The sequence below is a fragment of the Tursiops truncatus genome, chromosome 2 (assembly GCF_011762595.2).
Source record: "Tursiops truncatus isolate mTurTru1 chromosome 2, mTurTru1.mat.Y, whole genome shotgun sequence".
Lineage (NCBI taxonomy): Eukaryota > Metazoa > Chordata > Mammalia > Artiodactyla > Delphinidae > Tursiops > Tursiops truncatus.
The window spans coordinates 6233376-6305301 of NC_047035.1; the positions used below are offsets into that span (position 1 = coordinate 6233376).

The 71926-nt window shown below is 46.5% G+C and overlaps 1 long non-coding RNA gene across 1 annotated transcript; it reads left to right on the plus strand.

Annotated features, from left to right (window-relative positions):
• The first annotated feature begins 18930 nt into the window (after positions 1-18930).
• On the plus strand, positions 18931-43658 carry LOC117311182 (uncharacterized). Its single transcript, XR_012329838.1, has 2 exons — positions 18931-19908; positions 41153-43658. It is a non-coding gene; the product is annotated as an uncharacterized lncRNA (long non-coding RNA).
• Positions 43659-71926: the final 28268 nt, after the last annotated feature.

Genomic DNA, 71926 nt, shown 5'->3' on the forward strand with positions numbered 1-71926 from the left:
CTCAGTAGATACCAGATTATTGCCTTTCTGCTCTCTTTTCCTTAATTCACTCTTTTTCTTCCTGATCTCCCTCATTTTAACCACCACCAACACCATCACTGTCAACATAAAATGAATATTTACTAAGTGCTGAACACTGTGTTGAGAGTTTTTCCTAGATAATCTCATTTAATTCCCTTCCTTCTTCTCCTCTTTGTCACACACTGCCTCAGTGTCCCCAGCTCATGGGCTCCCTACAGTTTCTTGTATGGGTCCCACAGGAGGACCCAGCCCAGCCTCACTCCAGGCCCTGTGACAATCCTGGTTACAGTCATGACCTCACTTTCTGACGGGGCCGGCCTTATATTGTTGTAGCCTAGCGACCCAATGTCCACAACATCAGAGAGCAGCCAGGGCATCTTCCCACAAGACTGAACAGATCAGATGGCACTGCCTTGAACTGCATGGTGTCTGCCTCTCCAGCCGCCCCTCCTCCCCGGTCCATATATCTGGTCTCTGTCCCCCTCCCATGCCTCGGCTCTGCCATCCAGAACCTCCAAGTGACAGCCTCCCCTGACCTGCCCTGGGCTCCCGCGATCCTGAGCCCACCTGCCACTCTCAGCCATTTCTGCCACCTGGGTTACCTCCCATCATGCCTCAGGCCTACCTGAGCTCCTCCAGGTGTGACGTGTTCTCTCAGTCCCCTCCTCTGCTCTTTCCAACACCCTCCTGCTCTTCTGGCTTTTGCTGCCCTTCCCATCATTCCTTCTTCTTCGTTCATTCTCTCTCTTTTCTCCCCTTTCCCATTGGTTGTAACTTTTTATGGCAGGTCCTAGTGTTTCTGATGTGCACAGGATAGAACCACTGCTCTGGAGGAGGCTGAACCCAGTGGGGAAGACAGAACCACAACCACAAAACCCTTTACACTGTGGAACCTAGATAAATGCTGTGTCTCACGCATTGGTTCAAATAACCAAAGTGCAAGGTCAGGATGGGGCGACTCAGCTTTGTAGAAGCACATGAGGGAAGTGCCTTGGGGATCTTTTTCAATATAGGTCCATTGGATGACATGACAGTTCATAAAAAGCTAACGGGATTTGAGGCTGCATTACAAGGGGGTCAGAGTTTCGAACGAGGGAGATGGGAGCTCTGGGCTTTTCGGCTTTGTTCCCTTATGCCTCAGGTGTTAGATTAGTTCAGAGTTGGGAGTGGGCGCAGTTAAAAAAAAAAAGCAAACTGGAGGATAGGTACAGTAAAGCCATCAGTCGGAGGTCAGGGAGGTCTTGTCACCTGTACAAGAGGGGAAGGATTGAGTGAGTGCCTGAAGGGCAGTGGGCTTGTTTCACCGGGAGTAGTACATGATTCTGCCCACAATTTTCCAGGGGTGGGGCTGCCTGAGAAAAGAGGGCACAGGCATCAGAGGGGCTTGGGAGAGGAAAACGAGACACACATCAATAGGAAGCTGACTTTGGCAGAGACTAAGGAAGAGCTTTGAAAGTAGCTGAGCCGAACCCACCCACCCTTGTTTGAGGGACACGTTACCCTGACTTTGAAGATGCTCAAGCAGGAGTGTCCCATCCGAGGGGACGCTGGGCAGAGGGTTGGTGTCACAGGCCTAAACCCGGTCTCCTTGCTTCCCAGCCTTTCCATAGCTGGTACCTTCACGTGACTGAATCACAGCACGTGGCACTGTCCTCCTCTTCCTCCCTCACCCAACCTTCAGAGCATCTCAAAGGCGATCTGGGGGAGAACTTAGTTGGATCCCATTCCAAAGGAATTGTCACCAACCTTAGACATCACCCTCTCCTCCAGTTCCTGTTTCTTTCTCTCTTCCCTTTCCCCTCTGCATGAGCATTGCACCAGAAACCTGTGGGCCACGCTGGTTCCCTCTCTCACTATCTATGGCCAGTGGTGCCCCCCGCTCCCATGGCTGCTTCTCACATCTCTGGCTTCCTCTCCTTCCCCACTGCCCACATCCCAATGTCCTCCAACCCCTCATCTCTCACCAGCAGTCACAGGCCTGAAATGGGTCCCATCGGACCAAAAGAGGGTGTTGCAGGACTTGGTTCCTTTTGGAGGCTCTAGGGGACATTCCACCTCCTTGACTTTTCCATTTTCTGGAAGTTGCCAGTTCTTGGTGTGTGGCATCTTCCCCATCTTCAAAGCCAGCAGCACTGCGTCGTCAAATCTCTGATTCTGACCTTCCTGCCTGTATCATGAGGATCTCTGTGATGACATTGGACTGAAATCACCCAGGATCACTTCCCCATCTCAGTATCCTTAACTTAATCACATCAGCAAAGTCCCTTTTGCCATCCAAAGTGACAGATTCTCAGGCTCTGAGGATCAGGACATGGGCATCTTTGGGGGCTATTATTCTGCCGACCACAAGCCTCTGCTACACTGCCTGCAGAGTTGCCTTTTTTTTTTTTTTTTTTTTTTGCGGTACGCGGGCCTCTCACTGCTGTGGCCTCTCCCGTTGCGGAGCACAGGCTCCGGACGCGCAGGCTCAGCGGCCCTGGCTCACGGGCCCAGCCGCTCCGCGGCATGTGGGATCTTCCCGGACCGGGGCACGAACCCGTGTCCCCTGCATCGGCAGGTGGACTCTCAACCACTGAGCCACCAGGGAAGCCCAGAGTTGCCATCTTTGATCCCACATGGGGCCTCCAGAGGCTACTAGCTCTCACCTCTCCCTGGCGATGGGCAGGTTCCTCAGACTGGTGCACAGCATGTTGGGACCTGGTCCCACCAGCCTTCATCTCCTTCCTCTACGGAATCCACTTCCTGGAACTGAGCACTCCATGCAGCACCCTCTTCCCGCCAGTGCCTTTCTCCTCAGCCACTTTTGCCCGGAAGCCACCTGGGCCTTTTCTTCCCCAAAGCAGCCCACCCTCCATGGTGCTGCCCCCACCGTAGCCAGGACTCAGGCCTGACCTCCGTGGTTATCGCTCCCCAATCTTTCACGTGCTCCTTTAACACCGGCCGGGTCTTACTCCCGGCTGTTTTCCTGACCAGTTTTCCCTACTGACCCCTCCCCTAACCATGTCCTGAGCCATTTCAGGCCGGGTCATATTATGTCTAGAGCAGACAGCACTGACCACACCTGGATCCACATTTCCAAGCATTGGGGTCTGTAGGGGCTGGTACTCAAGCAGGAAATCCCACCCGAGGGACCTGTGTGCTGTGTCCTCAGGCTGACGCTCCTCTCCAAGCCTTCAATGCATCCTCAGTAGCTCTTTAGATAAAGAACAAAGTCCCCACTGTGGCTGCCCAGGCATTGCTGGACCTGGCTTATCTCAGGCTAGGGTCCCCCTTGCTCTCAGCCCAGCTACCCTGGCCTTATTGTGATTCATCAGTACCTCCCTCCCGCCCGCACATCACCTTTTGCTCACGCCTGGCCATCTTCTGCTGGATGGCTTTGCCCCCTCCTGTGTTCACTGACCCCTTGCCTACTCATTCCTGGGGACTCTATCCGCTCAAATCCTCTTCCATGGGGAAGCCCTCCCTAACCCTCCAGGTGAGCTCAGAGGTTCTGGTGAGTGCATGGAGCTCCACGTACCTTGATGCACACACCCATCGTAGCACCTCACATGGCTTGAAATTTCATACTTGACTGTGTGGTGATGAATCTCCTCTTGCCTCCCGGGGAAGACAGACACTGTAGTGGGTACTGTGGTTCATGTCATGTGGACCCTTTTAGGACCAAGGAACTCATTTCCTAGTTACTGGGGTTATTGTCCTGGGCTGGCTCAGAGCTGTATCCCTTTCCGGGAATTGCTCTTGCCTGAAGGAAGCTGCCTAGCCCAGAGTGACTTTCTCCTCCAATAGGTCCCATATAGTGACTGTGATTGGAGATATAAAGGCCTGGCCCCCTCATCTCAATTCAGGACATCTCTGATGGGTTATCCCGGGTTCAGAGTGGGATAACCCACGGGGTTGGCTGAGAACTTTACTGTGACTGCATCACAGTTCAACATCTCCCTCTGCTCAGCCCTTCTCAATAAACTGGCAGCATGTGCCTCTCATTCCAGGGTCCGTTACCTGGGAGCCCATTCACCAGTGTTAATGAAGTGGTCCTGGGACACGGACTCTAGAAGAGGATCCTGGAGCTGGATCTCCTGCTTGCTGACTGGCAGTGAAGACCCCATCTTCATAGTACCTGGTAGTAGGTACTATGTGGAATGCCGCTGGCATGCTGCAGCATGGCAATTGTCAATCCTTTTGCTGGTGGTGAAATGGGATGGGATATTAAGGAAGAGGAGGCACTGGCAGGTGCAGTTTCTCAGGTGAGGAGGGAGGGGATAGTAATTAGAAGTATTGTGGAATTGGATGCTTGTTGCTGGGGGCAACCACTGCATTACAGAGAGACAAGGCACTGGCTATAGTCCGGTGACTGAGCATCAATTAAAGGCTAGGTGTGATGGCCAGAGGGAAACCTATAAAGAGACTCATCGTCCTGGAGGGTAGACAAGTTGAGGATCAGGCCCAGGTCTTTTTTTCTTTAATTTAAACTGGAATGTAGGTGCTTTACTTGTTGTGTTAATTTCTGCTCTACGGCAAATTCAATCAGTTATACGTACATATATGTCTCCTCTTTTTTGGATTTCCTTCCCATTTAGGTCACCAGAGATCATTGAGTAGAGTTCCCTGTGCTATACCGTGGGTTCTCATTAGTTATCCATTTTATACACAGTAGTGTATATATGTCAGTCCCAATCTCCCAGTTCGTCCCACCCTCCCTTCCCCCTTGGTAACCATAAGTGTGTTCTCTACATCTGTGACTCTATTTCTGCTTTGGTAATAAGTTCATCTGTACCATTTTTCTAGATTCTACATACAAGCGATATTATATGATATTTATTTTTCTCTTTCTGACTGACTTCATTCTGTATGACAACCTCTAGGTCCATCCACATCTCTGCAGATGGCAGTATTTCATCCCTTTTTATGGCTGAGTAATATTCTACTGTATATATGTACCACATCTTCTTTATCCATTCATCTGTCGTTGGACATTTAGGTTGCTTCCGTGTCCTTGATATTGTAAATAGTGCTGCAATGAACATCGGGGTGCATGCATTTTTTCGATTATGGTTTTCTCAGGGTATATGCCCAGTAGTGGGATTGCTGGGTCATATGGTAGTTCTATTTTTAGTTTTTTAAGGAACCTCCATACTGTTCTCCATAGTGGCTGTACCAATTCACATTCCCACCAACAGTATAGGAGGGTTCCCTTTTCTCCACACCTTCTCTAGCATTTATTGTTTGTAGATTTTTTGATGAGACCCATTCTGACCGGTGTGAGGTAATACCTCATTGTGGTTTTGATTTGCATTTCTCTAATAATTAGTGATGTTGAGCATTTTTTCATGTGTTTGATGGCCATCTGATTGTCTTCTTTGGTAAAATGTCTATTTAGGTCTTCTGCCCATTTTTTGATTGAGTTGTTTGTTTTTTGGATATTGACCTGCATGAGCTGTTTGTATATTTTGGAGATTAATCCCTTGTCAGTTGCTTCTTTTGCAAATATTTTCTCCCATTCCGAGCACTGTCTTTTCACTTTGTTTATGGTTTCCTTTGCTGTGCCCAGGTCTTAATTATAAGAGCAGCAGAGTTTTAGAAGAAGTTGAATCCTCAAAGCCTGCAGATATGCTATGCCAGGGTCAGATCCCTAATTAGGATGGAGTGGGACTCATCAGAATTCAGCATCTCCCTCTGTCCAGTCCTACTTCCCTTGCTTCCTTAAGTTAGATTTTACTGCTGGTGAAATGAGATGGTTCATCTCAGGTAAGCCACCTGGACCCAAATGGATGCTGGCCAACAATCACAGCATACAGGACACATAGCAGAGGATGGAATGAGGGGTATTAGATGTGGGTACGATACCTGGGCAGCAGCAGCAGCTGTAGTTTGTCCCATAACCTTCCTCTTATCATTTTTCCCAGGAAAAAGAGACCAACCAGAATCTTGGAACAGCTGTTCCCAGATAGAGTGAACTTAGTGCATGAAACTAGTGGGTCCAGGTGGCACACGGGATGGACTGCAGTAGATGCTGTGGTGAGTGACCGAGATCCCACTTCAGGGCAGGAGCAATACCCTTCTCAGATGCTTGGAGTGTTGGCTATATCATTCCACTCTGGACATTGCCCTCAGCCTCAAGAAGCTTCCTTGGCCAAGATTACACACCCTCATCCTGATGGATGACTGGATAATGCCAGGGTACAAAAGCCCAGCACCTGTGCCTGCAATTGGACCATCTCTGAGGTCCATCTTAGATCTAGAATTTCCTATGGGATCAGCATCTGCTCCCCTTGTAACTGAACCACAGTTCAACTTTTCCCTCTGTCCAGTCTTGCTTTCCTCAACTCTTTTTCTACCCCTCCCGACATGTTGCTCCCAAGGGCACTCCTGAATACAACTCTCAGAATCTCGAAGTCTATTTCCCAGCGAACTGGACTGTGTATATATTAAGATCTGGGCTCTTGTCTTCTCCATCTCTCTCTCTGCTTAGGCTTCAGATATAAGGTCTGCTCCCCAAGAGGAGTACTGCTTGCTGTCCTGAGCCTCCCCGAGAATGATGCTGTGACTCTGTGCCTGTCTCCTGTCACCTCCCTCTCTGGTCCCATTCCCACCACCTACTTTGGCTACTTTTCAAAAGCTCTGGGCTCCAGCCTCTCCTTTCTGGCTACCCAGCTATGATATGAGTCCTGGTCTTGAAGGAAGAACCGGAGACGAGAGGAGGTATGACCTTGGTGACACACGGCAGAGGCTCAGTGAAGACAGCATGCAGCCTACCCTCCCTGTCACTTAGGAATCCTTTGCTCCAAAGCCACACTGCTTTGGGAATGACAAGAAAGAGGAAGTAAGGTGTGGTGTGAGAGGTGGTGTTGGTGCCACTTCCCTTTGCAGACACCTGAGCAGGTGGGTGGGTCACGCCAGGAGGGCTTCATCTGTGGATTTCATTAGCTTTTCCTATAGACACCCAGAGTCCACTCTGAGCTGCAGAGTTAATGGCTGGGCCTCCAGACCATAGTTACAAATCTTTCAAACGTTTGTGTTTGGTACGGCCCCAAGTGTGGTTTTTTAAAGGACAGTTCGACCCATTTCCAAGCCTCCTCTGCTTTGAGGACCTTTAAATCACATGTTTTGGATTCGTTTACATGGAACTCATCAAAGTCCTATTTTGTAAGATGGGTTTGATGTCCAAGCAGCTCTTCTAAGCTGTTTTAGTTTTGCTCCTTGACTGGGTGAGGTATGTTTTACTAATACCGAAAGGACCGCCTGGTGCTCTCATAAAGGAGTTAAGATTCTTCTCTCTGGGCAGACCGTCCAATGTCCTGGTGAGATTTCATAGTTGGCAAAGGAGATTGTCTCTTAGACCTAATAATTTCCATGCTTACCCTTTCATGAGAAGGAATTGCATTTTGGAAGAACATGACTTTTTTTTTTTTTCCTTTTGGTAGCCTTAAGAGGCAGCCTTATGAAAAGACAGCAAAGGCAACAAATTATCTCCCCAACTTGCGGCTTTGCTGCAAAGGCCTCTGGGAAGCTCTTTTCTACATGCCTCGCTGTTGAGCTGACCACATCCTGCAACTCCGCAGGCACAGCTAGACCTGAGGCAGCCAGGGGCAGGTCATCAAGTTTGCTTCTCATTGGAACACACAGTCTGGCTCAGCCACCAGGAGAGAACGGGTCAGGGCCACTGTAACTGTTACCAGGCTGACCCAAAGGGGGAGGAAGTTACTGAGCATCTTCTCGCTTGCTGTCTCACCTGATCCTCCCTGGAGCACCACCAGGTGGGCCTCCTTGTGCCAATTTACAGACAAAGAAAGTTGCACAGCTCTCCTGATGACCCCAAAGTGGCCTTTCTTCCTCCTACAAGCATCTTGATGGCTGAATTGTTGCTGCTTATTGCCTCGGAGAGTTGAGAACATTCTAAATGGAAATGGTGTGAATGCGACAAAGAGGGCTTGGAGCCCATCCCCACATGGCTTCCAAACTTGCTGCACTGCAGAGGTGTGGGGACATCTTCCAGGGCAAAGAGCTTTGAACTTGGGCCGGGTTGCTGGCCTGGCAGGGTGTATATTGGGCAGACCACTCCAAACTGTGGTTTTTCTGCCTATGACATTGGGCTGATGGGGGACTAGTGAGAAAAAGCACGTGGTGTGCTCAAGCCCAACACCAGCCGCACAGGGCAGATTTCTGCTTTTCATTATTACTAGGAGTAGGAGTCCAGCCTCACTCCTTCCTCCCTGGCTGGTGGCCCCTGGGATCCAATCAGACTACAGCTGTCTCAGAGTATTTCATGCAAGTGAAGGATTTTAGTCCAACCTCACTGGGAGGTGGCATGGAAATAGGTAGATTGGAGTGGCCTACACTGTGTGGACTCCAGTGGATGGGACGTGTGATCCTCTCTGCATATCACCCTGGGTGAGAGGAGCTGGAGGTCCTGGGATGTATGGCTCTAGAGGGAGGTCCTTGACAATGGGCTGAACTGGTTCCTGGGTGGAGACATCTCAGAACTCTCTGGGGGTCATTCCGCAGAAACAGGCTGGTGGTTGTCACTTCTACAGCCCTGCCATGTGATGTGTGTGTGCGCGCGTGTGCACGTGCAGACACGCACACACAAGTAAAAGAGAGGCGGAGTCTGCAGGACCCCATGGCTGCCTCTCACCATGGATCTGGAGTTGATTGTTTCTTCTCCCATCTCTTTCCTTCCCTTTTCTCTTGCCTTTAGCCTGTGCACAATTGATACCTTTTCCACATGAAACGTCACAAAAAATTAAACTAAAACATGGTTTAATTTCAATCTAGCTGGAAAAAGACAACTGATTAGGCAGGGATCTGGCCCACTTGTGTGCAGAGCTCAGAGGGTTAAGACCTGGGAGCCACCCCATCCCCGCAGGTGGCAGTGAGGAAACAGAGGCATACAGCGGGTAAGGGGATCGCTGACAGTCTCATAGCTTGTTAGCAGCATAGACGGGATCTGAACTCAGAATTCTCTGAGAGTGTTTTTTTTGAAAAAATATTACAGTCACTTTACATTCCTAAAACCCAAAATTAACCATTTGCCTTTTTTTCATATTTGTTTCAGTTACTTTTCTATGAGTATAGTTGAAAGAGTCTGCCAGCGGACACTTTAAAAACTATTAGAACTGTTTAGATAAATCTCCAGCTGTCTCCCATGACCACTACTCCCATCCTGGTCCATTCCCTTTTCCACAAAAGTAGCCATTATTATAAGTTTGATGTCCTTCCTTCCAAGCCACAAAAACTACACACACACACACACACACACACACACACACACACACACACACATACACATAATATGTAGTATTGTTTTTGTGACTGAGCCTTTCTTTACATATTTACATAAATAGTATCTTGTATCATATTGTACAGGACCATCAGGGATCCATTTTTATTTCCCGTCGTGATGTGTTTTGGGGGATCTGTTCTTGTTGATGGAGACTGAGCATTTTCCTCGTGGCTAAGCAGACTCCTTTGCACTCTCCTGTCACTTCTTAAGTTGCCCACACACTCATGGATTACGATCAAGCTGCATGGCTTGCCTTTCCATGAATTTCTGAGCAATGAACTAGAAACCAGAAGGACTCTTTGTGGCTTGTTTCTGCCCAGGACTTGAAATTACAGGAGGACCCTGTGTGAGTCATGTTACCATTCTGTGCCTCACATGTCTTATCTGTTGAAGACAACTTGCCAGAGAATTGTGTGGATAAATGTGAAGTTCTACCACAACCTCGGCTGTCCCCACACTTAAGGGTATAAGGATGAAAACTCTTGTGTCCATTATGGGGCTTGTTTGGGGCAGAATAACTCCCCTCTGTCCCCTCTTACGTCGCTCTCTTTATGTGTGTAACTTTTGTCATGGGAATGCTGTGCTTTCTGTAACATCTCAGGATATAGTGGGTCTGCAATGGGAAAGTCACCCAAGGAGTGGAGAAGGAGGGGTCCCTCCTGAAGGGTGAGGTCATTCCCAGTCTCTGTTACCTTGGGAACAGATGGATCCTCAGATGGAAAAAGCCCAGGGCAGATGGTGATCATGAAGAGGTTAAGATATTTCTGTAGCAGCTCCCACAATGGCAAATCCCTCCAAGAGGAGAGAGCTGCAAATGGGAGATGACGTTTCTAAGATTACAAAGCAAGCTTGAAAAAAGCCCTGAAATCAAAGTCAGGGCTTGGTCTGCTGTCTGTGCCATTATGAAAGAGAAATGAATGAAGAAACTTTGGCTTGACTCAATGGAATGCTGCTGGTGCAATTTCAGGCTAACAGCAGGTGAAAGAAAATTAACTCTGTTGGTGTATCTGTGAAAGCCTTCATCTGGGGGGTGACATGTGAGCTGAGTTTTGAAGTATGAATAGGAGTTTGTCAGATGAGGTAGGTAAAAAGCCACTCCAAGCAGAAGGCATCCATGGTTAAAGATGTGCAGGTATAAAAGATGAGGGAAGAGCTTCCCTGGTGGCGCAGTGGTTGAGAGTCCGCCTGCCGATGCAGGGGACACGGGTTCGTGCCGTGGTCTGGGAAGAGCCCACATGCCGTGGAGCGGCTGTGCCCGTGAGCCATGGCCACTGAACCTGCGCGTCTGGAGCCTGTGCTCTGCAATGGGAGAGGCCACAACAGTGAGAGGTCCACGTACTGCAAAAAAAAAAAAAAAAAAAAAAAAAAGGATGAGGGAAGATTCAGGGGATGGGAAATGGTCCAATGTGTATGGAGGATAAAGAGTATGTGGGGACATCAAGAGGCTAGAAAGATAGATTGGGGTATGACTATGTCATGAATGCTGCAAGGAACCATAAAAGAATCAAGAGCAGGGAAACAACAAAGTGAGATTTGGGGCTCAGGAAGATCACCAGGCAGCCAGGGTGGAGGATGGAATGCAGTTCAAGGCAGAGGGACCAGTGAATGTTGCAGTAGCACTGGTGAGAGATGCCAGTCATGGAGACTTGAGAGTAGAGGATGGAAGGTTTATATGGGAGCATGATGGTAGGGGTGGGTGGGAAGGGAAACCTAATGGTTATCAAGCATATCTTACATACTTTAGCTTGTAAATTTGCACCATAACTCTGTGATAAAGGCATTACAGTATTGCCCCTGTTTTACAAATAAGACATCAGAGATCCACAGAAGTTAAGTAACAAGGTCCCACAGCTTCTGTAAGTCTGTGGGATTACACAGTCAGTTCTGTTTCCCCTACTTCGTGCCTAAGGGAGAAAAAAATTCAGCAATCCAGGAAGACTAGGGTTTCACCCTTGGGGACCTGGGTGAACAATGATATTGGCAGACATCCCTACTGCTAATCAATATCCAGCCTCCTTTCCTGTGGTTAATTGTGGCCATGTGACTAGTTCTGGTCAATGAGTTGTGAGTGAAACTGACATATGTCACTTCTGGGTTAGAGTATTTAATAGCTCATGGGATGCCCTCCAGCTCTTCACTTCTCCTGCACTGGTGATCAGGGAAACACACCTTGAGATGCAAACTCCACCAACCTGGAGACCCAGATGATGACGGGCCGAACCACCCACCTACCTATGTTGCCATGGAGCGTAAGTGGGGAATAAATCCTTGCTTTAAGTCATGGATATTTAGTTGTTTGTTACTGCAGCACAACCTACCCTATACTGACTGAAAAGGTGATGCCCTTCCCTGAGCAAGGGAGTAAAGAAGGAGCGCTGAGAGCAAGTGTGGGAAAGATGACATTTCTGGACTTGGGAAAGGCTGAGCTGTGGCAGAACATTATTGTAAAAGGAAGTCAGGCTTTGGAGACCCACAGACCTGGGTCCAACCTCACCCCAGGCACGTGCGGTTTGAGAGGTGCAGGTAAAGTCTCCCAGCCTCTCTGACCTTTGTTTCCTCATATGTGAAGTATGAGTTGTAATCACTACCTCATTGGGCCAGTCGGATGGCTCCAGATGAAACGTGCAGAGCACCCAGCATGGAGCCCAGTCTGTGGGAAGCACTCTGCAAACTATGGTCCTTACCCCAGGAAGCTGATCAGAAGGACGTTGGTGATTTAAACTTTGAGAGATCAGACATCTTTCACTTAAATTTCTCTGGTACTGAGAATGGTGCCTACGCACAGTAGGTGTTAAAGGTACTGCAATTACTTGCTTTATTTACCCATTTCCTCTCACAACCAGACTGGGAACTCTTTGATGGGAAGGACCTATATATTAATTCATCTGTTTCCTCCATGCTAAGTGAATATCAGATCTTTGGAAATTTTCCTTGAAAGAATGAGTCATCCAGGGCTTTAGAAATAGCCAGATCTCGAGGCCATTTCTCCCTGACACATCGATACCAAGCCCAGCCCAGCCTTGGTTTTCCAGGAGACCCCCACTCTCCCAGCTAACGGGTCTCTATTCTGACCTCTGGCGTTCCTCCAAGGACCCTTCAGGCCCTGGGTCCAGGTGCCTAGGAAGCCCACCATACCGGAGCCATCTCTCTCATCCATCTTTTCCCCAAATTGGGCAGCATCTTAGACGGCCCCAACATCAGACCCTTCCTGCACACGGCTGGGTGCAGACCTTGGCAGGAGTGGGCTGGCAGGAAATTTCTCTCCTTCCCAGGCAGATGGGTATGTAGCAAGTCTGTTTATCAGGCAACGCCTTATTGTAGCCAGAGGTGGTGGCTTAACAGTGGCAGAAACGCCCGCATTGCCTCACACGCTGCAAGTTACTAAAATGCGCCCTTGGCCTCAGCGGGAAGATAAGCACCTGCATTGGAGAAGGAGCCCTTGATCATGGGCTGATAAGCTCAGGAAAGGATAAAAAAAAAATCCCAACAAAAACAAGAAGCTGAGCGACTCGTCAGAGGCTTTTTCATGTACACATGGGCGTGTTACTTATCTTCGCCAACACACGGTGTGAAGCAAAAGGTCTGATTTTAATTTAATTTGGTGGTCACGCAATCATGGAATGAGCATGTCAGAGCTGGAAGGGACTTTAGGGATTGTCTACTTGAATGCTTTAATCTTCCAGGTGAGGACACTTAGGGCCACAGAGCTGTAGTGACTTGTTCAAGATAATCTAGCCACGTTTTGGCAGAGCTGGAACAAAACCCTGGGTCTCTAGACCCCCAGGCCTTCGATCTTTCCCCCAAATGGGATTGCTTCACAGGCTGCCACGTGATTCCTCAGGTGCATTCTGCAGGCTGTGCTTTGGTGCCTAAACAGTCCTCTTTAATAACACCAATTGGCCTCTTCTGCCTCCAGGGTCAGACTGCCTCCCGCTGCCTACTGCACTGCTGCTGGGGTTAACCAGTTAGCTCAGGGTAACAATGTCTGATGTTTCAGATTACAACCGTTCCAAACCCTGTTATTTTATATTTGAAAGAGGTCCTGATCAGAGAGATGACTTGCCTAGGTGATACAAGTAGAGAAAATGAAACATCTGGGTCTAAAATTCCCAACATCCTGACTTCAGTCCTTTCCATAAATAGTGGATTAAAACCCAGGAGTGGGTGAGGGTGTGTGGAAAGCCACCTGGACTCTGCATCTTTCCTTTGTGGGCTTCTGTTGGGGAAAAATCCCATATGTTACCTTAAGGATAGAAATGGAGTTAGGCAGCCTTAGCAGAATTAAAAACAGCCTTTTTCTTATAGGCGCTCAATAAACCAATAAATGATAGGTGAATGAATCCTTAGTGGTTTTACTTGCTTAAAACTTGTTTCTGGGTTTGATTTGTGAATGAAGTGAAACAGAGGCATATAGATTTTAGTTTAAAATCATTTCTAGATGAAAGTGTTAGACCGCAGCAGCAACGACAAACTCAGAATATCTCAAGAATCATATATGAAATTGGTACATCCCAATCTCACATTAAAACATGAAGTCAAAATAAGTTAAAAAATATCTGAAAATATTTATTAAATACGTATTTTAAAAAATCACACAGTAGAGATATATATATTTTTTGTCACATCTTTTTTGGAGTATAAATGTTTACAATGTTGTGTTAGTTTTTACTGTACAACAAAGTGAATCAGCTATATGTATACATATACCCCCATATCCCCTCCCTCTTGAGCCTCCCTCCCACACTCCCTATCCCACCCCTCTAGGTCATCACAGAGCTTCGAGCTGATCTCCCTGTGCTATGCAGCAGCTTCCCACTAGCCATTCATTTTACATTTGGTAGTGTATATATGTTAATGCTACTCTCTCACTTCATCCCAGCTGCCCCCCCCCGCACCATGACTTCAAGTCTGTTCTCTATGTCTGCATCTTTATTCTTGCCCTGCCACTGTGTTCATCAGTACCGCCTTTTAAAATTCCATACATATGCGTTAGCATACGGTATTTGTTTTACTCTTTCTGACTTACTTCACTCTGTATGACAGATTCTAGGCCCATTCACCTCACTACAAATAACTGAATTTTGTTCCATTTTATGGCTGAGTAATATTCCATTGTATATATGTGTCACATCTTCTTTATCCATTTATCTGTTGATGGACATTTAGGTTGCTTCCATGTCCTGGCTATTGTAAACAGTGCTTCAATGAACATTTTGGTACATGACTCTTTTTGAATTATGGTTTTCTCAGGGTATATGCCCAGTAGTGAGATTTCTGGGTCATATGGTAGTTCTATTTTTAGATTTTAAGGAACCTCCATACTGTTCTCCATAGTGGCTGTATAAATTTACATTCTCACCAACAGTGCAAGAGGGCTCCCTTTTCTCCACACCCTCTCCAGCATTTGTTGTTTGTAGATTTTTTGCTGATGGCCATTCTGACTGGTGTGAGGTGATAACCTCATTGTGGTTTTGATTTGCATTTCTCTAATGATTAGTGATGTTGAACATTTTTTCATGTGTTTGTTGGCCAACTGTATGTCTTCTTTGGAGAAATGTCTATTTAGGTCTTCTGCCCATTTTTGGATTGGGTTGTTTGTTTTTCTGATATTGAGCTGCATGAACTGCTTGTATATTTTGGAGATTAATCCTTTGTCAGTTGCTTCATTTGCAAATATTTACCCTCATTCTGAGGGCTGTCTTTTCGTCCTGTTTATGGTTTCGTTTGCTGTGCAAAAGCTTTTAAGTTTCATTAGGTCCCATTTGTTTATTTTTGTTTTTATTTCCATTTCTCTAGGAGGTGGGTCAAAAAGGATCTTGCTGTGATTTATGTCATAGAGTGTTCTGCCTATGTTTTCCTCTAAGAGTTTTATAGTGTCTGGCCTTACATTTAGGTCTTTAATCTATTTTGAGTTTATTTTTGTGTATGGTGTTAGGGTGTGTTCTAATTTCATTCTTTTATATGTAACTGTCCAGTTTTCCCAGCACCACTTATTGAAGAGGCTGTCTTTTCTCCATTGTATATTCTTGCCTCCTTTTTCAAAGATAAGGTGACCATATGTGTGTGGGTTTATCTCTGGGCTTTCTATCCTGTGCCATTGATCTATATTTCTGTTTTTGTGCCAGTACCATACTGTCTGGATTACTGTAGCTTTGTAGTATAGTCTGAAGTCAGGGAGCCTGGTTCTTCCAGCTCCATTTTCTTTCTTAAGATTACTTTTGTTACTCAGGGTCCTTTGTGTTTCCATACAAATTGTAAAATTTCTTGTTCTAGTTCTGTGAAAAATGCCATTGGTAATTTGATAGGGATTGAATTGAACCTGTAGATTGCTTTGGGTAGTATAGTCATTTTTAGAATACTGATTCTTCCAATCCAGGAGCATGGTATATCTCTCCATCTGTTTATGTTATCTTTGATTTCTTTCATCCGTGTTTTATAGTTTTCCGAGTACAGGTCTTTTGCCTCCTTAGGTAGGTTTATTCCTAGGTATGTTATTCTTTTTGTTGCAATGGTAAATGGGATTGTTTCCTTAATTTCTCTTTCTGATCTTTCATTGTTAGTGTATAGGAATGCCAGAGATTTCTGTGCAGTTATTTTGTATCCTGCAACCTTACCAAATTCTTTGATTAGTTCTTGTAGTTTTCAGGTGGCATCTTTAAGATTTTCTATGTATAGTATCATGTCATCTGCAAACAGTGACAGTTGTACTTCTTCTTTTCCAATTTGTATTCCTTTTATTTCTTTTCCTTCTCTGATTGCTGTGGCTAGGACTTCCAATACTATGTTGAATAACAGTGGCTAGAGAGAGGACACCCTTGTCTTGTTCCTGATCTTAGAGGAAATGCTTTCAATTTTTCACCATTGAGAGTGGTTTTGTCATATGTGGCTTTCATTATTTTGAGGTAGGTTCTCTCTATGCCCACTTTCTGGAAAGTTTTTATCATAAATGGGTGTTGAATTTTGTCAAAAGCTTTTTCTGCTCTATTGAGATGATTTTTTGGTTTTTATTTTTCAATTGGTTTTTATTCTTCAATTTGTTAATATGGTGTACCACATTGATTGTTTTGTGTATATTGAAGAATCCTTGCATCCCTGGGATAAATCCCACTTGATCATGGTGTATGATCCTTTTAATGTGTTGTTGGATTCTGTTTGCTAGTAATTTATTGAGGATTTTTGCATCTATGTTCATCAGTGATACTGGTCTATAATTTTCTTCTTTTGTGATATCTTTGGTTTTGGTATCAGGGTAATGGTGGACTCATGGAATGTTTATGGGAGTGTCCCTCTCTCTACAATTCTTTGGAAGAGTTTGAGAAGGATAGGTGTAAACTCTTCTGTAAATGTTTGATAGAATTCCCCTGTGAAGCCATCTAGTCCTGGACTTTTGTTTGTTGGAAGATTTTAAATTACAGTTTCAATTTCATTACCTGTGACAGGTCTGTTTATATTTTCTAATTCATCCTGGTTCAATCTTGGAAGGTTGTACTTTTCCAATAATTTGTCCATTTTTTCCAGGTTGTCCATTTTATTGGCATATAGTTGCTTGTAGTTGTCTCTTATGATATTTTGTATTTCTTTGTTGTCATTTGTAATCTGTCCTTTTTCATTTCTAATTTTATTGATTTGCGTCCTCTCCCTTTTTTTCTTGATGAGTTTGGCTAAAGGTTTATCAGTTTTGTTTATCTTCCCAAAGAACCAGCTTTTAGTTTTATTGATCTTTGCTATTGTTTTCTTTGTTTCTATTTCATATTTCTGCTCTGATTTTATGATTTATTTCCTTCTACTAACTTTGGGTTTTCTTTGTTCTTCTTTTTCTAGGTGCTTTAGGTGTAAGGTTAGATTGTTTATGTGAGATTTTTATTGTTTCTTGAGGTGAGTATGAATTGCTATGGAATTCCCTCTTAGGACTGCTTTTGCTGCATCCCATTGGTTTTGGATTGCTATGTTTTTGTTGTCATTTGTTTCTAGGTATTTTTCATTTTCTCTTTGATTTCTTCAGTGATCTCTTGATTATTTAGCAGTGCACTGTTTAGCCTCCATGTATTTGTGTTTTTTACTGTTCTTTTTTTCCCTGTAATTGATTTCCAATCTCATAGCATTGTGGTTGTAAAATTGCTTGATACAATTTCAATTTTCTTAAATTTTCCAAGGCTTGATTTGTGACCCAAGATGTGATCTATTCTGGAGAATGTTCTGTGTGCACTTGAGAAGAAAGTGTATTCTTCCACTTTTGGGTGGAATGTCCTAAAAATCTCAATTAAGTCTATTTGGTCTATTGTGCTGTTTAAAGCTTGTGTGTTCTTATTTATTTTCTGTCTGGATGATCTGTCTATTGGTGTAAGTGAGGTATTGAAGTCCCCCACTCTTACTCTGTTACTGTCGATTTCTCATTTTATGGCTGTTAGCATTTGCCTTATGTATTGAGGTGCTCCTATGTTAGATGCATAAATATTTATAATTGTTATATCTTCTTATTGGATTGATCCCTTGATCATTATGTAGTGTCCTTCCTTATCTCTTGTAATAGTCTTTATTTTAAAGTCTATTTTATCTGATATGAGTATTACTACTCCAGCTTTCTTGTGATTTCCATTTGCATGGAGTATCTTTTTCCATCCCCTCACTTTCAGTCTGTATGTGTCCCTAGGTTTGAAGTGGGTTTCTTGTAGACAGCACATATGAGGGTCTTGTTTTTGTATCCATTCAGCCAGTCTGTGTCTTTTGGTTGGAGCGTTTAATCCATTGACATTCAAGGTGATTACTGATATGTATGTTCCTATTACCATTTTCTTAATTAATTTGGGTTTGTTTCTGTGGCTTTTTCTTCTCTTGTGTTTCCCGCTTAGGGAAGTTCCTTTAGCATTTGTTGTAGAGCTGGTTTGCTGGTGCTGAATTCTTGTAGCTTTTCTTGTCTGTAAAGCTTTTGATTTCTCCGTCGAATCTGAAGTAGATCCTTGCTGGGTAGAGTAATCTTGGTTGCAGGTTTTTCCCTTCCATCACTTTAAATATGTCCTGCCACTCCCTTCTGGCTCTCAGAGTTTCTGCTGAAAGACCAGCCATTAACCTTATGGGGATTCCCTTGTACGTTATTTGTTGCTTTTCCCTTGCTGCTTTTAATATTTTTTCTTTGTATTTAATTTTTGATAGTTTGATTAATATGTGTCTCGGCGTGTTTCTCTTCGGGTTTATCCTGTATGGAACTCTCTGCGCTTCCTGGACTTGACTGGCTCTTTCTTCTTCCACATTAGCGAAGTTTTTGACTATAATCTCTTCAAATATTTTCTTACACCTTTTCTTTTTCTCTTCTTCTTCTGGGACCCCTATAATTCGAATGTTGGTGTGTTTAATGTTGTCTCAGGGGTCTCTGAGACTGACGTCAATTCTTTTCATTCTTTTTCCTTTATTCTGCTCTGTGGTAGTTATTTCCACTATTTTATCTTCCAGGTCACTTATCCATTCTTCTGCCTCAGTTATTCTGCTATTGGTTCCTTCTAGAGTATTTTTAATTTCAGTTATTGTGTTGTTCATCACTGTTTGCTCTTAGTTCTTCTAGATCCTTGTTAAATGTTTCTTGTATTTTGTCCATTCTGTTTCCGAGATTTTGTATCATCTTTACTATCATTATTCTGAGTTCTTTTTCATGTAGGTTGCCTATTTTGTCTTCATTTATTTGGACTTGTAGGTTTTTACCTTGCTCCTTCATCTGTAACATATTTTTTTGTTGCTTCATTTCTTTTTCTTTTTTTTTCTTTTTTAATGGGTGGGACAGTCTTCCTGTCTTACTGGTTGTTTGGCCTGAGGCATGCAGCACTGGAGTTTGCAGGTGGTTGGATACAGCCGGGTCTTGCTGCCGAGGTGAGGACCTCTGTGAGGCCTCACTCGATTAATTTTCCCTGGGTCTGAGGTTCTTTGTTAGTACAGCGATTTGGAGTTGGAGCTCCCACCACAGGAGCTTGGGCCTGACCTCTGGCCTGGGAACCAAGATCCTGCAAGCCACGTGGCGAGGCAAAAACAAAAACAAAAACAAAAACAAAAAAAAGAAGAAAAAAGGAGCCGTACGATAACAAAGAATAAAAAACAAAACAAATTTAGAAAGGTAAAAAATATATTAGGAAAAATAAAAATATAATTGAAACAGCTTCAATAAGGTAAAACAAAACCTCACCAGAAAAAAGAAAAAAAAGGGGAGGGGTGGGAACAAGCCAAAAGGAGCAGAACAATAACAAAGTATAAAGAATTAAAAGATTTATTAGAAAAATTAAAAGTATAAATGAATCAACAACAAGGTAAAACAGAACCCCAATCTAAAAGGAAAAAAGAAAAAACAAAACAAAACCCTTGCCTATGGGATGGGCGGAGTTTAGGCGGAGGTGAAACTTAGGCAGGGTTTCGGGTGGGGCGTGACCTAGGTGGGCTGGCGGAACATTTGAACGTGGGGCAGGGCCTAGGCTCAGAACCCAGGCACCCGGAAATGGCCTTGGGGAAGGTTATAGGTGGGGCACCATTCAAGCATGGACAGGGCCTTTGCTTAGGACCTGTGCAGAAGTGGAGAGGCAGCACGTCCAAAGGGCTGCCTCCAGAGTGTGGAGTTCTGGAGTTTGGAGGTAAGGTCCTGGGTGAGGGTGTGTGGGTGGGGTTTAGGCCCATTGTGTTGGAGGGGGTCTCAGAGGGGGTCTCCGAGTGTAGAGGTGGGGCCCTGGGTGGGGTGCAGGGGCGGGGCTTGGGCTCTGCATTGCAGGAGGGAGGCTCCGAGGGCAGAGGATTAGGGCCAGGAGCCCAACAGGCTCCCTGGCGCCTAAGTGGACAGGGAATGCACTGGCCGTGTTCCCTTCTGTTCCTCTGTGTCCTCCCAAGTCTCCCCCAGGGTCTCCCCCATTCCTGCTGGAACCCTAACCATGGATGGGTCTTGCTGGGTGTAGGAACTCTTCCTCTCCCCCAGCCACCCCTCAGGGGTGCCAGTCCCAGAGGTCTGGCCTTTACTTTTGCTCCCCCTTCCCTCCCTCCCACTCCCTCAGGATCCTCCCAGCTGGCGGGAGCCTTGGTGGGCAGAGGATCAGGCCTGGGATCTCAGCAGGCTCCTGGGGGCCCAAGTGCTCAAGGGACCCCGGCCACGCTCCCTTTTGATCTTCTGCCCTGCCAGTGTTTCCCCAATTTCCCCCTTTGGGCGTGAGATCCCTTCCCTTCCCCTCCCCCAGCCACCACTCAGGGACGCCAGTCCCATCCCGCTTCCACTTCTTCTCTCCCTTCACTCCCCACCAAGCCCCACGTCCTACCCGGTTGCTGGGGGTTCCTTTTTCTCCTGAGTAAATCACTTGTAATTCTGTTAACTATTTCTGCTTGTTTGTTTTTGTTTGTCCTTGTGTCTATACATACATATATATATGTAATATATAAAATATATATATTAAAAATATACATGAAAGTAATGTTATTTTTGATTGGTCAAGTTTAGGTATCATATATCAGGGCCCTCCCATAACAAAAGAATTTGTTCATTTGAACCATCACCCACATCTCTGTCCCCCTACTCATTTTACATATACACACACACACAAACACACACACACAATCTTTTAGCTTCTTTATTAGTTTAAATCGCACGTACATAGTTTTTATTCCTTCAGTGACCTACAGTAACATTTGACTCACAATTTATGAGTGTATGATGCTCCAACCCCTCTTAGGACCTCGTCTCCCACTTCCCTTTCTTCTGCTTCTCATTTCGAACAAATGTACTTTCACTTTTTTTTTTTTTAACATCTTTATTGGAGTATAATTGCTTTACAATGGTATGTTAGTTTCAGTTTCACAACAAAATGAATCAGTTATATATACACATATATTCCCATATCTCTTCCCGCTTGCGTCTCCCTCCCTCCCACCCTCCTTATCCCACCCCTCCAGGCGGTCACAAAGCACCGAGCTGATCTCTCTGTGCTATGCGGCTGCTTCCCACTAGCTAGCTAACTACCTTACGTTTGGTAGTGTATATATGTCCATGCCTCTTTATCGCTTTGTCACCGTTTACCCTTCCCCCTCCCCATAGCCTCAAGTCCATTCTCTAGTAAGTCTGTGTCTTTATTCCTGTTTCACCCCTAGGTTTTTCATGACATTTTTTTTTTTAAAATTCCATATATATGTGTTAGCATACGGTATTTGTCTCTCTCTTTCTGACTTACTTCACTCTGTATGACAGACTCTAGGTCTATCCACCTCATTACAAATAGTTCAATTTCGTCTCTTTTTATGGCTGAGTAATATTCCATTGTATATATGTGCCACATCTTCTTTATCCATTCATCCGATGATGGACACTTAGGTTGTTTCCATCTCTGGGCTATTGTAAATAGAGCTGCAATGAACATTTTGGTACATGACTCTTTTTGAATTATGGTTTTCTCAGGGTATATGCCCAGTAGTAGGATTGCTGGGTCATATGGTAGTTCTATTCGTAGCTTTTTAAGGAACCTCCATACTGTTCTCCACAGTGGCTGTATCAATTTACATTCCCACCAACAGTGTAAGAGGGCTCCCTTTTCTCCACACCCTCTCCAGCATTTATTGTTTCTAGATTTTTTGATGATGGCCATTCTGACTGGTGTGAGATGATATCCCATTGTAGTTTTGATTTGCATTTCTCTCATGATTAGTGATGTTGAGCATTCTTTCATGTGTTTGTTGGCACTCTGTATATCTTCTTTGGAGAAATGTCTATTTAGGTCTTCTGCCCATTTTTGGATTGGGTTGTTTGTTTTTTTGTTATTAAGCTGCATGAGCTGCTTATAAATTCTGGAGATTAATCCTTTGTCAGTTGCTTCATTTGCAAATATTTTCTCCCATTCTGAGGGTTGTCTTTTGGTCTTCTTTATGGTTTCCTTTGTTGTGCAAAAGCTTTTAAGTTTCATTAGGTCCCATTTGTTTATTTTTGTTTTTATTTCCATTTCTCTAGGAGGTGGGTCAAAAAGGATCTTGCTGTGATTTATGTCATAGAGTGTTCTGCCTATGTTTTCCTCTAAGAGTTTGATAGTTTCTGGCCTTACATTTAGGTCTTTAATCCATTTTGAGCTTATTTTTGTGTATGGTGTTAGGGAGTGATCTAATCTCATACTTTTACATGTAGCTGTCCATTTTTCCCAGCACCACTTATTGAATAGGCTGTCCTTTCTCCACTGTACATTTCTGCCTCCTTTGTCAAAGATAAGGTGACCATATGTGCGTGGGTTTATCTCTGGGCTTTCTATCCTGTTCCATTGATCTATCTTTCTGTTTTTGTGCCAGTACCATACCGTCTTGATAACTGTAGCTTTGTAGTATAGTCTGAAGTCTGGGAGCCTGATTCCTCCAGTTCCTTCTTTCGTTCTCAAGATTGCTTTGGCTATTCGGGGTCTTTTGTATTTCCATACAAATTGCAAAATTTTTTGTTCTAGTTCTGTGAAAAATGCCAGTGGTAGTTTGATAGGGATTGCATTGAATCTATAGATTGCTTTGGGTAGTAGAGTCATTTTCACAATGTTGATTCTTCCAATCCAAGAACATGGTATATCTCTCCATCTATTAGTATCATCTTTAATTTCTTTCATCAGTGTCTTATAATTTTCTGCATACAGGTCTTTTGTCTCCTTAGGTAGGTTTATTCCTAGATATTTTATTCTTTTTGTTGCAATGGTAAATGGGAGTGTTTTCTTGATTTCACTTTCAGATTTTTCATCATTAGTATATAGGAATGCCAGAGATTTCTGTGCATTAATTTTGTATCCTGCCACTTTACCAAATTCATTGATTAGCTCTAGTAGTTTTCTGGTAGCATCTTTAGGATTCTCTATGTATAGGATCATGTCATCTGCAAACAGTGACAGCTTTACTTCTTCTTTTCCGATTTGGATTCCTTTTATTTCCTTTTCTTCTCTAATTGCTGTGGCTAAAACTTCCAAAACTATGTTGAATAAGAGTGGTGAGAGTGGGCAACCTTGTCTTGTTCCTGATCTTAGTGGAAATGCTTTCAGTTTTTCACCATTGAGGATGATGTTTGCTGTGGGCTTGTCATATATGGCCTTTATTATGTTGAGGAAAGTTCCCTCTATGCCTACTTTCTGCAGGGTTTTTATCATAAATCGGTGTTGAATTTTGTCAAAAGCTTTCTCTGCATCTATTGAGATGATCATATGGTTTTTCTCCTTCAGTTTGTTAATATGGTTTATCACATTGATAGATTTGCGTATATTGAAGAATGCTTGCATTCCTGGAATAAACCCCACTTGATCATGGTGTATGATCCTTTTAATGTGCTGTTGGATTCTGTTTGCTAGTATTTTGTTGAGGATTTTTGCATCTATGTTCATCAGTGATATTGGCCTGTAGTTTTCTTTCTTTGTGACATCCTTGTCTGGTTTTGGTATCAAGGTGATGGTGGCCTCATAGAAGGAGTTTGGGAGTGTTCCTCCCTCTGCTATATTTTGGAAGAGTTTGAGAAGGATAGGTGTTAGCTCTTCTCTAAATGTTTGATAGAATTCGCCTGTGAAGCCATCTGGTCCTGGGCTTTTCTTTGTTGGAAGATTTTTAATCACAGTTTCAATTTCAGTGCTTGTGATTGGTCTGTTCATACTTTCTATTTCTTCCTGATTCAGTGTTGGCAGGTTGTGCCTTTCTAAGAATTTGTCCATTTCTTCCAGATTGTCCATTTTATTGGCATAGAGTTGCTTGTAGTAATCTCTCATGATCTCTTTTATTTCTGCAGTGTCAGTTGTTACCTCTCCTTTTTCATTTCTAATTCTATTGATTTGAGTCTTCTCCCTTTTTTTCTTGATGAGTCTGGCTAGTGGTTTATCTATTTTGTTTATCTTCTCAAAGAACCAGCTTTTAGGTTTATTGATCTTTGCTATTGTTTCCTTCATTTTTTCATTTATTTGTGATCTGATTTTTATGATTTCTTTCCTTCTGCTAGCTTTGGGGTTTTTTTGTTCTTCTTTCTCTAATTGCTTGAGGTGCAAGGTTAGGTTGTTTATTCGAGATGTTTCCTGCTTCTTAAGGTGGGCTTGTATTGCTATAAACTTCCCCCTTAGAACTGCTTTTGCTGCATCCCACAGGTTTTGGGTTGTTGTGTCTCCATTGTCATTTGTTTCTAGGTATTTTTTGATTTCCTCTTTGATTTCTTCAGTGATCACTTCATTATTAAGTAGTGTATTGTTTAGCCTCCATGTGTTTGTATTTTTTACAGATCTTTTCCTGTAATTGATATCTAGTCTCATGGCGTTGTGGTCAGAAAAGATACTTGATACAATTTCAATTTTCTTAAATTTACCAAGGCTTGATTTGTGACCCAAGATATGATCTATCCTGGAGAATGTTCCATGAGCACTTGAGAAAAATGTGTATTCTGTTGTTTTTGGATGGAATGTCCTATAAATATCAATTAACTCCATCTCGTTTAATGTATCATTTAAAGCTTGTGTTTCCTTATTTTTTTTCATTTTGGATGATCTGTCCATTGGTGAAAGTGGGGTGTTAAAGTCCCCTACTATGAATGTGTTACTGTCGATTTCCCCTTTTATGGTTGTCAGTATTTGCCTTATGTATTGAGGTGCACCTATATTGGGTGCATAAATATTTACAATTGTTATATCTTCCTCTTGGATCGATCCCTTGATCATTATGTAGTGTCCTTCTTTGTCTCTTGTAATGGTCTTTGTTTTAAAGTCTATTTTGTCTGATATGAGAATTGCTACTCCAGCTTTCTTTTGGTTTCCATTTGCATGAAATACCTTTTTCCATCCCCTTACTTTCAGTCTGTATGTGTCTCTAGGTCTGAAGTGGGTCTCTTGTTGACAGCAAATATATGGGTCTTGTTTTTGTATCCATTCAGCCAATCTGTGTCTTTTGGTGGGAGCATTTAGTCCATTTACATTTAAGGTAATTATCGATATGTGTGTTCCTATTCCCATTTTCTTAATTGTTTTGGGTTCGTTATTGTAGGTCCTTTCCTTCTTTTGTGTTTCTTGCCTAGAGAAGTTCCTTTAGCAGTTGTTGTAGAGCTGGTTTGGTGGTGCTGAATTCTCTTAGCTTTTGCTTGTCTGTAAAGGTTTTAATTTCTCCATCAAATCTGAATGAGATCCTTGCTGGGTAGAGTAATCTTGGTTGCAGGTTTTTCTCCTTCAACACTTTCAATATGTCCTGCCACTCCCTTCTGGCTTGCAGAGTTTCTGCTGAAAGATCAGCTGTTAACCTTATGGGGATTCCCTTGTGTGTTATTTGTTGTTTTTCCCTTGCTGCTTTTAATATGTTTTCTTTGTATTTAATTTTTGACAGTTTGATTAATATGTGTCTTGGCGTATTTCTCCTTGGATTTATCCTGTATGGGACTCTCTGTGCTTCCTGGACTTGATTAACTATTTCCTTTCCCATATTAGGGAAGTTTTCAACTATAATCTCTTCAAATATTTTCTCAGTCCCTTTCTTTTTCTCTTCTTCTTCTGGAACCCCTATAATTCGAATGTTGGTGCGTTTAATGTTGTCCCAGAGGTCTCTGAGACTGTCCTCAGTTGTTTTCATTCTTTTTTCTTTATTCTGCTCTGCAGTAGTTATTTCCACTATTTTATCTTCCAGGTCACTTATCCGTTCTTCTGCCTCAGTTATTCTGCTATTGATCCCATCTAGAGTACTTTTAATTTCATTTATTGTGTTGTTCATCGTTGCTTGTTTCATCTTTAGTTCTTCTAGGTCCTTGTTAACTGATTCTTGCAATTTGTCCATTCTATTGTCCATTCTATCTCCAAGATTTCGGATCAACCTTACTATCATTATTCTGAATTCTTTTTCAGGTAGACTGCCTATTTCCTCTTCATTTGTTAGGTCTGGTGGGTTTTTATCTTGCTCCTTCATCTGCTGTGTGTTTTTCTGTCTTTTCATTTTGCTTATCTTACTGTGTTTGGGGTCTCCTTTTTTGCAGGCTGAAGGTTCGTAGTTCCTGTTGTTGTGTCTGTCCCCAGTGGCTAAGGTTGGTTCAGTGGGTTGTGTAGGCTTCCTGGTGGAGGGTACTAGTGCCTGTGTTCTGGTGGATGAGGCTGGATCTTGTCTTTCTGGTGGGCAGGTCCACGTCTGGTGGTGTGTTTTGGGGTGTCTGTAGACTTATTATGATTTTGGGCAGCCTCTCTGCTAATGGGTGGGGTTGTGTTCCTGTCTTGCTAGTTGTTTGGCATAGGATGTCCAGCACTGTAGCTTGCTGGTCGTTGAGTGAAGCTGGGTGCTGGCGTTGAGATGGAGATCTCTCGGAGATTTTTGCTGTTTGATATTATGTGCAGCTGGGAGGCCTCTTGTGGACCAGTGTCCTGAAGTTGGCTCTCCCACCTCAGAGGCACGGCACTGACTCCTGGCTGCAGCACCAAGAGCCTTTCATCCACAGGGCTCCTTAATTTGGGATGATTCGTTGTCTATTCAGGTATTCCACAGATGCAGGGTATATCAAGTTGATTGTGGAGCTTTAATCCGCTGCTTCTGAGGCTGCTGGGAGAGATTTCCCTTTCTCTTCTTTGTTCTCACAGTTCCCAGGGGCTCAGCTTTGGATTTGGCCCCGCCTGTGCGTGTAGGTCGCCGGAAGGCGTCTGTTCTTTGCTCAGACAGAACGCGGTTAAAGGAGCCGCTGATTCGGAGGCTCTGGCTCACCCAGGCCGGGGGGGGGGGGGGGTAGGGAGGGTCACGGAGTGCGGGGCGGGCCTGCAGCGGCAGAGGCTGGCGTGACGCTGCAGCCTGAGGCGCGCCGTGCGCTCTCCCGGGGGAGCCGTCACCGGATCCCGGGACCCCGGCAGCGGCGGGCCGCACAGGCTCCCCGGAAGGGCGTGTGGCTAGTAACCTGTGTTCGCACACAGGCCTCCCGGCGGCGGCAGCAGCGGCCCTAGCGTCCCATGTCCGTCTCTGGGCTCCGCCCTCTTAGCCGCGGCTCGTGCCCGTCCCTGGAGCTCTCTCAAGCAGGGTTCTTAATCCCCTCTCCTCGTGCACCAGGAAACAAAGAGGGACGTAAAAGTCTCTTGCCTCTTCGGCAGGTCCAGACCCCTCCCCGGACTCCCTCCCGGCCAGCCGCGGCGCACCAACGCCCTGCAGGCTGTGTTCACGTCGCCAACCTCAGTCCTCTCCCGGCGCTCCGACAAAAGCCGGAGCCTCAGCTCCCAGTCCCGCCCGCCCCGGCGGGCGAGCAGACAAGCCTCTCGCTGGTGAGTGCCGGTCGGCCCGATCCTCTGCGCTGGAATCTGGCCGCTTTGCCCTCCGCACCCCTGTTGCTGTGCTCTCCTCCGCGGCTCCCAAGCTCCCCCACTCCACCTCCCGAAGTCTCCACCTGCGAAGGGGCTTCCTAGTGTGTGGACACTTTTCCTCCTTCACAGCTCTCTCCCGCTGGTGCAGGACCCGTCCCTATCCTTTTGTCTCTGTTTAGTTTTTTCTTTTGCCCTAACCAGGTACGTGGGGGGTTCCTTGCCTTTTGGGAGGTCTGAGGTCTTCTGCCAGCGTTCAGTAGGTGTTCCGTAGGAGTTGTTCCACGCGTAGATGTATTTCTGGTGTATCTGTGGAGAGGAAGGTGATCTCCGCGTCTTACTCTTCCGCCATCTTCCCGGAAGTCTACTTTCACTTTTATAATGTTAAGATGGATAAAATTTATTTTTTGTTTTGTAAATTACAGTTGATTCCAGAAGTGGAACATCCATGAAGCAAATCATGTTTACTTTACTGTGACCATAAATATCATTCACCTCATAGCCAAGAGTACTAGGATTATTACTATGATTACTGTTCATCTTCTTTTTTAAAGTTTCTAATAGGTTCTTTTATTTTCTTGCTTGGTCTGTGTTTATCAGCTTTGGTTCCCTTATTATCTTGCTTTGTTTGTATTTATTACCTCCTTGAGGTATTTCAGGTTCTCAAGAATCTATTCATATTCCTGGAATCTACCTCATTTTTACAGATGACCCCCTCCTTCCTCCCCTCTATTCTTCTGCTCTAAGCCAGGCCAGTTACTTTAGGTTTCATAGAGCTGCTGACAAGACACTTTCCTGGGTTGAATAATATGTCCTATTCATCTTTTTTTTTTTTTTTTACTCCCTTCCATTTCATGAGCATAACTTTGATAAACTTCCCTATAAATATTTATATGTCTGATAATGTCATTATTCTTCTCTTATACTTTGTTCTATTCTCACCCTTTAGTCATAGTTTAGCAAGATATGACAGGCTCAGTTGACACTTATCTTCTCTTAGAACTTTGGAGGAATTTCACCACTGTGTTCTTAGATTTAGTTGTGCTAATGAAAAATATAATATTGGTTTTATTCCCTTTCTTCTGAAGATGACCCCTGGATAATTTGGAGATTTTCTCTTTATCTGTGGCGCTCCTAAAATTTCATAATAATATAGTTATGAATATTTGAGTATTCATTGTACTGATCACTCAAGGGACTTGATTATTCTGAAGCTTTTTGTCCTTTACCTCTGGGAAATTTCTTGCATTATTATTATTTTTTGGAAAATTTCTTCTCACCTTTGTTTTAACCACCTTGTCTTCCTAGAACTTTTATTGGTCCAATGCTAAATCTCTTAAATTGCTCTTCTATGCCTCTCCTCTTTACTTTGCTCTCGTATTTCCATTTCATAGATTTTTTTGTTCTGCACTCTAGAAGATTTCCTCAATGTTACCTTCCAACATTTTTATTGAATTTTCTTCCTTTTTTGACATCATATATTTAATTTCCCAGAACTCTTTTTTGCTATATGATTGTTCCTTTTATGTAGCATTCTGTTCTTTCCTTATGAATGCAATATGTTCTTGCATATCTCTGAGAAGACAAGTTTATTTTCTCTGAATTATCTTTGTTTCCTCCAAAGTCAGTTTTTCATTTTTTAAAAAAAATTTTGTTCTCTCTTTTATGTTCAATTTTCCTAAAATGTCTGGTGATACTTGGTTAATCATATAAGTAAACAAATGAGATACTAGAAAACCAATCGGGGACTCAGTGTATTTGGACAAAACTCATTGACAGTCAAGCTTCTGTCTGGGGTGACAGGTCAGAGGGCTGAATGTTAATGGGGGGTGCCCATTCCCCAAATCTAGAGGTCTTTGCTCTCAGGCACTGGTGCTTATACCAGCACTCCTAGTTCTTCCCATTTAATTCCTTTAAAGAAAATTTATCCATTAAAAAAAATGGGAGTAGATATTGGCTGTTTGTTTCTCTGTGTGGATGGGCAAATAAAGAGTTCAATTTATCTTCTGCTTTCAACCCTACTTCTCACTCCTGCTTTTTCTTACATGATGTTTCTGATCCTGAGCCTGTCTGAAGCTCCTAAGTCCATCTTCTCTCTCCTCTGCCAAAGGCCCCTCCATGAGTGTTCTGGAGTGTGGTTTCTTCTACTTTGATTCTTTTTTTCACTCCTCCTCTCTCTCCTTCCATCTTGTAGAAGTTCGTTGACTCTCTGCTGATGCTCTTTTCCTAACCCTTGCAGGTTTATGCTCTTTTCTTTTTTTTTTTTTGAATATACCTGCCTTCTCCAGTCTGGCAAAAGGACTCCTGTCTTTTATCTGAGTCCTGCTAAAGTTTGTGGAAAGGGCTTCCGTACTCCCCAAGTCTGTGCCAGTGGCCTTTGGGCACTGTAGCCAGTGTGGCCCAGACCTATGCTCTGCATCTCTCTGCTGGCTCTGTGCAAGCCTCCCTGTGGCCCAGTTCTGAAACAGATTCCCCCTAGGCAAGCAGAGGCAGAAATTTCTGAATTTCCTGAAGTTCAGAGATAATGGAAGGGAAGAATAACATGGGGAAAAATGTGCAGGCACCCTTGAATGGGCATCTGCAGGCTGGCATCATCCTCAGGTTCCCTACAAGACCCTTTCCTCTTGCTGCCCTGTCCTGGGGTCAGCTCAGATACCCCACTGGGTGGGTGTTCCTCTGCCCCTCTGAGGAATCAGCCTATGCCCTCTGTCTACCTCCTCAAGGCCCAGCTCCCCTCCAGCGTAGGCCTGGATCTCTTGCCCTTCTTTCCTCTTCTTATGACTGATCTTTTCCCAAAGTGAAGGAGAGAGGAAATGTTCACTCTCTCCAGGAAGACCCCACCCTTCTCAGGAATGGCCTCACTCTCTGCTTGTTGAGGGCAATCCCATCAATCCCCACTTGTCTTGGGTATCTTCGTCATTCAGACTTGACTAACATCAAGTGTGACACATGTGACATTTATTCTCCGTCTTCATCCTCCCAAGATCCTACCATTTAACCTCATCTCCAAGTTCCCTCTTTCCCTCACTTGCCTCAGGGCTTTGCACTTGCGTTCTCCATGCCTGAATTACTCTTTACCTGAAGGTTTTCTGCCTCATCTTATTTAAGTCTTTGTTCAAATGATAGCTTCTCAGGAGACCTTCTCTGATGAGTATACTTGAATTGACACCCCTCCTAGGACTCCCTGACCTCCTTCATTGTTTTTCTCCACAGCATTTAACACCTAATATATATTATAAAACCTATTTGCTGGTACTTATCATCTGTCTTCTCCATGAGGGCAAGAATTTTTGTCTGTTTTATTCATTACTGCAGTCCCAAGCCTAGAATGGTGTCTGGCACACAGTAGGTGCTCAATAAATACATGTTGAATTGAATATAGAATAGTGTGGTTCACAGATATTGTTATATCAGCTGTGGGCCTCTGTTTCAGATCTGAAGGAATTCATTGGGTGTTGCTTTTCACAAAATAAAAACATCTCTTTCTCTGAGGGTGAATTTAAATCCTCACATCTTAAAAACAAAAATCAGATCAGTTGAAAGCTTTGAAATTACAGACCCCTCTAATCCTAAATGATGTTTTCAAAATCTCAGGACCAATTTTTAGTCTGGGCTGAAGCATAAAGTACTTCTATCCTCCTCCCCTCCATCCTTTTGCTTCCCCATTGAGGGAGGGGAGGTCCTTTCCTATAAACCTAACTCAATATGCTTTATTGAATCTGTGACCCATCTTGCCCAGACACTGAGTGGACTTGAGTCTGGGAAGCAGAGCTCCACTGTCAAAAGTGAATTTAAGGTCCAATTTACTGTAACTTGCATTTCTCTAAGTTCACTTGAGGGAGACCATCGTTAAACTCTGAGCTCACTTTCTCATATCCACGTTTCTTCTCTCATCAATCCTCTCCTGCCTTGGCTGGGTAACTTTGCTGCCAGTCTTTTGTTCTCCTCTGTAAAAGGACAGAATAAAGGCTGCCCTGCCCACCTTCTAGGGTTGCCACGACAGCAAAGAAGCTACTGCCTGGGAACAAGCACAAAGGCTGGGGCGAGCCCTTCCCGCTGGCTATGGTGTGATGTGGCCAGGGGGCCTGGCTGCGAGTTGGAAGACTGGGACCTCACAGGTCATCTGCTGGTGTGCTGTGTGGCCTCAGACCTGGTCCTGATCCTCTGGGTCTGGGTGAGGCCAAGGCAACACTCAAGGATTGGACCAGGTCATCTTTCTTTTTTTTTTTTTTTTTTGGTATCTGAGGGTCTCTATGAAAGAAGAAGGGCCATAGAGGGTCTGATGCTGGTCACACCTGTGAAATGGGTCAAAATAATCACCATACCAAGGAGAGCAAAGAAAGAAGCTGGGCCAGGGGTTGGTGCTCCCAGATGATACCCCCTCTCCATGACCACTCCCTTCTCCCAGACATGGTTAGGGTCCTTAAAAGTGTAGGAGAAGCTATTTCTAGAAGATGTGCTTACAATTATCATCAAACTTTTATTATTATTATTTTGGAAAGAAATTCCAACACCTAAGCAGGCAAAAGTTGACTTTTTTCAGGATTATTATTAGAAGGGATTTAACTGATGTGGAGTGAAGCTGGGGTGTATGGCTAAGAAGGGACATGCGTGTGGAGAAGGGTATCTGGTGAAAATTCTAGCCACAGAATGTTCAGCCAATGGGAGGTACAGCAGGGGAGGGGTAGGAAATGGCCAGAAGAGATGGAGAAGTGTGTCACAGCAGCTCAGGGGTGATGATTAAGCAGCTAGTAAAGGAAGATGAAGCTAGAGAGGGAGGCTGTGGCTGTGTTAAAGGTCCCCAATTGACCACCTAAAGGCTTCTCTCCTCAGCAGCAGGACTATGTCCCGTGTGTATGTGTGTTTCCGTCTAGTTCACCCTTGTACCCTTTGAGACTCTGACTTTCCATAAGGAAGGTCTTCTCTTGGATCCCCCACCTTGAATAGGCTCTGGTTTTTATTTTATGTCCCTTGTATCCTCCAAGGCTCTGAAAAACTAAGATCCCGTTATCCAGGTATACCAGATGTCCTCAGGACAACAGTGACTTAACAGATCTTCTTTCTCTAACTCCCACTTAGATTTTGACCTAACTTCCTATTACCTTACCAGCTGTTTAGAGCATTTAAGAAGATGTTGTGTACATTTTACCTAGAGTTCTTCATGATTTCCAGCATACCTGACTGGTTCTATTACTGGGATGGAACTCTGGCTGGCTCTATGGCTGCTGCAAGGTGTTCTGGTCCTTTCTAACCTGTCAAGATCAAATGATGCTAATGGATATATTCTTGCAATGGTGCTAGCTCTCATCTGTATGACTGTTTGGAGTTTAAACAATGCTTTTATATCCAGCCTCATTTAGAACTCAGGACAGGGGAAGAATTACGGCTCTCATTTTTACAGCCAGATGTCTGAGCCGCAGGAGAAGAAGTAACCCAAGATTACTCAGTAAGAGGCAGCATCAGGATTGGAAACTAGTTTTTCAAATTCCATATCCCATTTGCTCTTCTCTTCACTTTTACCGGGTCCTTCCTCTTAACCAGGAACCACAAACCACTGTGTAAAAGGGGTCGATTAGTTTGATCCCACTGAAGGATGTAAGTAGGGTGGGTGAGGCTACACTCTGGTTCACTGGGATCCCAGAAACTGACTATGGTCTGGGTACTCAAAGCTCTGTTTTCATCGCCTCCCCCAGCCTGAAAACAGCTCAGGGTGACGGCGGGGACAGCGCCACGGATGGGCCGCATCCTTCCCTCTGAATTAAGGACTAGGCTAACCACTCAAGATGAAAGCTCAGCTCCCTGTCACAGATATCCTGTTACAGATGACTAGGGAGGAGCCTCTAAACCTTGGACTCTCTCTCCAACTGTCTTCTCTAGGTGGAAAGTGATGGTATGGGATTATGATGACTCAGTGTAAAAGGATGGCAACTCTGTACACAGAGATGCGGTAATAAACAGAGAATTTAAGACTGAAGCAGGAGAATTCTGGTCTTAGTCAATCTATATGAGACCAATTCTATTACTGACACAGAGCAAATCACCATTCTTTTAAGACTTAATTTGTTCTTTTCGCGTCAAAGCAGCAATGGGATGCAACTGCCTATCCGGCAACTTTAAGAAATTATTTATGAAAGGACAAATTCCCCACAAGGCCATCCAGAGAAGGGGGATGCAAGGGGAGCAAAGGGAATAAAGAAAGGATGGGGCATGAACACAGAACCGATAGACCAGGCGCTTGACACTAAAGGCTTAACATCAAATGCAGCCAGAAATCCATTTCCACAGTTTTATTGGCCATTCTGGCTGCCTCATTTCAAAGGGAAAGATTTGAATTCAGAGACACAACATTCCCTTTGTTCTCTTGCCCTCCAGCCTTTGGTGCCAGTGTGGACTGTACCAGAGGGAGAGAGTGAGATCAAAACCCCTCTCCACTCAGCTACCTGCCCCCAGAGCTGGCCCTTGGCATGCTTAATGAAATCACCTTTGCTATAGATTGACAATGCCCTGTCAATTATAATCACTTATCTTGGCAAGCAGAGCATTTGAACACTTAAAAGAGCAGGGGGTTCAGTGGGCCCAGAAAAACCAGAATAAAATTATACTGCATGGTAATCAGAGCAAGAGTATATTGCTCACATAAAATTTTACTTTAACTGTCAGAAGGACCGGTAGGATTTTCCATCTCATTTTCTGCCCATTGGGTATTTGTGGTTCCATCTGGGGTCACTTTGTCCTAACTGACGTTAATAGGGGTATTGTGTCAGTAGAGGAGGGGGACCACGCGATGCACAGGGAAGATTTGGGGTACGCTGGGGACACTGGGAGGGGGTGCAATGGCCTGTGACATAGCAAGAAGTACAGGATTTGAGGGGATTCCTGGCTCCCCCGGAATTTCTGACCGTGAGCCTAGATACACTGTCCCCCACGCAGTGTCTCATTTGTCTTCTAGATAATGGAGCAAATAGAGAATGCCACCCTTATGGTGCCACTGTGGCAGACAGACTTTTCTTCCTTCTCACTTACTATTGTAAAACCTGGGTTTTAGCTGGGCAGTTGCCCACCCAGAGGATCTCCCCAGCCCTCCCTGATCAGCTTTGGGTGGGAGCAGCTAGAGCAGCCCTGGGGGAATGTGAGGGGTGAGAGCAAGGCCCCGCTGATTGCACCAAGAGCGGCTGAGCGAGGGGTCTCCCTGTTTCACTATCCCACACGCCTGCACAGTGGCATCTGTCTAGGAAGCTTCTGGTAGGACCTGCAATCCTGAGGGGCGGGGGGCTGCTGACAAAGGGCTTTGGGACTCAGGAGAACCTCCTGAACCTAGGACAGGAGGACCTTGTGAATGGGGAGCCCGGGACCAAGGCAGCCACTGCCCTCAGATACCCGGCAACAAAAACAAAGCCAGAAGCTGACCGAGGCCAGTAGGTGCTGAGGATGGTTGTGGGCTGGACCCACCCTTCCCTGAAGCCAGAATGATCTGCTCTTCTTCCTCTAGTTTCCTCACACCTTTCCTGGAGAGAAGGAAAGGGGAAAGTCTCTGATCGGACTGGGGACTTTTCCAAAGGTGACAGTTTAACTCAGGTGACCCTGAGTCATCAGAAACTGATGGTTTTCTGCCATCAGCAGGAAAGACGCTTGAGAGCTGTTAGTTCTCTCTGCATCCAGGGCTTGGCCTACGAGCACATGGAGACCTGCCACATCGTTCTTGCCCTTCTGCCGTAACCTGTTGGGAGAATTTCGGTAAATGACGTAAAAATAAAACCTACCTGCAGCAAACCTGGAAAAGCGTCCCCCTGCCTGAGCGGCCATCTCAGGGGACATTGACTGAGCTGCCAATAGCCTGGCTCTCGGTCAGACACAGCCCCCGTGAAGGCACAGGCACTTGGTACTTTGTCCCGGGAGGATGGAGACGAGGAGGCAGACAGGTGTGCATGTTCCTGGGGCCAGGGGTGGGGGGTGAGCTGTGGGTGGGGAGGGGCGGGTGATGCAGTAGGAGAGGCTGGGAAGGGCTTTCTGCGCGGGACTTTTGAGGGGGACCCACCCAAGCCAGACCTTGACCTTGGCTGTCTGACAACCACAGTCCCATCACTGTACAATGCCAGGGGGAGGGGGCTTTGTGTGCTTCACAGCCGGGGACACTGAGGCGTGAGGGGCGAGGCGTCATGGCCAGTGGGCGGTGGAATGAGCAGGCTCTTTTCAGCCTCCCAGGAGCATCTTTTGTTTCTCCCCTCCTCAGGTCCCCATGCCCTAGCCCCTCAGTTTTCAGGGCTCTCGGCCAATTTACCGCAAGACTTAGCTCTGGGCAGCTGTGGCCAGCTGTTTAGGAAAAGGGCTTTATGGGGCCAAGGCGTTGGTCTCCCCAGGCTTACTGGATTTCTTCGTTTCTGCTTCTGCCCGTGAGAGACCCTGGCAGCTGAAGCTGGACAACGGGATGGTGGGGGCGGCAGGGGGGCTCAGCCTTACTCTGTTTGCAGCTGGAGCCCCATGAGATGGGCTGGGGTCTGGGCTCAGGCCCCCTAAAGGGGGCTTCTCCATAGAAATCATGACAATGACCATACCTAACCAAGAGGGCTGCTGTAACGGAGATGCTATTTGATGAGAGTGGGTGGCCGTCCCTTAGACAAAGAGTCACATGGCCCAGAGAGGTTAACTTCCTTGTCCAAAGTCACACAGCACTTTGGAGGCCAGTTCTGGCTAGAACACAGCTCTCTTTGCCCCACGTATCACTCTTTCCTTTTCCCTTACTTTTCAGTCCTCAGACATGAAACAGCTCGCTCCCTGGGACCTTTCTAGTAACATTTCCTTTCTCTAATTCATACGTCACACAGGTACTCCATAAATTAAAAAAAGAAGAAAAGTCATACAGCCAGTAGGAATGAATGAAGCTATTGTAAAATGACATGAATAAGAATTAAAATCTCAGCTACATTTTTCTTTTCCGGGGTTGGGGGGGGGTGGGCACTAAATCTCTCAGTGGCAAGCAGGTGCATCACATCTCCAAGGGGAGGGAAGCAGATGCCCGAGTGGGAAGAGTGCCCTTTGAAAGGGTGAAATGGGAGTGTCGAAGTTTGTAATCACGCTCCCCAGAGGTCGTGCAGGGTGGCTGCGGAACAAGGGCCTTCTGCGTGGGGTCAGGCGCTGCGGGTGTGTGGGGTGTGTGTGGTGTCAGCCCTGTGCTGGCTGGCCACAGATGGGGCTTCAGGGAAAGAGCTGGACTCAAGTGCTTCCCATACCCCGTCCTCCCTCCCTCCTCTCTCTCCTCCCTTCTTCCCTCTTTCCTTTCTCTCCCTGTCCCTCTCTCTTCTTTTCTCCCACCACCTCCTACACCCCAGACCTGTCCAGGAAGCTCTGATAGTACTGTGCCCATCTGAGGATGCTCTGAGGCACTGGCTCATTGCCAAGCTGCTGCTTCTGTTTGGAAGGACCCTGCCCCCCATCTCTGGCTGTCCAAAGCCCTGTCTTCTCTCAATGCCCTCTAACCCCCCTGCCCCCCAGGGGACCTGTCTTAACTTGTTTCTCCTGGAGTCCTTCAAGGGTGAGAGACTCAGCCTGCACCCACCAGGCAATGCAGATGTCACACATATATTGTCTTACATAATCTTCCCCATCACCCTTCCTGGCAGCTCGGTGCTAGGTTAATAACCCGGTTCTCGAGCTTTATTGGATGTACGCTTGTTGCTGATGGGAACTTCTCCAGGAGTGGGTGGCAGCTACCCCATCTTTCAGGCAGAGAGACCGAGGTGCAGAGCTGCAGAGGCACTGGGCAGGGGGCGTAGACCATCAGTGGGCGGTAAAAGTAGAATTCAAACCCACAGCAGCCAAATTCCAGCACCCCTGTTCCTCCCCATCCCCTCTGCAACCAGGGACCAGGCAACTCCTGTCCCCTTTGACCCTCTGTTTCGGCCCCTCCAAGGGTCTCGTTTCCGAGTTATTTGTGGATATCTGGCAGTGGGACGAGTGGAAAGATTGTGTGATTTGAAGTCCGATAGTCTTTATCTCAGCAGCGTCTGAACTAATATTAATAGAAAGCCCTCACTGAGCACGTGCCGAGGGTCATGCCCTGATCTAAGAGCTTTTCCGACCCAGGAACCTCACACTGCCTATGAGGAGGGTACAGTCATCATATGACTTTTCCCGATGAGGAAACCAAGGCACAGAGAGGTTGTGTCACTTGCCCAGCCTCACACAGCTGCCCCCCGCAGAGGGAGGCTTCACTGTAGGTGGCCTGGCTGCAGCATCTGTGCTTTTAACCCTTTAGCTGCCTTTAGCGTGAGCACATGGGACGAGACTAAGAAACAGGCACAGGAGGTGCAGGACACAGAGATGGGGTCCACGTGAGAAACGGCAGCTTCTCCATTGTACGCCCTCTTCTCTCACTGCAGTGGGAGTTCCTGCAAACCTGTCAGCCGCCCTTCTCTGTAGCTCCTAGCATGAGGCTGGGTGCGAAGTTGTTCAGGGCGCCAGACGCACGGAACTAGCCCTGGGTCTTGTGTACTGTCACAGCCTGCTGAAGTGAGGGGCAACACGTGCCATCCTTGGGGCTCCTACCAGGAGCGTGATCTTGGCAATGTGGTCACAGGGCACTTGGAAGCTGAGTCTCCTTTGGGCTTGATGGAGGAATTTGTCCCAAGGTGTTCTATTTTGATACTCTCAACAAAACAAAACAAAACGAAACAAACAAAACAAAGCAAAAATCTTTGTAGGAAAGAAAATAACCCAAAGGTGAAATTGATCATGAATTGTGTTTGAAGCTTCCCAGTTAAATCTACAACATGATTTCCCTGTATTAGTAAAAACCCTTTGCTTCTCCTCATACATTTCCATTATGCAGAATATTCTACATTAGGGGGGTTTCTCTGTGGACTTCAGTATCCCACCATGGCTGACACAGTTTATATTTTCCTAATAGAACAGCACTGCAATGGAAATTGTAGGGCATAAATCTTTGCCTTTGGAATCATCAAAAGACAGAGCCCCTTGCTGGCATTACTGGTTGAAAGGAAATTCCATCAGGTTTAAAGATACAGGGTTATCTCTTAAGTTTGGAGACAGATTCCCTAATTCAGCCAAGTGGACATTAATGGAACTTTCTGAGAAAAGACAACCAACATGGATTAAGTGCCCACAAAGCCAGCATTGTGTTTCATTTAATTTGACTGTCAGTCCTGAGAGGTGGGCATGTGTATTTCCCTTTACATGGATGAGAAAACTGAGGCCCAGAGACAAATCCAACTTGTCCAGAGTCGTACAGCCAGGTGTGGTCAGAGCCCAGGGCTGTCAGGTTGGGGAGGAACATCATCAGTGTCACACACCTGACAGTGCATTTTTGGGTCCCTTTGGCACCCAGGGCTTCCCTGTCTCTCGGGCACATGGAACCTAAGAATCTGGCATTTGCTCAACTCTGAGAAGCTGTGGACAAAATGATGAGGGTCCAAGGACAAAATGACGAGGGTCCCCCAGAGTGCAAAGACTTCCCCCAGGTGCAGCACCATGTGTCTTCTTATTTTCCTGTTGATTCTATGAAAATATTTATTTTGTGATTCCAAACCAAATGAAGAACACGTTGCCACAGGAACCATCAAACCATGCTTTCTTTGAACCCTTTATTAACGATGCCTTTGTGTCCTCCACTTTTTTTTATCTCATTTTCTGTGCGTGAGATTGCTGGAGCGCGCTCCCTTCACTTCCTCTGCACCGCGTCTCTGCCCAGCAAAATCACGTCCATCCTTCAAGGCTCATTTCCTCCTCCACCTCCTCCAAGAACTCCCTTCAGCTGGCACCCCATTCTCTTGATGGGTGACGTAGTTCCTTTCCACTGATGGTCCCTAAGACCCTTTTACTTAGTTGGAATTCATTTGTTTATTTATCTGATCATTCATTCATCCAACAAGCATCTGCTCAACACCTACTCTACACCAGACCTCATATTCGATGTTAGAGACACCAAATTAAAAAAAAATACAATAAATACACGGTTCCTGCCCTCAAAGGGCTCATAATCTCTTGGGGGAGGTATTGACCCAAATGTGCAATTCAAATCTGGGAAAGACAAGACTATAATAGAGCCTGGCACAGTGGTCCATTCCTTTTGTGGGGTTTTAGAGAAAACTACCCAGAGAAGGGGGCAGCTGGGCTGGCAGTGATGGATGAGTCAGAGCTTCCAGGGCATCCTGGGTGATCAATGACCTCCAGGCCTTCCACTTGCCCCATGGTGCTTTTGTGTGAATAGAAAAAGTCACCTTTCTTGGGCACTTAAGTGCAGTCAACAACCTGCACAACCTTACTTGGCAACCCTGAAGATCACCTTCTCTCCTCTGTTATTTCTGAGCACATGTTCCAAATTTCTTTGTGGTCCTGGCCACAGAGGCCCACTTGGGCTATGTATTTCACCTATAAGTTGGCCTTGCCTGGTTAGATGGTGGTTCCCTGAGGCCAGAGTACCTTTCTTAACTTCATACCACTCAGGGCCCCCTCATACAGCAACACTTGAAACATTAACGAAATCTTTCTAACATCAGAGAATTCTACACAACTTATGCCAGGCCAAGGACCCACTACTTCAGAATCATTTGGGAAAGATTTGAAAAAATACCATCACATAGTTTCACCTTGGAAGATCTGATTCAGTGGGCTTGAGATCATAAATGAGAATCATATATTTTTTTTTTTTTTTTTTTGCGGTACGCGGGCCTCTCACTGTTTTGGCCTCTCCCGTTGTGGAGCACAAGCTCCGGACGCGCAGGCTCAGCGGCCATGGCTCACGGGCCCAGCCGCTCTGCGGCATGTAGGATCTTCCCGGACCGGGACACGAACCCGTGTCCCCTGCATCGGCAGGCGGACTCTCAACCACTGCGCCACCAGGGAAGCCCAAGAATCATATGTTTTTAAATACAACTGGAGTATTTCTGATGATAATAATGAATTCTTACGGGTCTGTTATCAGTGCCTGCACTGTTCTAGTATATAGATCATCTCATTTCATGCTTGTGACAACCATAAGAGGCAGATCTGGTCTCAGAGTTCTACAGATGAAGGGACAGACACATGGTAAGATTCAGGGACCTGCTTAAGGTCACCCAGCTGGTAAGTGCTCGGGCTGTGGTCTGAATCCAGATGGGCAGAGCCCAGAGCCTATGCACTTTGGTGCTGTGTGATAACACTGGTCCCAGAATCAGAGATAGAATCTGGGAAATCTGGAAATACTAGACTTAAAATGGTCCTTGAGGGTTACATCTTTCAGATTTCCCATTATAGAGATGGGAACACTGAGTTCCCAAAGGCAAACAGACATGTCCAAAGTGTCCTGTGAGTCAGCCACAGGACTCACCTATGAGCTTTCGCTGTCCGCCCTCCAGGGCTCCATCACCAGCTCATGGTGATTCATCCCCACCTACAATAGGCAAGGCACTGACAGCTACAACAACAACAGTAACAATAATAATACTATCACATCTGGCCTGTGTTTCTTGTCCATGCTCTGTGTTACTTACTTTGGGGACATCCACTATTCTGATTTTCTAAATGCCCTTGAGACAAATAGCACAGCCTTTCTTTAAGGAAAACAGAAAACTGTAAGGCAGTGATTCTCAACTGGGGGTGGTGATTTTGTCCCCCACAGGGCATGTTTACAGACAGTTTCGGTCAGGAGACTGGGGTTCGCTATCAGCATCTAGTGAGTGCAGGCCACGGATGCTGCTAAACACCTACAGTGCACGGGACAGCCCATCGTGACAAAGAAGAAGCCACGTGGTTTTCCTCCTCAGCTGGTCTCCAAACATGGGATGGGGAAGGACAGAGAGGCGGTTGCAAAGCCGTCCAGCCTTATCTCACAGCCCAGTGACTCGCCACGGGCTCAGGCCCGTTATCCCACCCCCCGACATCAGGGCCCCCACGTGTAATGTTGTCAATGGTGCCTACCATGCAGCTCCTTTGGGTACGATGCTCCTGTACGCAGCGTGTCCACAGACAAGGAAACACATTTCAAAAGGCAGCCGTTCTCAGCGCGAATAAGGTAAGAGGCTCCATGTGTGAATTCCACCCCATCCCTAGCTGGGCCGTGTGTCACCTTGAGCAGTGACCTCCTCGACCTGCAATTTCCTCATCTTTAAATGAGCATCGTGATACAGCTATCTCTCAGGGTTGACGAGACAAGATGGCGGAGGGCTTGCTCGGTGAATTAATTAGTTCCCTATGTGATTGTCCCCTTGCTGCCCTCCTGGGCTGGAGGGCTGGAGGGCACCGCCCACTCCTCCCTATGCCAAAAGGATGGATCCAACAGGTGGGGTGGGAGCGAGGGGGGAGAAGGAGGAGGCGTGGGAGGGGGCGGGGCTGGAGATGGGGGAGGGTAAGGTGGCGATGCTCCTCTGGGTGGTGAGGACACCGGGGCAGGACCAGGCGGAGGGCAGAGGAGGGAGCCCTCTGGGGGTGGGGGGTGGGGGGGGCTGGCAGGGATCAAATCTGCCACATTTTAATTTGGAACCAGTGCCCCAGGGAGGGATTTAGACACAGTCAGGCTGCTTTGTACAAATAACCCCCCTTCCCGGACAGCTGTCAGCGTGAGTCCTGCACGAACCGCCCAGAGAGGGAAGGGGCGGGTGGGTGGCTTGTGGGGGAGGGCTCCCAGGCCCCGAGCCAGGCCCCACACAGAGGGGCCCTGCTTCCAGGCTGCAACCCTGAGGTCTGGGCTTTCAACCCCGCCTGCAGAGGCGGAAACTGAACGCAGGGAGCAGAGATGGTCTCAAATCCCGCAGCTGCCTGGGGCTGAGCTGGCCTTTGAATCTGTGACACCGATTCCTTCCACGGCCTCAGTTCTTGGATGAAAGGCCACACACCTGGATTAGGGCTTCCTACATAGTAGATGCTCAATAAAAGCGAGTTGCATGAAGATGAAGCATGACATTGAGGGGAAGTAGACAACGGTAACAAGAGTAATAAGAAGGAATACATTAAAAACCGCACTCACACACACGCACACGATGGAGAGACCCCGAGGATATACTTTTCTCCCGTGACTTCGGAGCTTTGTTTGAACTGCGTCACATCAGACCTGGCTCGTCTCTTCGCTCTTCTTTGTCACGTGTAACCTGGGGGTGACAACAGCCACGTCACTGCTGGCTTGGGACAATAACACAAAATAAAACAGATCATCTCCAGACAAGAGCAGCACCTCTGCTCACTGGTTCACTGAGATCAGAACTGGGGTCCGATGACCATCCCGGTTGTTTGGCCAGGAGATAAAATAAATTTCTCCCTGTTTCCCAGTCCGGCCCTTATTCTGGTCTACCTCAGAGCATATCCGGCCCACAGGCCGCCAGCAGGGTGAGGCGGGCTGGGCAGACAGACACACCAAAAGGGAAGGAACCCTCAAATCCTGCAGCGTATTTTCTTGCCCTTCCCTCCCCCAGACTGATTCAGACTTTTTAATGATGAAGATGCTCACTTTGAGTCAGGGTCTGAGTCAGAACAATAGTGGAGAAACATTGGCTTCTGAGTTAGAGCTGGGGTAACGATCTTGGCCAGCTTATGACTCAGTTTCCTCAGTAAAGATTAGAAATAAAGCATAGAAAACACCGAGCACCTAGAAGACAGTAAACGGTGGCCGCTGTCACAGGCATTGTTAGAGACGCATCCACCATATTCCCTAAAAAATGTGAAGACCCGGCAGCCCCTGCGCTGCCCAGGTCTGTTTTGTTGTGGTCATTTGGGGTTTTAGAGGAGGGTTTTGCTGCTTGTGAGTGGGGTGAGGATCACACTCCTTTCCTTGTGCTCTGGAATCAACAGTTTGCTCTGCTCATAGCTGCCCTCACTCCCCTGGGAGCCCAATTTCAAAGGATTTCTCCACTGAGCTAAGCAAACCTAGTCATCTTTGTGCACAAAACTCCCACCCAGGCTATTTGTCTCTGTTCTGAGCGCTTGGCATGGGGCCCGAGAGAAGTCTCCAGAAGGAGTGCTTAGCGAAGAATGCTGGCATCCAGTCGGGGTTGACTGTCCATAGTCCGCCAGCCCCAGCCCGTCCTCTGCCCGGGGCTCTTGGCAGCCCAAGTTAACCACAAGACAAGTTTTATCATCTGTTAAACCTGTTGTTTGGAAAAAAAAAAATGACTTCAATAAAATATTTCAACAATTATAGTCCATTTTAATTAGGTGTGTGCCACATAATTATAGGTTAAAAAAAGTGGATAGGGTTTCAAAACCCAACACCCTGGCCATACGGTGTTGGCTGTTCTCCTGCAGAATTTCCAGCTGGATTCTCCACCTGAGGAGACACAGCATACCTGGGGAGCCCTCCCCACTCTCCATGGCTTGACCCAGTTACCCTTTTTTTCACCATTCTCGCCACTTCCATCTGGAATCTTAGAGTCCTGGAAGAGGTGGGGATGGTGGCAGGTGGCCCCTGAAAGCCTGGAGGGTCAGTACTGTGATAAAACACGGTGGTGTGATGTTGGGCAGGTTCCCCGGATGGGGAGTCCGGAGTTCTGGGGTCTCCTCCGGCCCCATCATCAACTTGCTGAACTGTCTTGGGCACTTGCTTCTTCTCTCTGGGCTTTAGTTTTTTAATCTTTAAGAGAGTTCAAGCATCCTTTTTCAAGATTTTTTTTTTTTTTTGGTGGTGGGGAGGGAAACCCGCTTGTCAAATGAAAATTTAAAAGAAAAGCCCAATATGTAAAGAGTTAAAAATAGAGGTGCTTGGGTCAAGTGAGATGTGGCCCCAAACCTTCTCTGGTGGCCCCAGTATCACTTTCAAAGTAGCAGAGTTTGAAAGTGGCTGGACTGGCTGACTTCTAAGAGCCCTTTCCAGCTCGTTCATTCATTCAATCAGTTCTTACTGAGCACCCACGATGCACCAGCCCTGTTCTCAGCTCTGGAAGCAGGCCAGCCCCATCCTGCATCCTGTCCCTCGAGGGCCTTTCCTGACCCAAGGGGCCGGAACGTGTACCACGGCTCCACACACCAGCTCTGCACGCCATCCTTCGCAGACCCCGCAGAGTCCTCGGAATAACCCTGCAGGGGTCCTGTCCCCACGTGTATGGGAGGCTCACCCAGGTCAGGTAAGCCGCCCAAGGTCCCACTGCTCCTGAGAGGTAGTTCTAGAACCGAGTCTGGCATCTTGTGGCTCCAGAGCCCACGACCTGAGTCAGGACACCCAGCTTCCTGCCTCTTTATGTGTGAACTGAGCTGCTGCCGGCTAAGGGGGGCGCTCTCCTTGCTGGCCCCGGTGCCCGCTCACTCTCTGAGTGACTGTCTCCCCCAGCCGTCTCTGCCTTGGGAGGTCATCACCCGCCCCTTCCCCGACACTGCCATCAAGGGGGAGCAATCTGGTTGCCCTGCACGAATGGACTTCTGGCCCTGGTACCCCAGAGAACCTCACCTCTCCTTTCTCTCTTGTGCTGAGGTCCCCTTCTCCCATGAACCCCAGTTCATGGATCATTGCCTGTTTGAGACAGAGATGTGAGAGTGAGAGTGTGGGCCCGTGTCTTCCTGAGACTACTATTTTTATTGTCTTATTGTATTCAGACTCCAAGTTTTAACCTACCCTATAAAGCCTTGTACAATAGGAAGGGAGCTGTTTATGAGTGAGTATGTATGTGAGTTAATGAATAAATGGAGTGATTGAGTGAATGTATAAATGGATGAGTGGATGGAATAACGCGTTAATAAATACATTAATAACGTGAGTCAACATATACCCAAATGGGGAAATTGAGGGATAAACGAGTGGAAAAATAGATGAGCAGATGAGTGGATGGCAGATGAATTAATAAAAAAGTAAACAAGGGAATCTAGATCCACATCTGTATGTAGATCTCTCCGTAAGCTAGTGCATGTCTAAATGAATGAATGAGTAAAGGAGAAAACGGGTGAGGTAATTTAAGCTGCAATAAATGAAGAAGTAAATGAATGGATCGACGAGTGAGTGACTGAATAGATAACTTCTCTCTTTAATTAGCTTCTCAGTCACATGTCAGGATCCTCTAGAACCAAGCTTGGCCAATGCATACTGGTCATGGGAAAGCAGGCAGAATCCACCCAAAACTCAAGGAAGCTTTGCAGACAAGCACTGGCCCAGCCAAGGTGATGAATAACAAGATGGGCACCCTTGTCAGCAGGCTGGCCTGGCTATAGCCCCGGCCGATGACTCTGGAGCTTTCCAGGAGTTTGCTGAGTTTCCTGAGTGGAGAGACTCTGGTGTGTAGCCCCGGGAAATTCCAGGAACCTCCAGTTAGCCAGACTGCAATGTGGGAGTGAGGGTGGCGTGGTGCAGGGAAGGGAGCTGCTGTTTGCTTTTTGCCATCATCCAGCTAAGAGAAGCCAAGTGATTTCCAGCGAATTCTAGGACAAATGTTTGCCTTAAGGCTTAGGGCTCTAGAGCCAAATTTCAATGCAATCAAACCTTTCTGAGTTTGGGAGTCATGTGAGAGAGAGAGAGAGAGAGGGTGGGAGAGAGAGAGGGAGAGACGAAGAAATAAAGTAGGGTGGGGAAAAGGAGAAGAGGCCGAGGGTTGAAATGCAAAGCATCTTTGAGGACTGTGGCCCTGTTAGGTGGATCTGATAAGAGAATTATAAGCTCGGCCCACAGCAAACTCATGTCAGAGTTGGGGTGTTACTAGGATCCCACACCTGTTAGGATTCAAGTGTGGATCTGTCTGGCTCCAAGGGAAGGTGAGTGTGGCCATGTTTGGGGGGAAAGGAGGTAAGAACGTACAGAGATGTACCATACTCAAGGTCAAGCCCTCCAAGGCCTGCAGGAAGCCCAGTCGAGGCCCATAGAGGCTTCCTATCACAGATGGAGTTCGGGACTGGGTTCATCCAAATGCCTTCAGAGCCAGGTGGGCGCCCTCAGTGACGCTGGCCAATGCAACGATGCCTGGTGATGGAGGGTCCCCTTGGCGGGGGTGGCCATTGTGAATGCTGGGGACTGTGGTAAAGTGAAGAAACCAGGCCCCAGGGGGACAGGGGCTGAGCAGTCAGAGTGCCAGCTGACTATGACCAGGCAGGGAATCCAATGTGGCCAAATAGTTTAATTTTTTGAGAAAAATTTCTCTATGACTAAATGTTGGCAATGATTAAAAAAAATTTTTTAAAGCACTGTGCCAGTCAAATGTTGCATTGCCCCAAAAGTTCGTTCGGGTTTTTCTGTAACAGCTTAGGGAAAATCCGAGGGAACTTTTTGGCCAGCCCGATAAAACTGGGCTTTTGTTCTCTGACCTCTGGGTTTAGGATTGAGGGAACCAAGACAGGCTGAGAAGAAGGGACGTTGTTTGATGGTCAAGGTCCTTCGCAACCCCCTCTGCCTGACTCAGTCTCCCGTCGTTCAGCACCCCCAAATGCCCTGGGGACATGCCTGTCTTCCCACTGTTCCTGCAGCTCTACCTGCTGAGTGCCCTTATTTTGAGTCCTGTTTAAGTCCTTCTAGATCTTGGAAGCCCTCTGCCCAAAGGGCTCTTCCATGAAACTCTCATGAGTCCCTTGCATCACACCTTGCCTTCTGCTCATCACAAGTAGCCCCTCAGCACTTCTATCTTTGTACTCAGTCCTTGGGATTTCCTGCAGGTACGACATGCTGCACGTGGTGCGTGCAGGGGTTGCACAGTTTTGGGGGGCAGCGGAGGGATGAGGAAATGTCTTCATGAGAGTTGACTACTGGGAATGTCAATTCTTCTGTCTGTGCAAAGCAGAAGCATCTCTTCCAGCCTAGGAGGTCAGGGAAGGTTTCCCGGAGGAGGTGACTAATTCTTCAAAACTTGGAAAGAGTCAGGCAGATGGCCAAGGGGCTGAGAAGGGGTGTTAGGATGGTGGTGAGCTTGGGCTCTGGAGACTGTGCCTTGGACTTGTGCCCTGAACCTTCCTTTTACTAACTGGAGACTCTGAGGGAGCCATTTCACCTCTCTGAGCCTCAGTTTCCTTCCCTGTAGCAAAGGTCGAATGATGGCTTCCCAGATGGGTGGTTTTAGGGGTGGAATGGGTAGACCCATGTGAAGTGTCTGGCACCTGGCTGCTTCTCTGCTGCTGCTGTTACTGCCATGGCTACTGTGCCCTTCGGGGAGCGAGGACGGTGTCAGGAAAGATGCAGAGGTGGTGCCCCACAGGACCACTCAGGAGAGGCAGGGGGCTGGAGGCTCGGTGCAGAAATGGCATGTGTGGGAAGAACTCACATCAGGCTCCGGGGGGACGCGGCTCTGATCGGCCAAGGGAGGGAGTCCACCCTGTACAGCCAGCAATAATTACATAGGAATTTTAACTGTTGGGCATTCTTTGCTCTTTCCAGTGAGACATTAAATCATGGCGGGGGGGGATGCTGGGAGTCCCCTGGTGTATTGGGGGGATGATTCAGGCAGCCTCAGTATGTCATGGAGAAGAGTGTGATGGTGAGGGGATGGGAAGCAGGGAGGCGGGAGTGGGGGACTTTGACAGTGCTGGGCAGGGCACCATGGGGGTCTGGCCTTAAGAAGACGAGCAAGGGCCCTAGTGACAGACTTCAGCAAGCAAGATGCAACAGGACACGCTGTCTGACAAGTCACTGAGGGCATAGCAGGGGGTGGGTCCGTGCTGACCTTGACTATCTGAGTCAAAGAGGCCAGGCTGAACTCTGGTGGCACCAACAGGGATTCAGGCGTGGGGAGGAGCCTGACGACCTCTGAGCAGGGAGCTGTGAAAACAAGCTTCTGCCTTGTTCGCCTGGTTAATCCTTCATAATGCAGGCCGTTAGGACAAAGTGCAGGGACCCATCCTCTGAGAAGCCTTCCTGAAGTCCCTCTGTCTCCTGGCCACCCAGCTTTTCTCCCCTTCAAGCCTATTCTATGAACAGTGCACACACCTGCTTTCAGCTCCTGCAGCCCGTCTTGGCCCATGTGACATGGTAGCTGTCACCTGCTCGCCCGGTTTGGGGTACCCTGAGGGTGGGGGTGGGTTCCCAGTTCTGACTCTGGACCCCCGGACCTAGCCCACAGCAGGACAGCTACTGCCTGGTGGGTAAGTGAGAATGAATGAATGAAGGAGGAAGATAGGGTCCAAGGAAGGGAGAGGGGAGGCAAGAAGGAAAGGGAAAGAAAGAAACAAAGGATGGAAAGACAGAAGGAAAGGATGGAGGGATGGATGCAGGGAAGGACGTTGGGAAGGAGGGAGAGAAGGTCCAAAGGCTGGTGTTGGCCCAAGTCTCTCTGTTTGCCAAGGTCATGAGATAAAGGACGCCCCCAATGGATGGGGAGATGATGCAATTGGAGGTAAGACCATTTGCCCGGGGGGCGGTGCAGGGCACTTTCTCTGGTGCCGTGGACCAGGGATGGCTGGCTCTGGCTGCCATCTGGCCTGCTAATAAATGAGGATCTGGGAGGCCCTGTTATCGTAAAACAACAGCTGATAATCTTGGTTCTCCTGAGAGGGCTGCAGCTCTCCGGGCTAGAAGCACACGCCTGTGCTCCACCAGGCTGGGATAAATTCAGGTGTGGAGAGCTTCATTCATTCATTTATTTGCTTCCTTTTCCTCATTCACTCACAAAGGCAGCTGAGCTTGTGCTGGGTATCAGGTGACACACCAGGAGCTGGGGATAGAGTGGGGACTGAGATCATGGGTAGAGCTGAGGACTTCAGAGGTAAGCCCAGCTCTGCCCTAACTTAAGTGTGTAACTTTGAGAAAGTTACAGGTCAGTAAGACAAAGAGCAGGGACACCTCCTCTGAGAAGCCTTCCAGGAGTCCTTCTGTCCCTGGGGGACCCAGATTTTCTCCCCTCTATGCCTACTTCCCAACCAGTGTTTCCTTCTTTGCAGACCAGACCGAAGGGCCAGCTTCCAAGGATTTAGGGGGGACAAGCTAGGGTGTGTATAAATCACCCAGCACAGCGCCTGGTGTACATTTAAATGCTCACCTAATGGTGGCTGTTAATCATTATTATAATAATCCAGTGGAGAGCAAGGCGTGTGAACCAACACACATGCAGTACAGCAAACACTATGGGAGGGGTAGGAAAACCCTAAGGAGGGATCTCAGAATACGGCAACATTCCTGCTGCCTGGGAGAGCCCAGGAGAGCTTCAGAGAAAAGTGATAATTGCTGCTCTGGGACACGAAGCTGGAAGAGATAGAGATAGTTCTCCAGATAGAGCGAGTGGCAGGGGCTAAAGGAGGGTTGTGCCTGGTGACGCTTGGCTTGGGTGGACGCCCAGGAGGCTCTGCGAGCATCAGGCACTGCCCTCCTTGCCCATCTCTTGCAACATCTGTCCCATGGGAAAGGACCCAATTCCGCCCAGTCCTGACAGCTGGGACCAGGGTGGAGCTGGGGATTGAACACGGTTCTGAGGGTCATGGTAGTCGCCATGAAGATTGCTTCTGCACTTTTAAATCAAAAATTGTAATAATTTCATTGAATCAACATCCGTATCATCCAGTGTGTGAGATGCGCCTCCGAGGTGCAGGATGAGGAAGAAGTGCACTGGCCACAGTGCCCGGTCTAAGGGCTCCTGGCTCTGCGGTCGAACCAACCTTACCTACCACTCCTAGAAAAGCTGTACATCAAGGTCTAGACACCACTTTGCATGTATGGCCTCTGAGTGTCACAACCACTGTGTAAGTATCATAATCCCATTTTACAAGCGAGGAAGTCAGCCCTCAGAGATGGCAAGTGGCCAAGGATGGTCTGTGTCCTTCAAAACCAGAGAGCAACAGTCGTGTGTGGTGAAGACTGAGGCAGCTCTGGAAGGATGCTGGAAACACACCAGGTACAGACAGCTGGGGGACCTGAGGCTGCAGAGATGCCTGGAGAGTGGAAACAGTGGAGATGGCCACTACTGCTCTGAGGCTGTCCTGGGACAGAGGAAAGCAGGCTTGTTCCGGCAAGTTGAGGGGACATTACAAGGACAGTCTTCCCAGACTGAAGCAGGAGCTCCTCGGAGAGGCAGGAATTGTCTCCTGTCCTTAGAGGGATTTCCCCAGAGTGCACCCAGGTGAGAACATTCTAGCACTGTGGAGAGGTTGCCTGGAGGGGCTGGTCAGCTTGCCCCCTTTTAAAGTTCCACACTTGGATTCCACTTCCCCTGCGTGGAGGTCTACAGAGCTGATAGCCACAGGCTGGATGGACGCTGGAGCCTCGGGGAAGGTCCTCTAGCACCCAGGGGGGCATCCTGCCTGTGGTCCAGACACAGGAGGGACTATGTCAGGGAGCACGCTTTGGGGTTAAGCCTTGATGCTCTCCGTGGTTTTTTAGAGCAGACCTATTCCTGGGAGAGATAAATGCTCCGAGGGTTAATGGGAATGATGCTAGTAGACGTTGCCTCTGCAGCCTAGGACAGAGGCTTAAAGAAAACACTGGGATGGAGCCCTGGCCTGGGCAGGGTGGAGAGAGAGGTGGTGGTGGGGGAAGGGAGCTGGCTCTGGACCTCGACGTCCCCAGTGAGTCCAACTTGGCCACTTTCTAGAGGGAACATGGGGAAGACCACTCGGTTTCCACATCTGTAAACTAGAGAAGACGTGGAGGTCGCCCTCACAGGTCGATGGCAGACACATGCAGGATACAGCTCGGTAAAATGCTACACCAGCTCAAAAGCACCGTCCAGATGCTAGCTGGTATGGCAGTAGGTTTGCAAAGCACTTAGCATGTCGCTTTACTAAGTGCCTAATAAGTGTGAACTCTTATTATTACTATCACTATTATTACTGCTACCACATTACAATTTTGTCCTCAGGGCTGTTCTACTTTCTGCAAAACTAGGTAGCACCACCCTGTGCAGCCAGCAATAATTATATAGGAATTTTAACTGCGGTGCATTCTTTGCTCTTTCCAGTGAGACCTTAAATCATGGGCAGATATGAAACTGATTCCACTTCCTTGCTGGTGGGGGCTACCTAGAAATAGCTATCATTTATTGAGCGCCTACTTTGTGCTAAGCCCTGTTGGAAAGTCGTGCTCCTGTATCAACTCATTTAGTTCTCACAACCCACCTAGGATGCAGGACCACTACCGCCCCCCTCTGCCGATGAGAACAGTGAGGTGAGAAGTTCCACCACTAGGGAAGGTGGAGCTGGGACTGGAGCCTCGTAATTACTCTCAGGGCTTGTGTTCCTGTTGTAATGTGTGAGCCTGGGACACGAGGAATTAGCTCGTGGTGGAATGCGCTAAATATAGGACTTAATGGTCCCAGTCAATCCGGAGCAGTGAAGGAGAGGAAGGAGTCGGGGAGTCACACGCCCCAGTGGAAAGCGTATCCTGAAGTCAATATGGGGGTAAGCGTGCCTCAGGCAGCGAGGAGGTGGGAGAGAACGCACACTCCAAAATGACAGGCTGGCCGGCCTCCGATCTGTACTCGGTCCCTTACTAGCTGCGTGACAGTGGATGAGACCAGGGGTTGGCCATCAACGGCCTGTGGGCCATGCCTGGCCAGCTGCTGGTGTAAGTGCATAAAATTTACCTGACACACAGGTGCTTCGGAGCTAGTCTCCCATTGGGCCTTCCCCAAACCCCGACAGGTGGGATTATCACCTGGATTATTCTGTAGTGTGGAAACTACCACACTACGACGGCAGGGTTGAGTATTTGGGACAGGGGCTCTCTGGCCTGCAAAGCCTAAAATATTTACTCTCTGACCCTTTCCAGAAAATGTTTGCTGGCCCCTGGAGAGATAGATGGTCGCTTCTCCTGAATCTCAGTTCTCTCAGTAAAAAAATGAGTTGTGGTGCTTATGCGAGTGAAAGCATGAGGTTATGGAAGTGATGTGAGCTCGTGGATGCCCCGTCTGTGCTGGTTTACAGTACGTGCTCGTTAATGGATGGATGGTATGGAAAAGCCAGTGTAACACCTTGTGCCGTAGGAGGCAGGATAGGAGAGTGGTGGGCGCAGATCAGCCCTGGTGAGAGGCAGACCTCTGTCAAACCCTAACACTGCTCCCTCACGCCCAGCCTTGGGACCCGGGGCAAGTTGCTTCACTTTTTCTTCCCACCTGTCAAGGAATAATAATGCCAGCCCCTGTCTCTAGGGTATCTATCAAGATTTCCCAAGTTAATTCATAAAAGCAAATCACATGGCTAGAGTAAAAAAGACGGACAACAGTAAGTATCCAGAAAGGGGTGGAGAAATTTGGACCGTCGTCCATTGCTGGTAGAGATATAAAATGGTACAGCCGTTTTGGAAAATCCTTTAGTGGTTTTTTTAGAAAACATAAATTTATTATACGATCCAGCAGTTGCACTGCTAGCTATCTATCCAGGAGAAATAAAACATATGTCTACACAAAGACTCGAACACGAATATTCATAACAACCTTATTTATAATATCTCCAAAGTGAGAACAGCCTAAATGTCCATCAGCTGATTAAACAACTGCTTAAACTAATAAGCAAGACATGTTATGTCCACCAATGGAATACTATTTGGCAATAAAAAGGAATGAAGTACTGATACATGCTACACAAAGCATTGACTTCAAAAACATGAAGCTAAACGAAGAAAGCCAACCACAAAAGACCACATATGGTAGGTTCTATTTTCATGAAGCATCTAGAAGCGACAAATCCAGAGAGAAAGTAGATTAGTGGTTGCCAGGCACTGGGGGGAGGGAGCAGTAATTGCAAATGGGCTTGAGGGATCTTTTCGGGGTGATGCAAATGTTCTAAAATTGGATGGTGGTGACAGTTGCGCAACTCTGAACATTTACTAAATATTGTTGGGTTGTACATGATAACTGAGTGGATTTTATGGTATGTAAATGAAATTGTTAAAAAAAAAAATCAACGCTTGGTCTTGTACGTGGTTCAGAGTAAGGCACAGTGGCTGTCATTGGTGGTGATTCCTTCTTTCCCCTGGCTGGACTCGAGATGTCGGCAAACTTGAAGTGTTGATCTGGGTCTGGAACTTTCAAGTGCATGACGTCCAGGCGGATCTCAGCTTCCACACCCAGCCAGTGCTGCTCTTACCTTTAGCCTGTTTCCTCTTCTGTAGACTGGTTTACAAGCAGGTGTTCAGCATGGGAGTTTTCTTTCTCAAGGGAATGGATGAATACACGGGTCATGATACCGTACACTTTTACTTTTCCAACTGACACAAACCTCTGTTTTCCGTTCACGACTTTGTTTTGGAAGTTCGGACAACAGAACGATTATTGGAGTTAAAGGTCAGAGATCGGAACTGAACCCTCAGCTCTGCTGCTAACCAGTTGTGTGATCTTTTCCATCTGGGTCTTTCTGACAAACGAGGGCTCTTGGGTAATAATCCCACCCGTTGGGACTCTGCAAGGGCCCAATGGGAGACTAACTCCGAAGCACCTGTATTGTTAAGGGGTCACTATTCTCAATCCCAAGGCAGCACAAGATGCTTCCATGAAAGGGATTGGGGTCCCACGAAGGGAGGGTTCAAGTGCATGTGGGACACTCACTGCACACCTAGGGGCTCCCAGAGCTGGGACCACGTGCTAGCCAAGGGACCTGCCGTGGGTCTGCCGTGGATGGGAAGGCGAGGCTCCTCGGGAAGGCAACCCTGGCCAGCTTCCTCCAGGATGCAGTGCTGTGAAAAAGCTGTGCTCTATTGGAAGCTCTGTCAACTTGTGAGTCTGACAGCTTGGTGTTTTCCCAAGGTTGGCTGAGCCCTGAATCCCCAAAGCTGACCGAGACTGAGTGCAGAAAGAGGTCTGGCACAGGCCGAGCTGCTTTGGCTGGTTTCCATGGGAAGATCTTGAAAAAGGTCACATGCACAGGGACTTAGGATGGAGGCAGTGCCCCTCCATCGCATGCATCCCTGTCCCCCGAGCTACTGCTGACCTCAGGCACATTCCTGCTTCTCCTGGAGCTTGGCTCTTTTTTTCTGAGAAGAGGGGAAGGCGTTGATGGGATCAGAGGTCTTGAACTTGTGGCCTAGCTTTTTTTCTTTTGTCCACAGTATAGCAAACCTCCTTTTATCATGCTTTATTGTGCCTCGCAGAGATTGTGTTTTTACAAGAGGAAGTTTTGTGGCAACCCTGCATTGAGCAAATCATCGCCACCATTTCCCCCACAAGCGTTTGCTCATTTTGTATCTCTGTGTCATATTTTGGTAATTCTCCCAATATTTCAAACCCTCCACCAGCCATAAGATTATGACTCACTGAAGGCTGAGATGATGGTCAGCATTTTTTAGTGATAAAGTATTTCTAAAGTATGTACATTTTTTTAGACTTAATGCTATTGCACACTTAATAGACTACAGTACAGTATAAGCATAATTTTTATATGCACTGGGGAATGCAAAAATTTGTGTGACTCACTTTATTGCAGTATTTCCTTTATTGTGGAGGTTTGGAATGGAACCTGTAATATCTCCAAGGTATGCCTGTGTAGCCAGCACTGCTTATAAAGGAAAGTTGAATGATTGCTATTTAAACATTAGAAGGTTTTACTGAAAAACAGATTTTGGGGTCTACTTTGAAAAAAAAAAACACACAAATGTTTGGCACCACTGGGGCTGCATTCATTCCATCATGGCTTTGATAAGGCTGAGAAGAAGCAGTTGTGCCCTTTAGACCCCAATCTTCACTCATCCCTATTCTATTCCCCCTCTGAGGCTGAATGCTGGCTGTCACTTACGGAAGAGTTAAGAGGGGGAAAAAGATTTCTGGTGCTCGTATCTCCATCAGAAGTGGGAAAATGAAAGGCTAACAGAGCCATGCTTTAAAAAAGACGAAGGAGCAAGTTTTTCTGAGGGAATGTATCCCTGAGTATTTACTGGGTGAAATAGACCCGTGTCTGTGGGGCTCTAGGGCTCACCCACATCCTTCTGCCTTTCCTTTGGGCTCACTGGAGGATTACAGTATCCTGCTCCCTCTGTAGTTAGGTGGGGTCAATGTCACAATAGGAGCTGGTTGCTGGGCAGTTAGTGAATTGGTGAGGATAATTAGTGCAGGTGAAGTATGTTCTACATGCTCCTCTGGATCCCCCAGCACACTTCCCCTGCACAGTGAAAATGTTGTTTGTCCCAGCAGGTGCAGCCACCAGGTGGGGGCACCTGGGTCAGCTTGGGAAACTGTGTAAAGCTGAGCCTCCCCTGCTAATATAGGAGGCACACAGCGAGAGCGCAGGACCATGGGGCTGTTTGTTATGTGGCACAACCTATCTTGTCCTGACTGATACAGTGTTGAGAGGGTGCAAATTGTCTGCTTCCCTCACTTCTTCCACCTCCTTCTGTATTTGATGGTCAGCGATTCCCATCCCCTGGGGACCATTCCTTGCTCCACTGGATGGTGAGTTCCTTGGGGCAGGGCTTGAGTCTTATTATTCACTTGTGCACCCTCAGTGTCTAGGAAGGGGACCTGGCAGAGGAGGTGCTCCATAAAAGTTGGGTGAACAACTGAACTCGGTGCTAGTTTGCCCTGAGATTGGGGTGAGTTGCTTCACTTCTGGACTCTGTGTCTCCATCTGTAAAAGAAACAGGCACAAAGGTGTGATCAGCCATGTCTCTCCCAGCTCTGGCTGTCCATGTCCTCTGAGGTAGCCTCTGCTTCTACAGGAGCTCAGCGCACCCACCATGGGAGCCCCCTGTGTCATTAAGAACTGACCCATCACTCCGGGCACTTAGACTCCTTACACTTGAAATGCCCTTGCCGGGCTCATATCCCTGACGTCTCTATAAAGCATGTGTTACTGACACCTGAGGAGGCCTCACTTCCGGGACATCTGACCTGATGGCATTTCTGCCTTGTGCACAGGACAGATCTGCTACTGTTAGGACACAAGGGGTCTCTGCCATCATAAATTAATACCTCCGCAGAAAGAAGGATTGTGAAGGCCTGGGTGTGCTGCTAAGAAGCCCCTTTGATGGAAACGAGCAGGCACCATAGCTGGGCCAACCAGAGGGGCTGTCAGGGAGGCTGACGCTTGCACTTTACCGCCTTGGGGTCCTCTGCCTGGTCCATGGCACTTGGTGACTCAGGAGGGCCTCCCCTCTCCACCCAATTAGGGCTCATTGACGAGATGAGAAAGAGCAAAGTGTTAGCAATTGAGAGACCAGGGACTCACCTTGGACCACCATCCATGGGCTGCCTGTGCAGGGCCGAGGACATCATTTTCTACATCACTAATGTGATAGGAGCAGTCACTCTCCAAGGTCTGTGGCCACTGCCCTGGCTCTGCCTCTTGCTGGGTGATCTTGACAAGTCACCAAACCCTACCGAGCCTCATTTTCTTACCAATAAAGGTTTTAACCTGAAGAATGAAGTATAACAATGTAAGTTATCATTTACTGGGTGTTCAATAGACGCATTATCTCATATGAGCCTTCAGACAATCCTTTTGATCATTATTATCATCTGCATTTTGCCATTGCCATTTCTGTCCCCCAGGTGAGCAAACCAAGGCACAGAGAGATAATGAGACACTTGCCCCAGGTCTCATGACTCATATACGGTGGAGCTGAGATTTGAACCCTGGCAGATGGATTCCTGAACTGGTCCAGCTAAGTGTTCCCTGGAGTGTGGTAAAAAGAGCACTGGACCAAGGATCAAAAGAATTGGGTAAAATTCTTCCTCTTCCACCTTCTCGGTTGTTGACAGGTCATTGAGCCTTGGTTTCCACATTCCAAGGCAGGATGGGAATAGGCATCCTCTGCCTCCCTGGCTGGTAGAGAAAGCTGCTGAAGTTACGGATGTGGAAATACCTCTTAACCAGCAGGGTTGGGTAGCTGGATACGTCCTCTTCTTGTCCTGAATCCCTGTGTGCCCCATGATTTCCTGCTGTCTGTCCCCACTGTCTACATCTGCGTCTGTCCTCATCTTGTTTGCAGGGAGGGACTGGGATCCGAGTGGTCTTTCCCACCCCTGAGGCTCACGAGGAGATTTCCTCTCCCTACTATGACCCCAATGCTCTGGGAAGCACCCATGCAGGAGCTTGGTGTTGTATTCTGTGCTGATCCCTTCATTGGTGCGGTGAATCCAGGGACAAGATACCGGCGCGTGCATAAAGGGGGAAGGGGACCCCATGGTCAAGGCCAAAGGCTGGAAATATCAGGAATGGAAAGGAAATCCTGGGCTGATTAGTTTGACCCACTCATAGGATGTGTGGAGAACAAGAGCAGGAGAGCAGGCTGGAAAGGTAAGCCTGACCGAGGATGGTCTCAAAGGCCATGAGAGCTACCGAGACAAGGACCAGTCCCCCATGGGGGTCCCCGACAAAGCTGTGGAACGCATATGCTGGTGGTGGCTGGGGACCGTGTTCCTGGATCTTCCCAGATCCATCTGACCGGAGCCACCACTCTGTGGGATCATGGACCAGAACCAGATTGGGTTCCAGAAGCCTCTACAAGAAGCCCGGTCACTCTGTTTCCTATTTACCTGATGGCTTTAATTTGAACAAATATGCCAAGCACAGGTTGCTGCATTTCTTTCTTCCCTGGAAAACATGCTTGGTAAATATGAATCTGTGCTGTTATCTCAGAATGGGCTGAGTTTGTCCATATATAGACATTTGATGATTACCCCTGGAAGCATTCATTCTGGTACAAAAACAGATCAGCAATACACTCGTCTGTTCCTTCCCTGGGGAAAAGGAGAGGGCCTTAGCCAGGTGTGTCTTGGCCTTAGCTTCTAGGAGCCTAGGGTCTCAGCAGAGATTATGGCTTCTTTTAGCCCCTACTGTGATTACAGGATCAAACTTTTCCCCCTGCTTTGGACCTTTTTTCCCTTGAACCGGGTATTAGGTAAGCCAGTTACATGCCTCTAAACAACTTTAAAAGCAGAGGGCTCTTTCCTCTCTCTGTTATTTTTTTCTGCTCCTGTTGAAATGAAAACCAGTGTGGCTGACCTGGCCATAAATGTGGTAAATCCAGTTACACAATGATTCCAATCTGTACTCTTCAATTTTTTTTTGTTTTTTCTTTTTCAATAAAGTCTACTTAGGGCCAAGAGAATTTTTGACTCGAAGAAGCATGTAAAAAGTGAGTCACCGTTAATAGGGTTGAGCTCTTTGCTTTGGGATTAGGCCTAAGTGACAGCTCCCTGGTCGCCTTATTCATTGGGATGGTGCCAGGAGAATGCTTTGTGCAGTTCTGAAAAAGATAGAATTAGGTGTTCCATTTATTCTATTGATCTTAATAGCCTCATCTCATAAATACCTACTTTATGACATCAATAAAAGAGGAATCGTGGCAACTCAGAGCACCAGAAATTGTTACCTTGCAACTGAAGTGTTCCATTGAATGCCTCAATGAAATTCCAGAGGGTGGTGTTGTTAGGAGATTTCCGTGCTGGCTTTTCTAAGTAGGTGCAGAGGAGAGATTCCCACCCCTTTCTTTGAAAACACAAACACCAGAGTGCCCAGGATGGGATGCTACAGACTCTTGTTTCTCAGAGTTGTGACTTTTCTTACTTGTGTGGCTCAGACTTAAGTTTTCATGTCGCAGAGTTACACGGGTCTGACTGTAGTGTCTGTATCAGTAGACCTAAGATTTCCCAATTAGCAAAGTATGGTGGATAATCCTCTCTTCCCAGGCTCAGCATGAAGGTTGCTTAACCCTTACCTTAAGGTGTACAAACATGCCCACCCGCTTTGTTCTCTCATTTTATAGAAGAGAAGCCTGAGGGTCAGACAGGTCCCATGACTCAGGCCAAATCCAAGTGTTTTGCACTGTTCTGCGTTTCACTCCATACCCCTTCTCTGCTTCCATCCTACTCTACATAGCTTACTGCAGGCCAGTCTCATGGACACCTAAACTGCCATGAGTAGGACGAAACTCAGGGCCAGGATGCCTGAGGGTTGCCAGCTATGGTATCCTCAGGATCCTTCTCCTCCTATCACCAGTCCTGCTCCAGGAGAAGGTCTCAGCTCTCCTGACTTCTGGGGCCAAAACTCAGTCATGGCTTAGCTATGGTGTCACATCTGTGGAACTCTGTGTTCTAGGGGGCATAGATGTGAGCAAAAGGGACCAAATAGTCAGAGGGGTTGCATGTGGAGAGCTGTCCCCATGTTCCTGAAATTCCCCCATGATGATATGTTTCCTTCAGGCCTCCACTGGAACCAACTTCAGGTCCAGAAGAAAGTGAAAGGAAGGTGAGGTTTGTTGGTGCTGAGGTTGAGCCCCATGAAAGGAAACAAGGCCCCAGCTGACACAGAACCCACTGCTGGACATGGGAGTGATCCAATGTGGAGTCCCAGCCAAGCCAATTCTCCAGCAGAAGGTGACTGTGGGTGCATTAGCAGGTGACACCAGCAGAGGAATGGCCCAACCAACCCATGGGAGCAGGAGGAAAACTAGATCTTTGTGGTTTTAAGCCACAAAGCTTGAGGCCGATTTGTTACGCAGCAAAGCTGGCTGAAGCATCAACCCAGAGCATCCTCTCCTCTTGCTCCCTGTACTCACACGGGCCTTCCCACTCCCACCTTAGGTCCAGTAGCTCTGCAGCCCCTGCCTCTGGCATGCTCTTTTCCAGGTCCCCTGTCACTCCTGTTTAGCTTAAATGTCACAGAATCCTGTCAGATTTCAGTCTCCACTGCTGTGTGGGAGGGCAGCAAGATCACATGCATAGGGATGGGCTTTCTGGGGTGGGAGGAATTTGGCGTGTTTAGGCAACATTCCAGAGATAAGAGTGGAAAGAGATAGGCAGGCTTGAGAATACAGAGTGTGGTCACCAGGGTAAGAGGTTAAGATCTTGTTTTATGCATGATGGAGCCCCAGGAGGGTTTTTAACAGGGCAGTGATAGGATCTAGTTTATAGTTGAAAAGGTAACTCTGTCTGATGTGCAAAGAATATGGTGGGAGGTGGGGCAGGAGAGAAAGCAGGGGACAAGGTAGGAGGTCGGATGTTGTGGCAACATGGACCACGGTAGTTAAGATGGGAGGATGACGCCTTGATTCAGGACATACTTTGGACACAGGGTTGATGGCTCTGCCTCCAAAGTTTCTTCTTTGCTTTCCCTACTTCAGCACACCTCCTCTAGAGGGGGTCACTGCCTTTCCACACCTTCATCACTGGCAAAATCTAGCTTCAAAAATCCTCTCTGACCCCACCTCCCCTCTTCCCAGTTCACTCTCTCTGGTGTCCCCTCCCTGGGGCCATCACCTGCCTGATGAAGCTGCAACTTTGGAGAACCCAGAGCCACACCCACTCCCGCCTGCACAGAAACAGCTGAAAGTTGCTGGGACCAAGGTGTCTGGCTGTGCCAACCGGGGACCAGCGGAGAAGGCAGCTGCATGGATGAGCCTGGGTTTCTGGGCCGAGCGGCTGGAAATAGGGATGGCAAGGTCATCAGCTTGTGGATGGTAATTAAAGCTGTGGGGTCTGGTCCAAGTGTGGTGGGAGTAGATTTAGAGGGAGCCTGGGATGGAGTCAGGAGAGGGGGAGGGGGAAGTGGGTGGGCCCAGCCCAGGAAGGATGGAAGGTGGTGCTGGGGAGTTGCTGTACATGCAGGAAGTGACCTGGAACCTGCCCTCTCCTTCCTTTCTCCTAATGCTCTCCTGCGAGCTGGTGGGCTCTCCAGGCAATGAACCTCGTGCAGCAGTGAACATGGCTTCCCGAGGCCCCCGCAGCCGTGGACCTGCCCACCCTCCAGCTCCTGTCTCACCCCTGCCACCTGTCTCCCCTGCTCAGCACACCTGGACAAGGAGGCCAGCTGCCTGCCTGTGTCTCTCCCTGAAAGGGCCCTTTCAGAGGTCAGCCTGCTGCTCCCTCCTGCTGGCCTCTCTGCCCTTCTGGAGCACTCCTCTGCCTGGATCTCCCTGTCCCTCCCTGTGTCCACCGCTGGCTGACTTGTCCTCTCAGAGCATCCTCCGTTCTGCCTTCCTCTCACCGTCCCTCAGTCCTCTCAGGGGACAAAGGCCCACCCGTGTTTGTCCTCTGCCCCCTTCTTTCCTACACAGACCTGCTCCGTCCTGTTCTTTCCTCTTCTGTTCTGGGAGGGCCCCGGAGTCTAGTCCCCACTTGCTCGCCTGCCGGCTCCCTCAGAACTTCCCACCACAGGCCTGTCTTCACGGCTCGGAAATTGACCTGGGTTTAGAGAGCTTCTTCCCTGCCCTCAGCCAGCCCTTCCCCGGGACGCTCCACTGCCTTGGAATAGGCAGCTTCTTGAACCAGTACGATGGCATAGCAGTAACACGACCCCTACGCTCACTTTAGGAACAAAAGCTGATGTTTGTGGAGCTCTGGGCACCTGCCAGACCATGTTCTCAGGGCTTGCCTTGTAGTCACTGACTTAATTCCCATGGTGCCCTGATGGGGTCGTTTTTTTTTTTTTAAAGTGCTATGTTTTTGGTAACATCTTTATCGGAGTATATTTGCTTTACAATCGTGTGTTAGTTTCGGCTTTATAACAAAATGAATCAGCTATACATATACATATGTTCCCATATCGCCTCCCTCTTGTGTCTCCCTCCCACCCTCCCTATCCTGTCCCTCTAGGTGTTCACAAAGCACCGAGCTGATCTCCCTGGGCTATGCGGCTGCTTCCCACTAGCTATCTATTTTACATTTGGTAGTGTATATATGTCCATGCCTCTCTCTCACTTTGTCCAGCTTATCCTTCCCCCTCCCCATATCCTCAAGTCCATTCTCTATGTCTGTGTCTTTATTCCTGCCCTGCCCCTAGGTTCTTCATAACCATTTATTTTTTGATATTCCGTATATATGTGTTAGCATACAGTATTTGTTTTTCTCTTTCTGACTTGCTTCACTCTGTATGACAGACTCTAGGTCCATCCACCTCACTATAAATAACTCAATTTCATTTCTTTTTATGGCTGAGTAATATTCCATTGTATATATGTGCCACATCTTCTTTATCCGTTCATCTGTCGATGGACACTTAGGTTGCTTCCATGTCTTGGCTATTGTAGATAGAGCTGCAATGGACTGCAACTCAATCTGCAATGAACATTGTGGTACATGACTCTTTTTGAATTATGGTTTTCTCAGGGTATATGCCCAGTAGTGGGATTGCTGGGTCATATGGTAGTTCTATTTTTAGTTTTTTAAGGAACCTCCATACTGTTCTCCACAGTGGCTGTATCAAATTACATTCTCACCAACAGTGCAAGAGGGTTCCCTTTCCTCCATACCCTCTCCAGCATTTATTGTTTGTAGATTTTTTGATGATGGCCATTCTGACTGGTGTGAGGTGATACCTCATTGTGGTTTTGATTTGCATTTCTCTAATGATTAATGATGTTGAGCATTCTTTCATGTGTTTGTTGGCAATCTGTATATCTTCTGTGGAGAAATGTCTATTTAGGTCTTCTGCCCATTTTTGGATTGGGTTGTTTGTTTTTGTGATATTGAGCTGCATGAGCGGCTTGTAAATTTTAGAGATTAATCCTTTGTCAGTTGCTTCATTTGCAAACATTTTCTCCCATCCTGAGGGTTGTCTTTTCATCTTGTTTATGGTTTCCTTTGCTGTGCAAAATCTTTTAAGTTGGGCTTCCCTGGTGGCACAGTGGTTGAGAGTCCGCCTGCCAATGCAGGGGATGCGGGTTCGTGCCCTGGTCGGGGAGGATCCTACATGCCACGGAGAAGCTAGGCCTGTGAGCCATGGCTGCTGAGCCTGCGCGTCTGGAGCCTGTGCTCCGCAACGGGAGAGGCCACGGCAGTGAGAAGCCTGCGTACCGCAAAAAAAAAAAAAAAAAACTTTTAAGTTTCATTAGGTCCCATTTGTTTATTTTTGCTTTTATTTCCATTTCTCTAGGAGGTGGGTCCAAAAGGATCTTGCTGTGATTTATGTCATAGAGCGTTCTGCCTATGTTTTCCTCTAAGAGTTTGATAGTGTCTGGCCTTACATTTAGGTCTTTAATCCATTTTGAGTTTATTTTTGTGTATGGTGTTAGGGAGTGTTCTAATTTCATTCTTTTACATATAGCTGACCAGTTTTCCCAGCACCACTTATTGAAGAGGCTGTCTTTTCTCCATTGTATATTCTTGTTTCCTTTTTCAAAGATAAGGTGACCATATGTGTGTGGGTTTATCTCTGGGCTTTCTATCCTGTTCCACTGATATGTATTTCTGTTTTTGTGCCAGTACCGTACTGTCTTGATTACTGTAGCTTTGTAGTATAGCCTGGAGTCAGGGAGCCTGATTCTTCCAGCTCCGTTTTTCTTTCTCAAGATTGCTTTGGCTATTCGGGGTCTTTTGTGTTTCCATACAAATTGTGAAATTTTTTGTTCTAGTTTTGTGAAAAATGACATTGGTAGTTTGACAGGGGTTGCACTGAATCTGTAGATTGCTTTGGGCAGTATAGTCATTTTCACAATGTTGATTCTTCCAATCCAAGAACATGATATATCTCTCCATCCATCTGTATAGTCTTTCATCAGTGTCTTATAGTTTGCTGCATACAGTTCTTTTGTCTCCTTAGGCAGGTTTATTCCTAGGTATTTTATTCTTTGTGGTGCAGTGGTAAATGGGAGTGTTTCCTTAATTTTTCTTTCAGGTTTTTGTCATTAGTGTATGGGAATGCAAAAGATTTCTGTTCATTAATTTTGTATCCTGATACTTTACCAAATTCGTTGATTAGCTCTAGTAGTTTTCTAGTAGCATCTTTAGGATTCTCTATGTATAGTATCATGTCATCTGCAAACAGTGACTGTTTTACCTCTTCTTTTCTGATTTGGATTCCTTTTATTTCTGTTTTTTCTCTGATTGCTGTGGCTAAAACTTCCAAAACTATGTCGAATAATCGTGGCGAGAGTGGGGTAATCTTGTCTTATTCCTGATCTTAGTGGAAATGGTTTCAGTTTTTCACCATTGAGAACGATGTTGGCTGTGGGTTTGTTATATATCATCTTTATTATGTTGAGGTAAGTTCCCTCTATGCCTACTTTCTGGAGGGTTTTTTTCATAAATTGGTGTTGAATTTTGTCAGAAGATTTTTCTGCATCTACTGAGATGATCATATGGTTTTTATCCTTCAATTTGTTAATATGGTGTATCTCATTGATTGATTTCCGTATATTGAAGAATTCTTGCATTCCTGGGATAAACCCCACTTGATCATGGTGTATGATCCTTTAATGTGCTGTTGGATTCTGTTTGCTAGTGGTTTGTTGAGGATTTTTACAGCTATGTTCATCAGTGATATTGGTCTGTAGTTTTCTTTCTTTGTGACATCTTTTTCTGGTTTTGGTATCAGGGTGATGGTGGCCTAGCAGAATGAGTTTGGGAGTGCTCCTCTCTCTTCTATGGGGTAGTGTTTTAATGAGGCCATTCTGCAGGTGAAAAAACTGAGCCTCAGAAAGGTTAAACATCATAGCCATGAGTTAGACTTTGAACCCATACAACCTGGGTCTAGTGCTTACTTTATACTAATATTGTATTATATTATATTATATTATATTATATTATATTATATTATATTAAGAATATTTAATATTACCTCTACCCTCTTCACAGATGTCTAAGTGTAGTAATAATACTGTAGTACAGTATTATTATCTACAGGCACAATGTCGTACAGCAGATTTCTAGAAGTTAGCCATCTTGTATAACTACAGTTTTATACCCATTGATAGCTCCTCCCCCTTCCCCTCCCTCCCCCCGCCAACCCCGTCTTCCACCATTCTATTCTTTGCTTCTATGAGTGTGACCATTTTAGAAACCTCATATAAGTGTGATCTTGCAGTATTTGCCCCCTGTGTCTGGCCTATTTCATTTAACATCATTTCCTCAAGGTTCATCCATGTTGTTACATGTGGCAGGATTTCCTTCTTTTTTAAGGCTGAGTATATATCATATCTTCTTTATCCATTTTCTTTATTAACATCTGTCGATGAACATTAAAGTTGTTCCCACATCTTGGTTACTGTGAATAATGCTGCCATGAACATAGGAGTGTGCATATCTCTTTGAGATTCTGATTTCATGAATTACTACCATATGATCCAGCAATCCCATTGCCAGGTGGGTACTTATCTAATAGAGTTAACATAAAAAATATTTTTTTATTGTAGACAATTTCAAACCCATACAGATAAATCTCCTGTACCTATTTTTGCTTCAATTATTATTAGCTTATGGCCCATCTTAAGTTATTTGTATAAGCCCTCTCCTGCTACACCCCACCCTAACCCACCCAGGATTTTTGAAGCAAAATAATTGCATCAGTAAATTCTTCAGTGTATCTTTTTAACAGATAAGAGCTTAATGAGAAGCAGAGCCTTAATACAAATATCAGGCCTAAAAAGAAACAGTGATTCCTTAATAGTAGCAACTACGCAACGTTCAAATTTTCCTAGCTGTCTCCCAATTTTGTGAAATACACTTTTTATTTTGGAATACTTTTGAATTTACAGAAAATCCTATAAACGCCTCATCCAGTTTCAGTTCCCTATAATGTTGTCACCTCACATCTCTGTGGTGCATTTGTCATAACTAAGAAAACTGCACTCCCATGAACTAAACTACAGACTTTATTTGGATGTTCTAGTTTTTCCAGGACATTTTGTGTTCTAGGACCAAGTCCACGGCACCACATAGCATTTAGTCTCATAAATCTCTCTCCTTCCTCAACTGTGAGCTCCGTGAGGGGGATGTCAGGGAGCTGAAGGAGCCATATCATGCACCCTGTCTTTGCACCTGCTCCATCCACCAGAGCTTGCCATATCGTGGAGGACAGCCATGCAGCCATGCACGACTCCAACAAACCTTTCTCGTGCACTTACTATTTGTCAGGCATGTGCTAGGCTCTGGAAATCCAAAGTGAAACAAGAGGGTCTTTTCTGTTCCCTCCCCCACATACACATGAGGAGCTTGGCCACTGGAGGAGAGGCAGAGGGACAGACCCATGGTATCTCAGTGCAATGATGGAAGAGCCAGTGGAGACCTACAGTTACTAGGGGTGTAGAATCAAGAGAAAGAGCCCAATCACTTGGTTTAATTGGCTCATTACTCAATTTTTAGATCCTCAGAGTACTTCCCTCCTGCACTGGTGCCTGCCCCAGGACCTATGCCCTGGATCTCCTCTGCCTGGAATGGCCCAGATTTCCACCAGTGAACTCCCACTCATCCTTCCATGCTCTAATCTAACGTCCATCCTCAGTGAGACTTTCTGTGTTTGATGAACCCCTGCCCCACCCCTTCATGGCTGGGTGAACTTAGGAAATTTTCTTATCCTTTCTGTGCTTCTGTTTTAAAAGGGGGGTGATAGGAGTGCCTAGTTCTTAGGGTTGTTGTGAAGAAATTCTGATAGCTCTTGGCGCAGCACCCAGCACAGGGTAAGGGATGTATACCTATGGCTGTTATTATTGCTATTGTTTTCCTTCTGTCCCTTAACCCCATCCCCTTCCCCTTCTCAGCACATACCACAGTTGTAGCTCCATGTCTATTTGTGGGATTATTTGAGTACTGTCTGACCCTGCCTGTCACTCACATTCTAAGCTCCATGAGAGCAAAGAGTGTATCTGTCCTTCTCACCAGTACATCCCCTGAGCCAAAAACAGGGTGTGGCTGTCTTCATGTTATCAAGGTAGAGTGAAAAGAAATTATTTATGGGATCAAAGTATTTTGCTGTGTGTGCCCCAGGGCCTGCCAGGGCTGGACTGACTAAACATTTATATTTATTGAAGGAAGAAAGGAAGGAAAAGGGAGGGAAGGAGGAAGGAAAGCAGAAAAGATGGGGCCCTGTTCTTGGTACCTCTATAACTCCCTTCCCCCAAGGTGCCGGGAGAGGGGGCCTGCCTTCTGGCTGAGTCTACACAGGGATGTGCATGTAGCTTTACTAGTTTGGGAGGCAGAGCCGCAGAGCAGCCCCCACGGCTTCTGCTGTGGCCATCGTCCTGCCACCTGCATGTTTACAATTGGCCCTGCAGCCTGTGGTCACCTCTGTGGTGTGCAGGTATGGTGGACCGGCCTGCCTGAGCCTCCCCACAGCCAGCCCCCATGCCCGCCAGACTGGCCCTCGGCAGGAAGTGCTCAGAGCTGGGTCTGGTTTGCTCAGGCCAGCTCTGGAAGTCCCTGGGAGGCAGCAAAGTTTAGCTAACTGAGTGTCACATTTAGCTAGGGACAGAATCATTTCCTTTCCAAGTACCACAAGAGCACTCAAAGAGCTGACCAGCAAATACGCATCTCTACTTTTTGTCCTGGCAGTCAGAGACGGGTCTTCCCCCACCCTCAGCAAGGAAAGGGGAAAAACAAAGCTAGAATACACGGACAGAGAGTATACTGCAGACACAGAGACAGGACCACTGCTGGAGGTTAAGACTTGGACCAGAGGCTGGGATTCAGGCGTGAGAAGGTTGGATTCCTGTGATCATTTGGAGGAGCACAGAGTCCTCCAGAACTGTCAAAATATGATTTCCTAAGTGCAGTGCTGGACATGGCATGGATATTGTAGGAACCCAGAGGGGCTTCCTGGAGGAGACAATGTCTGAGCTGTACCCTCCAGGGTGAAGAGAGGAGGGAAGAAGAGGGAAGAAAATCCAGACAGAGGGATACAGTGAGCCAGTGGTGTGGAGCAGTGAGAGTTGGGAATGGGGGCCACCTGCAGGTCGGGGGGGGAGGAGCTGAGTGCTGGGCTGGGGTCAGTCGGGAGGGCTATAGGATATCACCCTGCATCCCCATCAGAGTGTGAAGCCAGGGAACAATTGATAACATGCATGGTTTTTAAAGGTCTCTCTGGTGGTTGCAGGGTAGGGAAAGGGAAGAAGAGAGGCAGGGAGACTGGTTAGGACATGACTAAGGGCCATGAGGGTGGAGAGGTGGCAGTGAATGGGAAAGAAAAGAAGAAGATTGAATGCCCAAGTTCTGGAGCGGGTTGGACATGGAGGGTCAGGGAGATGAGCACAAGTCCAGGGTGAGTCCTCAGTCTTAGATTAATGGTTGGGTTCTGAAAGTAATCATTGAAATGAATTAATAATTAGTTAATTGATTATTTATCATTTCTCTGCTTGTTGGTCTTATCCTTTGGAGTCTTTGGCTTTGTAAGTTTGAAGAGAGGATCTTCCCCTATTGCAATGTGTTCAAAAGAAATAAGTATAAAAATAAAACGAACAGGAGGCAACACCACTGTTTCATTGTAGTGTTGCTCTTGGTACCCACCCACTTCCACAATGACTGACATCATGGGGGTATAAATACCCCAGCTCTCTCACTGCATCTGGGGTAGCTCTGAGGTACATGTTCTACATTGGATCCCACAGTTTCCCAGTAGGATTAAGTGCTAGTTGCCCACAGTGGTAACTGACTTAATAACAACCTTTTCATGAATGTCTTTTCTTCCCTGCCTCACTTACCTCTCTCTCCTATTGGGTCTGCTCCTGGGGCAACCCAATCTGAGATACTCCTGTCCTAGGAGCTGCCCTCTCTCTGACAGCCTGGCTCATGGAAGAGATGCTAAAACCTCCCTAATTCCATGTTTGCTTGACCATTATCTCTAAGTCTCTATAGCTGAAGGGGAATTGAAATAAACTTCAGGGGCCCTGGAATTGGCTATTGAAATATATATTTTTTAAAACTCTGGGCAGGGAGAGCACCTTAGTCTGCTCAGACTGACATAAAATATCATAGACCAGGTAGCTTAAACAACAGAAATTTATTTTCTTCCATTTCTGGAGGCAGAGCATTCTAGATCAGGGTGCCAGCATGGTTGGGTGCTGGTGAGGGCACTCTTCCTGTCTTATAGACAGTTGCCTTCTTACTGTGTCCTCACATGGAAGACAGAGAGTTATCTCTTTCTTCTTCTTCCTATAAAGCCACTAATTCTATCATGAAGGCCCTACCCTCATGACCTCATCTAATCCTAATTACCTCCCCAAAGCCCCACCTCCAACTACCAGCACATTGGAGATTAGGACTTCAACATATGAATTTAGGGAAACACAAATATTTAGTCCATAATAGAAAGGAAGCAGGCAGATACTTAAACTTCTCTCTCTTTTGACTGACCACATTTTCTGAGCTGAAAAATTTTTTTTTGTTCTCAGGGAGAAATTTTCATGTGTTTTGCTGATAATAACAACCAGTATCTTTGCACGACATTCAAGGTTCACCATCTTTCTCTATACTCCTAGAAATGGCTCCATCTCAGCAGCCATGGCAGTTCTTTGGAGATTCTCCTGCCCTTTTTTTTTTTATCGTTTTTCTTTTCCCTTCAGGGAGTCCTCTACTCTTTAGTTATTGATAATTTAAGGCCCCCAAACAGAAAGAAATTAGATAACCCATATCAAGCTTTTATCATATAGTAGTTTCTTTGCACATCTTTTTTTAAAAAAATTATTAATTTATTTTATTTCTTTCTTTCTTTTTTTTTTTTTTTGCTGCGTCTGGTCTTAGTTACAGCATGTGGGATCTTTTGTTGTGTCGCGTGGGCTCTTCGCTGCATCACGCGGGCTTCTTTTTAGTTGTGGCATGCGGGTTTTCTCTCTTTAGTTGTGGTGCACAGGCTCCAAGATGTGTGGGCTCTGTAGTTGTGGGCTCCATGGCATGTGGGATCCTAGTTCCCTGACCAGGGATCGAACCTGTGTCCCCTGCATTGGAAGGAGGATTCTTTACCACAGGACCACCAGGGATGTCCCTGCATGTATTTTTTTATAACATAAATATTAGCATAACTTGGCACAGTAGGTTTATTATCTAACCTAAGAGATCATATGGTACAATAAATTCATTTTATAGATGGAGAAACTGAGGCTCAGAGTGCTAGATCCTTGCCCAAAAGCATACTGCCATTGAGTGGTGGTTTGGGGATGGAAAATGCAAATCTCACTTAGCCTGATGAGAAGCTTAATTTCTGATTACTCTGCCAGGCCATGAAAACTGCTGGCTTTAGTCTGACTGTGGCCAGAGTGGGTGAAAGTGGATGGTTCTAGACACTGTCTAACTTTATTCGACCCACAATTGACCTCTTGATTCAATGGATGGTAGCTACTTTAAAGGTCAATGGCTACCCATCCCACTCCCCTGGCACAGCCATGATCCTCTGTGTTATCTGCTGTCTGATCACCTTTCTGTCCAGAGACAAGTAGCCTGAACTGTCACAGGGATTGGTACACTACAGTCCATGGGCCAAATCTGGCCCATCACTTTTTCTAACTGTTATTTTTTTATTGTGATAAAATACACATAAGATTTACCGTCTTAACCATTTGCAAGTGTACTGCTCAGTGGTGTAGTTACATTATATTGTGCTACCATCCCCACATCCACGTCAGAACTTTTCATCTTTCCAGACTGAAACTCTGTACCTATTAAACTCTAAATCCTCATTCCCCAGCCCCTGGCAACCACCATTCTACTTTCAGTCTCTAGGAATTTGCTGCTCTAGGTACCTTTTATAAGTGGAATCCTATAGTATTTGTCCTTTGTGTCTGGTTTATTTCACTTAGCGTAATGCCCTCAAAGTTCATCCATTATCATCAGAATTTCCTTTCTTTTTAAGACTGAATAATATTCAGTTTTATGGATAGGCCACATATTGTTTATCCATTCATCCTTCCAGGGACACTTGGGTTGCTTCCACCTTTGGCTACTGTGAATAATGTCGCTATAAACATGGGTGTAGGAATTATCACTTGTCTCTGTAGAGTTTGATTGGAACCCAATCATGCCCACTAGTTTATATATTGTTGATGACTTCTTTTGCTCTACAGTGGTGGTGGAGACCATGTGCCCTCAAAGCTGAAAATATTCACCATCTATCCCTTTACAGAAAATATATGCCAACTCCTCAACGAACGGAACTAGGACCTGGACCAGATATTGCCATGGCCTTTGAGCAAGACATTTTCCTTCGCTGGGTCTCAGTTTTCCCACCTGTAAAATGAAAGAATTAGTTTTGACTGTAGTCTTCAAATTGTGCTTTCTGGATCCCTGGGGAGGGGTGGGGCAGGGGGTGGTGTGTGCTCAATAGACCCTGGAGTGAAGTGGGAGAAACACAGACTTGTGGGGCAGGGGTGAAACCCCACACCCACCAATTTATCCAGAGCATCTCTATTTGTATCTGTCTTATATCCCCAGGTCAGATACATTCTACTCAAGGTTTCCTTTGGGCAAAGAATTCCTTCACTTTCGAAAATGTTTTCGGCCTGGGGACAAGAATGAGCTGGATACGTCCTGGATCTCATGATTCCCAGTGGATCGTGGATTTGTGGAAGGCAAGTTAGAAGGAGGAGACACGATCTTTTAGGTTGGGGAGAATTTCCAGTGATGAATGCAGCTTTTCTCTGTTGGAGCAGGAAGGAGGCCCTCGGAGTCAGATTGGATTTTGTGGTGAGGCCGTTTGCTGAAGGGGGTTGGATTAATCTCTGGAGACTTTGGCGCCAAAGAGTTCTTCAAGGCAGAGTGGACAGAGCAATTTCTTCTGGACCTCTTCATCTCAGCAGCAGTGAACTTCATTGCTATTAAAATAACTGCAGGGTGCGCATCTCTAAAATGCCAATTGCCCAGCGAGAGGCGAACCCTTTGCTCACTCACCAATGCAAGCGTCACCCTGCAGATCTCCTGCGCTGTAATGTCACCAGGTCCGTTTAGGTGGG